This window comes from Haemaphysalis longicornis, unplaced genomic scaffold (assembly GCF_048455015.1).
Source record: "Haemaphysalis longicornis isolate Haplotype H1 unplaced genomic scaffold, Haemaphysalis longicornis Haplotype H1 scaffold_2, whole genome shotgun sequence".
In the NCBI taxonomy this organism is placed as follows: Eukaryota; Metazoa; Arthropoda; class Arachnida; order Ixodida; family Ixodidae; genus Haemaphysalis; species Haemaphysalis longicornis.
In genome coordinates, this window is record NW_027526295.1 from 80,723,024 (window position 1) to 80,795,112 (window position 72,089).

Below are 72,089 nucleotides of genomic sequence, written 5' to 3' on the forward strand. Positions count from 1 at the left end.
AACAATTTAGGTTAAAATTTTGATTTTACCGCTCAAACGAGCGTTTTCGTGGTCCCAAATGACATCACAGGAACCGACCGCTCTGCAGCCCAGAGTACCTTCATGCACGCTTCCGCCGTACAGGGTAGAGACACGTATACGCTGGCGCCGCCATTTTCGGTTGCTCGCTCGCCGCCGAAGCAAGTCATTGTGTCAAAACCGCGCAAAAATTATCGCCACAACGCGGTTTACTGTAGAAGTTTGAATCATATTGTCTGTTTCGCGTTGCCAGGTCTCGTGGGCAACGAAAAGAATAACGCGTTGAGCCCGTTGGCCCAATTGCGGCGGCACGGGACCGTTCAAAGGTTGTCTTCACCCTGTACAGCGGTGTTGGTTTGCCCCCGCGTTTCTTTACGTTCCGTAGCCTAGATGGCGCCACCATACCGTGGCATGCGTTTGGTTTGTTTTTGCCCGCATTTAAACCTGGCTTGTTTTTGTTCTGGGAGAAAATATTCGTTCCCTGAAGCAGTGCTCGCTCGACAAATGGGGTCACGTAAGACACCGTTGCTTGAGTCAATCGGCCAGTGTCGTCTGAGACAACCCCAAGCCCCATAGTGCTGTGCAGCTAAACCAAGCATGCTGTGCGCAGTACGAACAGCAGAACGCATCAGTACTTCTATGTTTACATGTGCTTTCGTAACTTCCACTGTTTGTCCCATCATTCTTATTGCTATGTAAAGAATGTGCCCTAAATTTAAGCGCAAATCGCTCGTTCGTCTAGTTTGTAAGCTGTACCTAATTTGCGTCTGCTTCTGCCAGCCTCCGCCAATCGCAGAGCTTAGCTCATCTGACATCATAGGTTCTGTTGCGGGAAATGAGCTGGTGGGTCGCATGATCATTCCCGTTTTTCCCAATTATGTAGCTTATTTGAGCGAAGTTTAAGTTAAAAGTGGTGTCAGTATGATTCTAACGAGACAATCTTTTGAATGAACCAAACTTGTGTTTTCTCTTCATGGCTCCCTTAAGTTTTCCTATATCTTCTGTTTTTGGAATTAAAACTGTGTGAGCTGATCCACAGGACATTGGCAGAGAGTTCAAATCATAAGCCTCGTTGAAAACCGCCGCTAACAACGGCGCTATTACAATTTTAACGGCCTTGTAGAATGCCGCACTTAAACCATCTGGGCCGGGAGACTTCCCTGGGTTTAGATTGTCGATTGCTTCTTCTACTTCTTTTGATGTTATTGACTGCTCCAAGCGTTCCTTCGTCTCATTGTCGAGCCTCGGCATGTTGTCTAAAAATTATTTCTTAAAGGTTTCACTGTTGACAGGCCGAAAAGAAAAGAGCGCTTGATAATACTCGAAGAAAGCACGTTCGATGTGCTTGTTTTCTCTAGATGTTATGCCGTTCCATTCTATATCGGCTATATGATTTCGCCTAGCATGTGCTTTTTCGAGTCTCAAGGCCCTCTTAGTAGGCCGTTCACCTACTTTCGTTCGGCCGCCGTACTGGGTTCGCAAATATAAGGTATATATTGTATAACTAGTTTACACTTTTATTTAGTTTTAGTATTTCAAGCAGCTTAGGTGACTTTTTTGTTGTATTGCGCTCGTGCAGTAAGCGTTCCCCGGGCTCACGTCTAGCAATTGCATTTCTTAGACGGAAAAGCGTTCGCAGATGCGTAGTCGTGCTGCTGAGCACTGTGCTTGTTCGCTCAGCGCAAAAAAGTGCTTCCCACACCCTAGTTTTACGCTGTACGGTAAAAATATCAGTTGTTTTTATTTACTTCGTACCTATATTGACTTCGCTGACTCTTCTCCCCCTTCAAGAGGCCTTATATTTTCCTACTGGCGTACCAGTCAGCGAAGCGTCGCATGTGCGCTTGTGCAGCGCTTCTGTGAAGCGACCTTGACTTGGAGCTAGATACAGTATACAAACTAACGAAGTAAAGAAAGGCAGATTCTTCCATTCACAAACGTGTTGTGGCTTAGTTTCAACTGATCGAGCGAATTGCGACGACCCGTCGGTGGCCGGCGGAATAAACGTTAGGCCGACTGACTTGGTCGCGGAAGGTCGGCGAGCCGTGCAGTAGCGCAGCCAATTGCCAGCTCCTCTCCTGCTGACGTCACACGAAAACGCCAGAGAAAATGGTCGAGAGTACGGAGAGGAGGACAGCATTTTGGAATTGATTATTCTACTAAATAAACTCGCGTAAACGCGCTCAGAGTGTTCGAAACAGGCCCTAGGGACTCCGGACTACAATTGGCGCTCGTAATCCCACATTGTTTACAAATAACTTCAGTGTCCCTTTAATAAGTAACCACTGAGTTTGTGTCCAAAAATATTTTAATATTGGAACCAAGCTGAACAGTGGTGCACAGTTAGAAAACGTTAACACTCAAACGGAACAATTTCAGGGACAATAAGCTTTCCAAAGTTGTGGTTTTATTTGTGATGCTCCAGAAGTGGGATAGTAAAGCTGATGACTAAAATTAGCTCTAACGAATCATAAATGCTCTGAAGTTACAAATTCGTACAGTAACTGCCAAACTTGAAGGTCTGTTTTTTTTAAAATTCAGTAATGCCTTTTTCAAACAGGGTATTTCACCTGCCTTCGAGCCCGTATGTTCGGCTGGGAGCTGCTAGAATTGCCATAAAAACATGGCAAAGCATTTTTTTACAGAAAAACCTTGATGGACATTAAAAAAACCTTTTGGTATTTTTTACGAAAATTTCGGACGTTTTTACTACCGGGCTGTTTATTAAGCTCTTGGTTGGAAGAGAGAAATTACGAACAAAATTCTACGCGCACGTACGCCTGCATTTCGTGAAGAGCGCACAGCTTCATACAGGCTTTTGTGGGCTTCCGCCACGTCAAGGGCTCACAAAAAAGAAAATACTGAGCGCAGAAAATAGAAGCGCATGTGAGCGTGAAGCACGTGATGAGCGCCCGGCATTACCCAGGCTTGCGCCTGAGCATAGGCCACGTGAGGGGCCCTCAAAAAAGAAAAGAAATTACCGAGTGCACGTGAGCGTGCGCTTCGAGACGAGCACCCGGCATCATCCAATTTGCCCTTCTAGAACACTCTGCCCAGCGTTTGTGACGTGATCTCTCGCGTGCTGTTCTACTCGCCAGTTGACGTATGCTCGCGCCGGAAGTAGGCAGCACCGAACAGCTCGCGCTGCACACACGGAGTTTGAGAACCCGGTAAGCGCCGTTTCAAGCACGTGCTACACGGTCCATATTGGTAAATATGTTTAAGCCAACGAACGAAACGATCCCGGTCGGCCCCTAATGGAGAGCTTATAGGAGCAAGTTAGGAAATCCATGTCATGTGCAACTGCCGGGTCTCCGACGAAGGAAGAGAGAAAGAGAGAGAAACAACTTTATTTTCCAAGCAAGTTGAGGAGGAACGCCTGGTGGCTGGCGGCCGAAGGGTGGCGGCGGCAGTGGTGGATCGGTCAACCAGAAGTAGCTTCGCCCGCGGTTGCGAGCAGCCGAGCGTGTCCTCCCAGTGCACGACGCTGGAGATGGGGTGGAATGGGCTAAGAGGACAGGCCCACATGCCATGCTTAGTGCGTCTAGGGAGTCACAGAGGGGACAGTTGGGTGCAGAGAATAGGGATCAACGGGCGAGGGAGTTCGTCTGAAGGAGTCGCCATAGGCGCTTCTGAGCGTTGGTGAGGGATGCGTGGGCAGCGGGAAAACGGCGGCGGGAGAAGCGATAATGCTCCGTGGCTTCTTGGTACGAGAGTCGACGATCGCTTGCCGACCGAGCACTATGTTAGAGAGCAGGAGCGAGCCCAGCACGGCTGTTTAGTTCTCGTGCTTCTTTGTGGGCCGCCTTATTGCCTCCCACGCCAGTGGGGGCCGCGGTCCGGACGGTGGCCACTGGTTGTGTATGGGGATTTTGGAGAATCTTGAGTGCCCTAGCCGAAACACTACCACGAAGGAAGTTTTGAATGGCCGTCTTCGAATAAGTGATTATAATGTGTGGTGGCAGCCTGGTGATGCGGGCCAGGGTTATTGCCGCCTCTTCCGTTGTTGCGGGGTAAGATGTCCGTACGGTGGGGAAAGTGACCGGAAGAGAACCTGCCAGGTCTCCTGTTCCTCCAGCCTTTCACCATCGGCACAAGCAGGGGAAATTTGTTTGTTACATATGTTGCTGTACAGTGTCGCCAGCGATTTGTCAGGTCAGCACTTGTATTTTAATTACGAAGGTAGAACGACCAAATAAAATGGTGGTTTCACTGAATAAAAACTCTTATGAATATCAAATTTTGTTCAGACATGTGTTGAGTTTATTTATTTATTATGTTCTCCGCATTTACATTTCCGTAAAGCAATATTGGTGGATTACAAAACCTGCACAAAACCCTTCGCTACAAAACCCTTGAAAAACACATACAAAACCCCTCGTTGACTTCAAAACTGTACTCTCTGCTGCGTCACAGGTCTGACCGCCGCTGTGTTCCGTTGCTTCGCAGCCACTGGAAACTGAGGGCCGTGGGTTAATGGCGTATTCTTGGGAAGTTGTTGCCGTTACTACATCAGGGTGGCGAATCCTGCTCTGGTGAAGGTCTGCGTTACCGGCAATGGTCGCCGATGTCAGGCCGCACCTCAAGACCCATTCTGGAATTCCATCAATACGCGGATTTTTTTAAAAATCCGGTCCTTCTGCACGCGAACCGTGGTCCTTCTGTACGCGAGGCGGATGCTCTACATCTAGGCCACCGCTGCCCCGCAGGCTGAATTTCTGCTTGCCGGGAAAACCAACCCCATTAAGCAGGCGAAAGAAAAAAAGATTTATAGTTGCTATAACTGTGATCTATATTGTCACTGAACCCGCCGCGGTAGCTCAGTGGCTAAGGCGTTGCGCTGCGGAGCATGAGGTCGCGGGTTCGATTCCCGGCTGCGGCGGCCGCTTTTCTGATGGAGGCGAAAAGCAAAAACGCCCGTGTGTACGAGATTTCGGCGCACGATAAAGATCCCCAGGTGGTCAAGATTAATCCGGAGCCCTCCACTACGGCGCGCCTCATCGCCTGCGTTGCGTCGGCGCGTTAAACCCCACAATCAGAATCAGTATATTGTCACTGAGCCATGGACGACGCAGTTGTCTTGCAGGAGAAACAAGTTTATTGGAGCGAACGTGTGCTCCCCTAACAACTCAAAATAATGCAGAGGCGGCGAAGCAGTTTTCAGCAAAGTGACTTGCGCAGGCGAGTGTAGTCGAACCGAAAGCCTCGGCGTCTGCTCTGCAGGATTCTATATTTCGGTGCGAGGGTTCTTAGAACCGGCGATTCACATCCAGAACACTGTAGATCACCAAAAAATTTTCTGGGCTACCGACGTTAAGGCGAAACATTCTGCTTATCTGAATGTGATAGCCTTTGCGGCATAAAAATAAACAATGCAAGACACGCTTTGCTTGGAACGCAAGCAGATAAGACAGCCGCGCGTGGCCCGGCCGTAAAAACAAAAAAATAACTAAACAAACTCATACATGGTTCGCGGCATTACCCCCCTCTAAGTGTGCATCATCCCGATTTTAAAATAAAAGACATTCCGAACTAACAACAACAAAAAAGTCCATCATCTTGCATAGTAAGGTTTCAAGCGAACCACGTGGACGACTTCGGGCCGCGTGCGTCGTCGTGATGTTCCGGTATCACCACCGGGGATCATCTCGTAAGTAAATTGGCCGATACGTCGTAGAATCTGGTACGGTCCAAATACCGTCGCAGAAGCTTCTCACTGCGTCAGCGTCGTCGGATCGGAGTCCAAACCCAAACACGGTCCCCTGGGTGGTACTCGACGTCTCGGTGTCGGAGGTTGTAGCGCCCGGCATCCACTAGCAGCTGGTCCGTTGTACGAACTCCAGCGAGCTTGCGGGCCTCCACAGCACGCTGAAGTTATTCGTGGGCGTCGGGGTTGAGGCCGTCGTCTTCTACATGCGGAAGCATGACGTCAAACATCGTAGTCGGCAGTCTTCTGTAGACAAGCTCGAACGGCGTTTATTTGCGTAGTTTCCTGGATAGCCGTGTTGCACGAAAACGTGACATACGGGAGCACTGCGTTCCAAGTTTTATGCTGAACGTCGACGTACATTGACAGCACATCTGCGATCGTCTTGTTCAGACGTTCCGTAAGCCCGTTCGTTTGGGGCTGGTACGCCGTCGTTCTTCGGTGATCCGTGTTGCTGTAGCGTAAGATTCCTTACATAAGCTTCACAGCGAAGGCCGTTCCACGGTCCGTGATTAGGACTTCAGGATGTGCCGTGTCGCAGCACAACTTGGTTTATGAAGAACTTCGAGACTTCTTGTGCACTCCCCCTCGGAAGAGCGGAGGTCTCTGCGTAGCGCGTCATGTAGTCTGTCGTTACAACAATCCACTTTTTCTGTGATTGTGACGTAGGAAACGGGCCAGAAGGTCCACTCCAGTCGGTTGAACAGGCATCGACGTGACCGCGATTGGTTGCAGAAAGCCGGCGAGTCTCGTCGGCGGCGTTTTTTGTCCCTGGCCGTCACGACTCCTCCGGACGTAGTGGGTGACGTCGGATGCAAGGCGGGGCCACTATTACTTCATCTTGATTTTCCCAATTGTGCGAGCTGTGCGGAGACGTGCGGAAAACCGGTCGTCGTAGCACGCTTCCAAAATTTCGTCACGAAGATCTGCCAGGATGACCAAAAGGTAATTTAGTCTCGCTCCAGGGCTGAAATTCTTCTTCACTAGGACGGAGTTTTTCAGGCTGAATGCCGGTAAGTTGCGTTTAAAGACCCTGGGCACGGTGACGTTGCATCCTTCCAGGTAGTCGATCATGACGCGTAACTCGTGGTCGGCACGCTGTTGGGTGGCTAGACCGCTCTCAGTCACGACTGCGAAGAATGCGCTGTCTTCAGCGGAGTCTTGTGGTGGTGGGTCGACGGGGCACGGGACAGGCAGTCGGCGTCGGAGTGTTTCCTCCAGGATTTATATACTACGGTAATGTCGAAGTCTTGCAGGCGCAAGCTCCACCTACCAAGACGACCAGATGGGTCCTTCAAATTTGCGAGCCCACACAGCGCTTGGTGGTCTGTCACAACCTTGAACAGTCTTCCATAGACGTATGGGTGAAATTTTGTGCTTATAACACTGGCGTCCGTGTGCATTTCCGCTTCGGCGTTTTCGTCAAAATTCGAGAGCACAGGCGGGCTTTGCCGGCATTGTTGCAGCTCGCAGAGTGGTGTTTCTTGGGCATTTTCCAAGCTGAAAGGGGTGCTATCTTTCGTGCTATCTTTCAGAGCGGGTGCGCGGCTCTGCAATGCGGGCGAAGTTTGCGACGAAGCGCCTGTTTTATGCGTATTGTCCGAGAAATCGCCGCACAGCCTTTTTATCTTTCGGTCTTTGAAAGTTTGCTATGGCGGAAGTTTTCAACGGGTAAGGCCGGACTCCCGTGGCGTTGAGGCATGGCCCAAAAGCTTGAGTTCCTCGTACGCAAAGCGGCACTTTTCAGGCTTCAGCATTAACCCGACGTACGGATGGCCTCGACTACAAACTGCAACCTTGCAAGGTGTTCGTCGAAAGTCCGGGAGAATACCACAACATCGTCGAGGTATACGAGTCAGGTGTACCACTTCCGGCCGGCTAGCACCGTGTCCACGACACGTTGAAACGTTGCTAGCACCGTGCACAACCCAAAAGCATCACCTTCAACTCGTATAGGCCGTCCGGGTTTATAAATGCAGTCTTCTCTCTATTTCTCGTCCACTTCAATTTGCTAGTAGCCGGTCTTCAGATCCATCGATGACAAGTACTTTGCGTGGCACAGGTGGTCGAGGGCGTCGTCGATTCTGGGGAGAGGGTACACGTCCTTTTTGGTGATTTTGTTCAGTCGTCGGTAGTCAATAAAAACCTTATATGTTCCGTCTTTTTTCTTCACCAGTACGACCGGTGCAGCCGAGGGGATTTTCGAGGGCTGTATAGTGCCGTCGCTGAGCATGTCGTCGACTTGAGTCTGGATGGCTTCCCGCTCGTGTCAAGAGACGCGGTACGGGGACTGTCACGTAGGTCGGGCTCCATCATCGGTTAATATTCGGTGCTTCGCTGGAGGTGTTTGACGTAGTTTTGTGTTCGATGAAAAAGACTCTCTGTAGCGACGCAGCAAACCCAATAATTTGTTCCGGTCTTCTTGCGGTAACTCCGGATTCACGTTGAAGTGATTCGGAAGCTTGAAGATATCTTCGGTTTCGCGTTCAAAGTGGGCCACTGAAATCACGTCACTTGCTTCTTGCGTTTTTTCGAGGAACGTAATTGCAGCGCCCCTGTTGAAATGCTGGTATTCCTCGCTGAAATTAGCGACCTAACTTCGGATTGGCGTTGCGTAAAGCGCGCAATGCCTCTTGCGACGGGTGCACCGCTGTCGAGGAGGAACCTGTGGTCACTCTCTACGATAGCGTCGACGTAAGTAACAGCATCTTCACCGTAGACGGTGATCATCATGCTTGCGCGGGGTGGCATTGTGACAGGATCATCGGCGATTCCTAAAGCAGCACGGTGTTCGGCGTTCAATTCCGGCGTCATGGAGTGATCGGAGGAAAACGTTATGGACTTGGTCTGCAGATGAATTATTGCACCGTTGTCTGTCAAAAAGTCCATTCAGAGAATTACGTCGCGGGAGCAGCTAGGCAGAATGACGAACGCCGCAGGGTACGTTGTGCCGTCTATGGTGGCCTGAGATGTGCACGTTCCACTTGGCGTCACGAGGTGGCCTCCTGCTGTGCGTATGTGCGTACCGTCCCATCTGGTCATAACGTTCTTCTGCTTAGACGCAAATGGCACGCTCATTACTGAGTAGTCGGCTCCCGTGTCATTGAGAGCGACTACATCAAAGCCGTCGATGGAAAGCTGAACGTCGGACTCCGCTTTTCTGGAGTTCCGGGTGCGTCGTAGCGTCGTATCTCTGCTTGTACGTGTTCACAGTCGGGTACTATGCGTCGTCGTCTTCGTCGTATTCTCAGCGGCACGTCCGGTCATGTCGGGTACCCGTTGCGCCGTTTTTCTGTCGTCGTGTTCGAAAGTCCCGTAGGGGTTAGATCGGGTAGTCGGGCTGAGGGTACGTCGTAAATAATGGTCTTCGGCGAGTCACTGCGTCGTTGGAGGGTTATCATTTTTCCGCGGTCCTGCAACTTTACCTCCAGAAGTCTGCTTTTATTTTCGCCCGCTTGGGCTGGGGGACCTTCCACGTGAGAAGTCAGCAGTGTTGCTGCGGTTTGGCGACTGGTACGGGTAGGGCGACGGTGAACGGTTGAATCGGGCTGGTCCTCGGTTGGTGTTGGACAGGTAGTCTTCGATCTCAGTAGGGTGCTGGCCGGGTCGGGGTCGTGGTGCGTCGACGGAGAAGCCTCCCAAACTGAGCCTCTTGGAGGGGCAGCGACGGTAGATGTGGTCGGCCTCTCCGCAGTGGTAGCACACCGGACGATTATAGGGCGTTCGCCACACCTCGGTCTTCCTTGGGGCGGGTGTTTGCACAGCAGGTGGTTGGGCCGGCGACATGGGGCAACGGTACGGAGCCTCGTGACGGTAGTGTGCAGGTGGGCGAGGCCGGCGAACAGAAGCCACGTAGGACATGGATTGCGGCTCGCGGGGTGCTTCTGACGTCGATGAGATACCCAGCGCTTGATGGACTTCTTCTCTAATCACATCGGTAAAAGAAGCGACTTGCGGCTGCGGCGGGGTGGGGAGAAGTTTCTGCAGCTCCCTCCTTACTATTGCGCGCATAGTCTCACGTAGGCTGTCTGCCGGAATCCACATGCTGTCGACGTAATTCTCATTGGCCGCGCCAACAAAGTTGCGGTCAAACTGCTTAGTACGCAATTCATGAGCCTTCTCAGGTGCGCTGGCTTCAGTCACAAATTGGGCAACGCTTTTGGGCGGGTTGCGGACAAGTCGAGCAAACAATTCCTCCTTCACACCGCGCATTAAGAAGCGTAAATTCTTTTCTTCCGCCATGCAAGGATCAGAACGCCTGAAGAGCCTCTTCATCTCTTCGAAGGACACAACACTTTCGTTAGGGTGTTGTGTCTGCGTCTGCAGCAAGACTCCGGCCCGCTCTTTTCGCACAACCGTGGTGAACGTCATTAAAAATTGCGTTCGGAAATCGTTCGAAGACTCTAGGAAGCTCTCATTGTTTTCGAACCAGATCCTTGCTGAGTCCTCAAGGTAAAAGAACACTTGCCTCAGTGTCTCTGCGTCGTCCCATCGATTGAACAGCCTGACCCGGTCGACTTGCTCCAACCAGTCCTCGGGGTCCTACAAAGGTGACCCATGGAATGATGGGGGCTCCCTTAGTTGTTGAAGAACGAGGGCAGGACTGGAAGCGATGGTGATGGTGCCGGCGTTGGTCATAGGGGTTTTCACGACTTCTTTTTTCACTTTATCAGGAAGCAGTCCAAACTCTGGCTGGAGACCTTGCTGTCGGCGGATGACACGAGTCAGGCTTGCTTCTCGGCTTGACGAGGGCTTAGGGTGCATGTACCCCGCACCTCACCAGATGTCACGAAGCCGAGGACGACGCAGTTGTCTTGCAGGAGAAAGAAGTTTATTGGAGCGAACTTGTGCTCCCCTAACAACAAAAAGAATACATAGGCGGCGAAGGAGTGGTCAAAAAAGTGACTTGCGGAGGCGAGTATAGTCTAACCGAAAGCCACGGCGTCTGCTCTGCAGACTTTTATCTTTCGGTGCGAGTGTTTCTAAACAGTCGATTCACATCCAGAACATTGTAGATCACAGAAGATTATTGTGGGGTGTGACGTTAGGGCGAAACAGTCTGCTTATCTGAATGTGATATCCCGTGCGGCATAAAAATAATGCAAGACGCGCTTTGCTTGGAACGCAGATAACACAGCTTGTCTGGTTGCCGAATATGATGCCAGAGAAAGAGTGGCCCCAGCGTTTTGTGTATATGCTAGCAGCCGCCAGCGACACTCCGTTTGAACAGTTTAAACGAAGAAACTGCAGTGAAACCAGCCATGCTTGCGTGGACTTTTAGTATAGCTACCCCGTGACAAGCATCTGACGAGAAGGGGAACACCACGGCAGATGAGCTGCTGTTTTCCCCTTTAACACATTAGTTTAACTTCCTTTTAGTGGAGCCGCGAGATGCACCACACCCGTGTACGCAGGTCTCAGGGTCGTCAGTGACCAGGCTCAGATGTTTGTAGTCGCGAGTTCAATAGTCATAATTACTCCCGAGAGAATGTACTCGTGGGTACATGTACTCACGTGTAGGGCTGACGAGTACTGTTCTCGCCCGTACATGTACTCACATCTGCACTCACTATTCATTGTACTCACATTTATTTGCTATGTGGCCACTCATATTCGTGCTCACTTTTTAACACGAAAGTGTTTAGGCCGACGTCAAACCTTAGACACCTTACTGACGTCATAGCCGTTACGGAGGTGACGCAACCAGAAAAAGTTGCATTGGTGCTGCGGGCCTAGCATTCGAGCCCATGATGAGTATAGCCGCAACTGGAGGTGTTCAACGCTCTGCCAACTGGGCCATGAACTCATGCCCGGATAGCTGTACGAATGCGCCTTATATCCTTCGCTTTTTCTTTATTCAGATAGGGCTTCCGTCTGCAAGAGGTGAAGGGAAGTAGTGCGTCATGACGCTAATGAGCACCGATAGTTTGCGACTCGATGGGGCAGCGTATGGCAGGTGAAGCTGCTGTGTTTATCCGCCCACCACCTATAAGAAACGCCGTCTATCTCAACGCGAGTGTCTCGCGTACAGGCCACGATGAAAGACCAATGTGCCCCCCCCCCAAAAAAAAAGAATTCGTGCAATTTATAGCCCCCCTTTCCATAGGGGCGATTTCCCGTGCAAGCCGGGTCAACTTCCTGGGTGTCGCAGTCCGACACTAAGACCGAGCGCCCAGGCGGGGAGTCTACGGGACGGGGCACCTTGAGAACTGTTGGCGGCAGTATTGGCAACACCGCGGACGCCGAGCCCCCACACTCACGCTGTACCAACCGTAATAATGAATTGTAACAAGGGTGGAAACCGCAAACGGTGGCCGTCGGAGCCATGGTCAAGCACCGGTGGTTTGGCAGTTTGTCTGTCTAGCGGCAGACAGATAGACCACGTCTCTCTACGGGAAGATGTGGTCAAGCTCCGGTGGTCTATCTACCTGGGAGGGAGCTCCGGTACCTCTTTGACCATCAGGGTACAGTCAAAGACGAAAGTACCACCGTCCGTTGATTGATAATATAGCGCATGGTATTATCTAAACCACTTTCAAATCATCGGGCCCCGAAAAGGACCCTCACCGAAGCATCGTAAATCCCTACCCAACTTTGTTTTGAACGACCCTGACAACTTTTCTCGCTTCCTAGTCATGAAGACTGTCGGCAAAGCCTCCCCAGTAACTTCCAAACCTATGTTCCCGACCGCCACGTTCATTGAAGATGTAGTTGGAAAACCTATGTGGCAAAGAAACTTACATCTGGTGACATGCTTGTTGAGGTCAGAACTAAGGAAGAATCTAATAACGTTCTATAAAAAAGAAGCACATGTGACTTAGAGATCCCCGTAACACCTCACCAAAACCTAAATAGCTGCCAAAGCGTGTTCTCTCAAACTGAAGTCATAAACCAAAGTGAGTCAGATATTCTTGTGGGCTTGCGGTAGTAAGGAGTGACTGTTGTTAGACGCATCACAATGAGGAGCGATGGAAATGAGATCAATACCAAACGTATGATCTTGACTTTACATCGTAGTACGCTTTCGAAATCTTTAAAAGCAGGGTTTCTCCAGTGTCAGATAAGTGCGTAAATTCCTATCCCGTTACGTTGCTTCTAATGTCAAAGGTAAGGGCACAGTGGCAACTGTCTCGGGCAAAACACATGTGCAAAATGCTCGAAGGACGACCAGCAGACAGATGAGTGTAATGGCACACAATTTCACGGTTATAACTGTGAAGGATCCTATTCCGCGTACTCCTGTTCTTGCACAAAATGCAGAAATGAGAAAGAAATCATATACGTCTAAGTGAACCATACGCTGTCTTACCCACAAGCTCGGAAAATACATTCGATGCTTTGCTCAGGAAGCTACGCTGACGCTGCTCAGCTCGGGGTGGAGCGGCGTCACGTTTCGGTGGCGACGCACCGCAGCAACACTGACCTGTTCCTATCCCCACTCCGCACTGGGTTGGCTTCAGCTGACCAAAATGTTGTACCACAGCCTGTGGATTCTACTGCGGCTGATGTGGCAAGAAATACCGTAGCTGGAGACGGCTTGCCGTCCGCTCCTGTTGCGCTATCGCCCGTGAGCACAGTAGGCAGCGTTGTGGAGAGCCTTGCATCCACATCCATGGGCACAACACCGTTACAGCCACCATTGGCCCGCGAGGCAAACAACGATTGGCCCTTTGCGTGGTCGACGGCAAAAAGAGGGACATCCTGCATTTACTCCATCGTCGTCGAATGAAGAGATTGACGAAACACCCACACCAGCTCGGCCAGCTCTTCAGCCAAACGAGCAGTGTGCAAGATTGGCCGCGGGAAAAAAACCAGCTCCGCGCATAACTGGCCCTAACGCAGGCTCAGTAACATCGATAACACCACCCGTCTGCAACACACAGACACACGCTTCGCTCTCTCTTTAAACACTTATGGTAGTAGAATGCATTATACAATGCAACTACAGATACACAAAGAAAAAACTTGATGCCATCTACGAAATTCTCCATAAAAACAAATCAACCATCTTATGTCTTCAGGAAGTACACTTACAATCAAAAGTAACAAACTTTCTGAAGCACTATTTTGTGTTTAGTAAAGAAAGGGAAATCTGTTCGCACTTCTCTGGTGGTGTAGGGATATTCCTACAACATTCTATTCCATGTCACTTTGTACCTTTGACCACAACCCTCGAAATAGTTGTCGTACGTGTGATGATCGCGAACAGGTAATAACGATAGCTTCAATATATCTTCCCTCTGACTTTCGCTTTTGTTGTTCAAAATTTCAATCCCTAATAATTCAGCTACCGCACCCATTCTAACTGGTGGGCGAATTTAACGCCCGGCGTAAGCTCTGGGGATCTGATTGCGAAGATGGCCGGGGCCGTTTAATGGAAAGATTCTTACTGTCATCTGGTGCCTATATACTAAATGAAAAGAAACTAACACGCGAAACCTACTTACACATCCATTTAGCAATTGTTTCATCCGTTCTGTTACCTTCGTTTGTGTAGAGCATGGACTGCAACCTTTATGGGAGTGACCACTTCCCTGTCACTCTTATGTGTTTATATACGCCCTCTGACAGTTCCATATACCATAAAAGGTTTAAAAAACCCGCACAAACTGGTTGGCTTTTAGGCAAAGGTGACAGCTCTTCTACACATTCCTAAAACTTTTACAGATCGATGACGCTTGCAGTATTGTTACCGCCCACATTATCGAGGCTGCCAATAGTTCAATCCCTCAAACCTTCAGTACCCCTCAAAATTATAGAAGGCCCTGATGGAAAAAAAGAGTCGAAACGCACGCAAAGGAAAAAACATGACCTGCGGTAACCTTCGAAGTTACTCAACGGCAAAGAATCGTATTGCTTTCAAGCGTGCAAGGCAGTTGGAAGGCGAATTCGCCGAAAAGCCAAGACCAATTGCTAGCGAGCTTCTCTGGTTCAAGTAACCCTTACACTGACAAAAACAAGGTGTGGAACCGAATAAGCAAGATCAAAGGGCACAAACCAACCTCACCCCATGTTAGCACCACTGGTAGCACATTAGAAGTCCAGGCAAACACACTGGCCAAACACTTTGAACTGATATCAGGCTCGTCACATTACATAGACAGACTTATAAGATACAAAACATCTGCCAAGAGTAAATTTATTAGGGACATCGAGCAATCGTCACAAGACGTACAAGTGTCTATTTCCCATCCACGAGGTTAAGGTTGCCTTGGCGACTTGCAAGACATCAGCACCAGATGCTGACAAGATCACATAAAAATGATTCAATACCTTCACGCTGACACCCTCGAAACACTCCTTCATTTCTTTAACACGATACGGAGTGCTGGACTTTTTCACGGGCTTGAAAAGAGGCAATTGTGGTACCATTGCTAAAACAAGGGAAAGATGCCTCTTCTTTCTCTAGCTATCGGCCCATAGCAGTTACCAGTTGTTTAGGTATACTATTCGAGAAAATGGTCAGAAGAACGCTCATGTACCTTTTAGAACACTAAGGTATTCTAGATAGCTGCGAGGCAGATTTTCCTTCGAGATCTACGACCGACCAGCCTGTGCCCTTGGAATCGTACGTTAAAGATGCTTTTGTCGCAGGCAGTACTGTAGGTCAATTTTCTTCGACATGGCGAAGGCGTACGATACTGCATGGTGCTACGTCAAAGCTTGCGGTGTATCTGGCAACACTCTAAGCACTATAGAAACCTTCGTGTGTTAGCGAACATTTTGAGTAAGGGTAGGAGCATCACTATCTAGAACACAAATTCAAGAAAACGCGGTTCCGCAGGGTGGAGTACTGAGTTATATACTTTTCATTGTCAAATTGAATTCACCCCAAAAGACACTGCCACGCAGAGTTTTCTATTCAGTCTACGTTGGTGATATTGCCGCAAACCTTGGCTTGGGTTTCTTTGCTTATGATTTGCTTTTTTTCGCCAGGCTGCGCCGGCCTGTGTTATCTGTGTGCTAAGTGTAGCGCTTGTTTCATTGTTTATTTTTATGCCGCACGTGTTATGTCTTTTGATAGGCAGAGCGTTTTGAACTAACGTCGACAGCCTAGAATGAACTACTTTGATATACAGTGTTCTGTATGCACTTATACGGTTCGAGAAACATTCGCGCCCAAAAGGTAAATGCCCGCATAGCCGATGGCGCGGTATTTCACTCGCCTACGCTCCCTTGCGCACGTCACTTTGTTGACTGCTGCTTCGCTGCCAGCGTATTCTTTGAGTTGTTAGAGAGACAAGTTCGCTCCAATGAATGTGTTTTTTTTAAACCAACCGCGTCGTATTTTGCTTCTTAACAATATTCAAAAGAGCTATAAGCCTTCTACTTCCTTACTCTGCGAGCGGATGTTACGAGTGGGTGTTAAGACACTTGAAAAGCGGGCCGATGAAAATGATTTCAAGATTAATCTTCAAAACACCACATGTGCTTTGTTTTCTCGGCAGCGTGGGGTCCGGCATGACCCTGAAGTCCGAATAATTAATCAAGTGGTTCCCGTCAAAACAGAACACAAGTTTGCAAGTATTCTGCTGGAAGAAAGACGCACATTTATTCCCTAAAATAAACAACTCGAAATTAAAGCAATAACATTGTGAACGCTAATAAAACACTATCCACCCATTTATAATGTGCCGATAAGACATGCCGGGTTACTCTTTTCAATAGCCTAGGGCTGTGTATTCTTTGCCTCTGTATTCTTGTGCTGTGTATTCTGTGTAAAGAATGCCTGTGTATTCTTTGATTAGGGGAGCACAAGTTCGCTCCAATAAACTTGTTTTCCTTGAAGACAACCACGTCGTATTTGGCTTCGCAGCATCTGGTGAGGAGAAAGGCCTAAAGCCCGAGTTTGCGCTACATCCGGGTAAAATGAAGGAGGAAGGCGTGACAACTGGCGCCATGAAAAACGCATCCACGATGACTAACGCAGCGAGCTCTTCTTTAGTTCTGCAGCAACCCCGGGTGCCCCCATAATTTCATGTGTCACCTACAGAAGATCCTGAGGAATGGCTGGAGCATCTCGAGACGGTCCGAACGTTTAACCCAAGGGATGATAACGAAATGCTCAGGCAAGAGTTTTTCTACTTTGAGTACTCCCCACGCATTTGGTTTGAAAACCATGAACGTACACTGGCGGCATGGGCCTTATTCAAAACCGAACGTTCGAAAACGTTGACAATTCTGTTACTGAAGAAACGGGCCGAGAAGCTGCAGCAGACACTCACGCAGCATCCAAATGAAAGTTTGCTCGTGTTCGTTAAGGAGTTGAAGCGACGTTTTCGCCGTGCTGACGCAGAAATCAGCGAAGAAAAGAACCTAAGGTTTCTGACGAAAGGGGTTAAGCAAGAGCTCTTCACATGCCTTGTTGCAACCATCCGAAGACTGTATTTCAATTTGCGTCTGAAGCGGCCGCGCTTTAGAAGACGCTTGAAATACGAACGAGGCAGAATGACTGCCCACTCAATGCTCTGGTTTCGGAGACAGTTGGTGCCAGGGCTATTAGCTCCGACACACTACGTGAGACCATCCGGGCCGTTGTGAGGGACGAGCTTCAAAAAGTTTTTCCAGCGACGCCACAACGTCAGGTTGCCTCCCTGAGCGACGTGATCCGCGAAGACGTTGAACACGATCAGGGGACGTCTACGCCGTGCGAAGAACCCCGTGAGCCCAAGGGATGACCTACACTGCGGCTGTTCTTCGACACCGCCCTGCTCTAACCCGTCGACAAGAAGTCCCACCGTACCGCCGTCCACTGTCGCCCGCCCGACCCCCTGCAGCCAAAAATCAGACGCATAAGAATAACGACGTGTGGCGAACTCCTAATAATCGTCCGCTGTGCTGCAATTGTGGAGAGTCCACCACATCTACCGTTGCTGCCCCTAAAAGACACTCGGTTTGCATCGGTTCTCCATTTACGCACCATGCCCGCTACCCGACCAGCGCCCATCTGAAATCGAAAAATACTTGTCCAACACCAGCCGTAGACCAGCCCATTTCAACCGTTCGCCATCGCCCTTCCCATACCAGTCGCCCAACCGCTGTATCAGTTCTGACTTCGCAAGCGAAAGGTCCCCCCAACCCACTGGGGAAACTAAAGGCAGCAACTTCTGGAGGTGAAGCTGCACCACGGGGAAAAAAGGAAAACTCTCCATTGACGCAACGATTCGCCGAAGACAATTAACTACGGCATGCCCTCAGCCCGACGTCCGGATGTAACCCAAATGTGACTCCCGAACACGACGACAGCAACACGGAGTGACGTGTACTTGACGTAAGCGATCCTGCCGTTGAGAAGACGACGACAAAGACGATGACGTCTAGTGTTTGCCATCAACACACTCAAGCCGAGATACGACGCTCCGACGCACACGGAACTCGTGGAAGGCGACTGTCGACGTCCACTTGTCCATCGACGGCTCGAATTTAGTCGCCTTCGTAGACACGGGAGCCGACTACTTAGTCATGAGCGGATCATTCGCGCCTAAGCTGAAGAAAGTTACGACCAGATGGGATGGTGCGAACATACGCACCGCAGGCGGCCATCTCCTAACGTTAAATGGAACGTTCACACCACACATCACCATAGACGCCACCACGTACGCTGCCGCGTTCGTTATTTTGCCTCACGGCTCCTGCGACGTAATTATTATAGTGGAATTTTTGACGGAAAATGGTGCAATAATTGAGCTCGGAGCAAGTCGATAACGTTTTCGTCTGATAATTCTCTGACGCCGGAACCAGAACACCGTGCTGTTGACGGATCGGTGACGATCACGTCACCCTGCCACCCCACGCAAGCTTGATGATCACCGTCTACTGTGAAGAGGCTGCTCCTGATGTAGAAGCTATTTTAGAGCGTGAAAAAAATTTGCTTGCCGACCACGGTGTCTCCGTCACAAGAGGCATTCTGTGCTTGAAGCAATTGAAATCTTACGCTTTGGTCACTAATTTCACCGAGGAATACCAGCAATGACTCTGCATTTGCGTTTTGTGAAGAAACGCCAGAAACAAGTCAAGTGATTACGCTCACCAAGTTTGAACGCGCACTCGAGGACACCTTTAAGCTTCCGCATTCCTCCGACGTGAATCCGGTGCTACCGCAAGAAAAACGGAACAAATTAATGGCTTTGCTACGACGCTGCAGTGCGCGTTTTTCGTCGAACTCAAAATTACATCAGACACCTCTGACGAAGCACCGAGTAATAACCAAAAAGGGAGCCCGACCTACCCGACAGTCACCGTATCACGTCTCTCCACACGAGCGGAAAGCCATCCCGACTCAAGACGACATGCTCAACGACGACATTATACAGCCATCGAAAAGCTCCTGGGGTGTGCCGGTCGTATTTGCAAAAAAAAAAGACAGCACACTCCGTTTCCTACCGGCGATTGAACAAGATCACTAAAAAGGACGTGTACCCCCTGCAACGAACCGACGACGCCCTCGACCGCCTCTGCCACGCGAAGTACTTCTCATCAATAGATCTGAAGACCGTGTACTGACAAATTGATGTGGACGAGAGAGACCGAGGGAAGAGTGCATTTACAACCCCGGACGGCTTATAGGAGTTCAAGATGATGCCATTTGGGCTGTGCACGGCACCAGCCACGTTTCAAAGTGTCGTGGACACTGTGCTAGCTGGCCCGAAGTGGTGAACCTGCCTTCTCGTCCCAGGGGCTTCTTCTTCCCGAAGACGAAATTTTTTCAGACTGAATGCTGGAAGTTACGTTTGAAGGTTTTATGCACGGCTACGTTGCGTCCTTCGAGACAGTCGATCATGATACGTAAGTTGGGGTCGGCACACTGCTGGGGGGCTAGATTACTTTCCGTGACGACTGCTAGGAACGCGCTGTTTTCATCACAGTCATGTGGTGGTTGGTCGAGGAGGGCGCGAGACCATCAAGGCATTTCCAACGGATTGTAATGAACCTCCGGGGCCCGTTCTATCCGTCACGATGCGAGAACAAGTGCATTGACGTAGCGACAGACTACATGACGGGCTACACATTAATTCGCCGCTGCACGAGGGGGACTACACAAGAAGTCCCGAAGTTCTTTATTAACAAGTTGTGCAGCGAAATTGAGCATCTGAAGTCCTGATCACGGACCGCATAACGGCCTTTGCTGTGGAGTTTATGCAAGGAATGTTACGGTACAGCAACACAGATCACCGAAGAACGACAGCGTACCATCCCCAAACGAACAGATTGACGTAACGTCTCAACAGGACGATCGCGGGTATGCTGTCAACGTTGAACATGGGTTGGGACGAAGTCCTTCCGTATATCAGGTTCGGGTGCAACACGGGTATACAGGATGCTACGCAGATGACACCGTTCGAGGTTGTCTATGGGAGGCGGCCCACTACGATGCTTGACGCCTTGCTTCCGCACGTCAACGACGACGACCTCAAAGCCGACGTCGGAGGATACCTTCAGCGGGCGGAGCAGGCGCGCCAGCTCGCTCGAGTTCGTACAACGGACCAACGGCTGGTCGATGCTGGACGCTAGAACCGCCGACGCCGAGAACCGGGTACTGCCCAGGAGATGGTGTGTGGGTTTCGACTTACATCCGACGACGCGGACTCAGTGCGAAGCTTCTCCGGCGATATTTTGGACCCTACAGGATTCTACGACTTGGTGGGCCAACATATCTACGAGATGATCCCCGATGGTGATTCCGGAGCAGCACGGCGCTGCACGCAGCCCAATGTCGTCCACGTCGTTCGCCTCAAACCTTACTCCGCAAGATATCGACCTTTTTATGTTGTTGTTTTGTTGGCACTGTCTTTTATTTTAGCATCTAGTCGATGCACTCTTTTAGGAAGGGCATGGTAGTGCCGCGAACCTTGCAATAAGTTTGTTTGTGTTTTGTTTTTACCACCAGGCTCCGCCAGTCTGTGTTATCGGTGTGCGAAGCGAAGCGCCTGTTCCATTCTTTATTTTTATGCCGCACATGGTATGTTTTGATGGGGAGAGCGTTTCGAGCTAAAGACAACATCCTAGAATAATCTCCTTTGATCTACAGTGCTGTGAATGCAATTAAGACGTTCGAGAAACATTCGCGCCCAAAGACAAATACCCGCAGAGCCTACGCCGCGGTATTCGACTCGCCGACGCTCACTTGCGGACGTCACTTTGTTAACTGCTGCTTCGCCGCCAGCGTATTCTTCGAGTTGCTAGGGGAGACAAGTTCGTACCAATGAATCTGTTTTTTTAAACCAACCGCGTCGTATTTTGCTTCGTAACAATATTCAAAAGAGCTATAAGCCTTGTAATCCCTTATTCTGCGAGCGGAAGTTACGAGTGGGTGCTAAGACACTTGAAAAGTGGGCCGATGGAAATGATTTCAAGATTAATCCTCAAAGCACCACATGTGCTTTTTTGTCTCGGCAGCGTGGGGTCCGGCATGACCCTGAAGCCCGAATAATTAATCAAGTGGTTCTCGTCAAAACAAAACACAAGTTTGCAAGTATTCTGCTGGAAGAAAGACGCACATTTATTCCTTAAAATAAAAAACTCGAAATTAAAGCAATAACATTATGAATGGTAATAAAACACTATCCACCCATTTATAATGTGCCGATAAGACATGCCGGGTTACTCTTTTCAATAGCTTAGGCCGAACGCTGATAAACTACGGCAGCGTGGTGTATGGTTCTGCTTCAAAAACAGCTTTAAGTATGCTCGACCCAGTGTTGCATTTAGTGTTCCGTCATGTGTCGGGGACTTTACGGACAAGCCCCATAGAAAGCCCGTATGTTGAAACCAACCAGTGGTGCTTAGAGCACCCACGAACATACATGGAACTTTTGTACTGCGTGAGAGCAACTTCAATGAGAAATCATCCGTTCAATGCCATTATTCAAAATACGCGATCTGAAAGGTTGTTTTTTAACCGTCCATCACTCCTGCATTTTTTTTTCGTGTGAGAGCAGAGGCAGAGGACCTTGGTGCCACACTGACCGACACCTACAAAACAAACATCACCGAGTTTGTTGGACTTCGGAATCTACTCCCTGTCATCTGTGATATGTGTTTCAATGAAGTTAACAAAATACACGCACAAAAGGACCTGCAAAAGACACGCACCATTCTGCAACACTTTCTACAGTTACAATACAAGTACCCATACAAAGATTTTATACGGATTCCTCAAATTATACCACTGCAGTGACATGTGCGTTACATAGTCCCCACTTTTCCATCAAGGAATGCTAAACACGAACACAAGAATATGTACTGCAGAGCTACATGCCCTTTTACTAACCGTGGAACACATAACACGAACAAAAACCTAACTGATTATATTCACACACTCCTTAAGCGTTGTAACAGCGTTACGCTCAGGCAAAAAAGTAGAAATGCGATATTGAACAAGGTCAATAAAGAAACCACGTAAGCATATGCTTTACAACAGACCATGTTAGTGTGTTGGGTGCTTGGACCCTGCGGAATTCCTGGCAATGAACTTGCTGACCAGAGCGCAGCTGCGGCAGTGTTCTGCTGTTAAATCGATGTTCCTCAGCGGTCCTATCTTGACATAAAACTGCTCATTCGTAAGGTACTACGCAAAACGCTCAAGAAACACTGGGGCACAGAGAAAGAAACAAACTCCACAATATAAAACCCCGAATTGGAAACTACTATATAGAGAAAAACAACACAGAACCTACAAGCCATACATATACCACCCATTACCATTTAATAAATTGAGCCCCAACGCCATGATGCAACTCCTGTGGGCATCTTCTGTCAGTAATGCACGCTCTCGTTGAATGTCCGAACTTCCACAGTGCGAGAAAGAAGCACTTCCGGAACTGTATACTCACATGATTCCAATTCATCCATGATTGTTTTTAGACGATCGACCCTTCGTTCCAAGTAAACGTCTTTTGGCTTGCATTGGCGACGTTCAATTTTTAAAAGGCATCGAATAACGTACATGATAACAACGCCCCTCAGAAAGGGTAGCTTTGATAGAAAAATCATTCTTTAATCTAACCGTATAATAATTAGGGGGTCCATACACCCCGCAGACACTTATCAAAGCTGTAACTATTTTACTTGAAATACTAAACCAGAAATGACACAACCATTGTGTGGGCGCTCTTTGACCTTCGTTGCCCTTGCGAGAAAAAACAAACAAGCATCATCATAATCAGGCTGGGGAGTCACTGGTATATAGCTTACCGGTACGTGCCCTGCGCCATCAATACACAGGAAGGCACATGGTGCCTTCCACAGCCACGATGGACGCCTAACTCGCAACTGCCTGGGGCAGGGCATGCCGCCAGACTCCTTCACTCCCCGTAATCTGAAAATGCGGCATGATGGCTGGGAGCCCCGCCAGATGGACAAGGGTCAAGGGCCCCTCGACGGGGTAAAGGCAGCTTTCCAGAGGCGTGGATTCCATTTCAAGGTTCCGCACTCGAGAAGGCACCGAACTCTACAGACAACAGATCCCTTCACACCGAGCGTTTTTCCTATATGACGATGTCATGCTTTCTGTCAAGCGCGTTTTTATCTTTTTAGAGAAAGTGGGATCTCATACCGCGCATATTCACAAGCTTGCATTTTGCAAGAGACATCCTCTTTGTCCTTCACAGATTTCACTTTTGTTTTTCAAATTGATTTGAGTGTTTACCTGTTCATCTCTCACACACAACTGTTTTGGCGCGATTTGCCCAAGTCGGCCTTGCGGCATTACCACCCAACCATCATCGTCATCATTCTATGTGGGTATGAGGTGGTTATTATCTACCAATTGTGTACGTACATAACCACCTCACCCATAACACCGGCACAACAATTTAAGAGGAAGAGATAGATTGTTACTGGGCTGTTATCAATACCACGCATCTGCAAAGGTTACGTAATAGTCACAACGCCACTTAAACGATCAACAATAAAGCACTGCTGAGTTTCTCAAACTTTGGCTTGGCAATATTGTTACGCCAGCAAAGACGAGGAAGACGACAGCGGCGTGTAGGCGTCCCGCACGAGCATCCGCGACTGGCTTATGCGAAGTATTGCTGACTTCTTTTCGTTTTGGTGTGCCGAAACTTCATCGGTATTTATAAAGGGCAAATCTGATAAACTCCCCTTTGTGCCACTTTTGCCAAGAAATGGAGCCCGAAGAGCATTTATTTCTTTTTGCCGCCGATTATTTAACCGTCGGAGAAGGCTGATGGAGATTCCCCTGCTACGCCTTGGACTGCCTTTGGCTGTACTGGTGCTTTTATCGTTTGGGGGACTAGGCTGGGCCGATGCCATAGGGACGTGTGAAACGCCTTCCACTCCTTCATTTCGGAGACAGATCGTCTGCAGTGTTAAAATATTCCGATTAGGCTGACTTTTACTATAGTTTTCCTACTCTTCTCTTTGTTTTTTTTTGTGTTTTCTCTCTCTCTGATTACCCTAGACCAAATTATTTATTTTTCTCCATTATATTGCCTCGCATGATTGATTGTAATGAAAGCATACCTCTTCTTGGCCAATCCCCCTATGTGGGTATGCGTCATTTTTCGGGCCACCACCACCAACAACGACGAAGCTCAGTGGGGCATGTAACCTGGCTTGGTCTCACCCATAGCCACCTTGTACATAGACGATGTGTATATAGATCGTTCATCACCCTTCGCCATGGCTCGCCTTACCACTTCTGCAGCCACGTTACATTTAATGAAGCGTGTTGGGTACATCCCCGTCCTGGCCCTACCTTCGCACCTCATCGGCATAGGCGTAATCATCGAAGGTGCGTGAACCCCGTCGGGCAGACCCAGCCCCGCTGCTACAAGAACTCGACGACAGTGTCCCCAGCCCCATGTCCCCAGCCTGTGACGAGCCGATCGAGAGCCGCCAAGACCAGAGGACGTTTGACCAGACGACGATAACGACTTGTCCCCAGCCCCGTGGTCCGACGTGGTAGCAAGGCCCCACCGGTTCGTCATTCCTTTGGGTACGTCGCTGCTGCGGGCCGGAGTTTACCAAACACATTGCTTACAACCATGGTGGCAAGATCTAATTCCCTGTATATTCTCGTCACATCGTTCATCTTCACCGAACTCATGATGCTGGCGTGGCGTCGACAGGGACGGTCGTCTTCGGGGAGGGGGTGAAGTTACGCCACCAAAGACGGAGAAGACAGCAGCGGCATGTAGCATCCTGCACGAGCATCTGCGACGACGACGAAGCTGGGTGGGGCATGTTGCCTGGCTTGGTCTCACCTATGGCCACCTTGTACATATAAGGTGTGTAAATAGATGGTCCATCAGTCTTCACCATGGCTCGCCTTATCACTTCTGGCACCACGTTACAATATAAATGCAGAAAACGCGTTGAAAAATTCATTCTATAGAATCACTTGTGCGAAGAAACACTAACCAAAATGTGACTACAAAAGTTCTGAAAACAATTGTTTTCGCGTGCGTACGCTTAGACGTTATGCAAGTAGATTTAGAAATCTGTTGCTGCATTGACACCAGAAGAATTAACCTCTTATGAACAATTGTGCCATCGCACCTACACGCGTCCAAAAATTGTTTGGAGCACTGTTATGTGTTTAAAAGCTCTGAAGGCGAATCTCCTGGCGGTACTTATTAACAATTTGTTTACTGCTACATTGTTTTCTTCACGTTTGTTTTATTTGCCATTTCATTTTATCTGGATTTTTTATAAAACACTAAAAATAAAATGTTTCTTTGTTTTACGTGGGTAATTACTTCCGCTGTCTTCTTTTCTGACAAACCTTGTATGCGTCTCTTCCTTTCTTCGTCTGACGAACCAATAATTAAAAAAAAGACTGGCAAATTCTAAGCATTTCCTTGAATTAGGTTTTTCGCGGACGGTGTGCAGCTATTGTACTCACCTGCCGTCCCGTTGAGGTTTGACCTCGCAGGCACCGTTTTACTTTTCCTGCTTCCACTTCGGTTTTTGAAAATTTTGTGAAGCCAGCACAATTCTCATCAAATCTCGTCTTTCCTGGTCAATCTTAGTGTGCGTGAGGCTGGAAGAAAAGAAAAACAATGAAAACAACTTTGCTTTCTCGCTGGCACCGTGCTGAGATATATAAAAAGAGATCTCCCTAACGGAGTCGCGTAACGTAGTCGCCGCCAATAGGCACCACTCCTACCAAGCCATCTAAGCCTTGTATCCGTCTCTTTCCTGGCTTTCTTTTTCACCTGATGCTCCAATAATGTCAACAAAAAGACTGGCACACCCGACGATATCCCTAGAATTAGGGTTCCGTGCCGATGGTGAGGACATGTTGTACTCACGTGCCGTATCGTTGCGATGTGACATTGCAAGAACCATTTTATAACTTCCACGCTCCCAATTCTTTTTTGTGAATTTGATGAAGTGGGCACCAAACCTTCCGATTCTATCCGACGATCAAAACTTTGGTTCTACGGAGGTTTTGATGGATGGATAAAATGCGAAAGTTCGTGGGCAAAGGATGCACTCAGCGATAGCACGATAGACATGACTAAAGGTCTTGGAGAGAGGCCCTCGTTTTCCATGGAAACAACCAGGTCATGATGATGATGACGCCAATCCAATTAAAAGTGGAAGTTATCAACCTAGTAATTCGTGTACTGTGAGCCGTACGCAGCGGAAGTTGTCGTTGAAAACCTGAAGATGCGTTGGATTTCTCTTTTATTGTCAACGATTTCTTCTAGGAACGCTTCACAGATGCCATTTCACCTAAAATTCAAACATATCGTCACCACCTGTTGCCGAAGATCTTTTGTGTTTTAGTCGCTGGTACCATTTCCTTTGCGACCCACGCTAAACGGTTAGAAAACCCTCTATCTACCCCTTACCCTTTGCGTCGCTTGTTGCTCCTGTGAACGTTCAAGTAGAGTTAACGGCGACGGTTAATCCTTTGCATGTCGGTTGCTCGTTCCGCTGCATTCGTTCTTCAACTCCCCTCGTCTATCGTGAGCAGTCATGGGCACGTTACCGAAAAAAAGTAACAGTGTTACAGTTACAGTTACCTAATCAAAAAGTAACTCGGGGGCAGTTACAGTTACGACGTTTCCAAAAGTAACTAGGTAGATATACAGTTACTGTAAAAAAGTAACGTCGTTACTTGTCCGTTACTGTTTAAAATTAATTATTAGATAACAAGATTTTGCTCATTAAATACAAACGTACAAAGGCATGGGGGCCCAAGAAGCGGTTGCACTTGTTCTGTCTGGGCAGAAATGCCTGCTAAACATTAAAAAAAAGTACAACCACGGAGGCCGAACTCATAGTATACCGAGCTTGAGGACAAAACAGACGAAAAAATTAACGTCAAATAAATTTATTTTCATCTACACAGTTGTCGCTTGACCGCCTTGCATGTTGAGGGAGAAGCTGAAAAGGGTATGGGGTAGGTGGATTGCCGGAAGGCCATTTGGAGGCAAAGGGAAACGGATGCGGGAGTACTTCGGTTGTCGAGGTGTTTTGGAAAGATACTATAAAAAGCGCTGCATTAACATTTTATTGCGTAGTTGTCGTCGGAGACGGAGACCAATTTGAGCTATTGCCGAAGCCACGTTTGTCCGTAGGCCCTCAGAGTCGTTCTCCCGCCTCAGCCCCCAGCCACCCCCACCCCCGGGATGAGCCAAGGTTATTTCAAAAGGGAATAGAAACTGAACTGGACGCTTTACTGTTTTTTCCCGTGCCCCCTGTCCTCACGAAGGCATTTTTTGTCGCCTCAACCGAGGAACACTGTTCTCCCGATCCCAGCCTTTCACAGCAACCATGTCCCAATCCCAAAGCCCCCTCCCTCCGTTTGCTTTGAGGCGTTGGCCAAACTAAGCTCGCCCAAGTATTTTTTGCGCCCAACATTCTGGAACAGATGTAGCTACAGTATTCCGTTCTGCCCCAGCTCTGGAAACAAAGTCCCGAGGCTTTCGAAGAATATTTCCTCGTGCAGCGGTAATGTGGTCAGGCACCTGCCGGCCGAGATGCTGGGTGGTGTGTTGGGGTCGTTGTATGGGTGAAGCGGCGTGGAAATAATTACTTCCTCGACCTCGTTCACGCATTGTTGACAGATGGACGAAGCCTCTACACCAGGGGTTCCAAACACGTGGTCCCAAACACGGCCAGGGGTCTAAAAAGCGCACAATGGTCGCAAGCAACTGCGACTTGTGAATCGAACACTCTGCTGTGCGCACAGGACCGACAAAGTTCGGGGACGCCAAGAGACTCCCTGCAGCGTTTTATGACCCCAAAAACGGGACTGCACGTAGCTAATAAGAAGGCGGCGCCTTGACTGGAGTTTTCCAGGCTTCCGTGAAAGTGCAGAGGATTCAGTACGTTATGCGGTGTTTGTGGATGTTTTTTTTTCTTTTTCCGCCGTTTTGTCAAACACTTTTATTGCGCTCCAGATGTGGCGAAAATGGTGCAGCCGCGCATCGTGTTCTGAGTTCTGGTGTCAATATGCGTCCAGGTGCGCTTAGCCGCGTGTTGCAGCGTTATTTATGGTTTGGGTGAGAGCGACGTCGCGCTGCTAAAGCAACTACTGCAGCTCATACTTAAAAATTTCGAGCCCTTAGCTGACAGCTTGGGACACCATGCACACATGCACGCCTAAACATTTCTATTCCAGCTGTTTTTCACCCATGCGAAGGGGGTGAGCTGGTTGACAAGAAGTAGGCGAAGGCTCTGCAGAAGAATGTCCGAAAAAATGGAAAGCGCGAACTGTACATCGGCCGTTAACGAGTGTTGCTGTTGGATAATTCCTTATAAAATGAAGTAACTGTAGCGGTATTTCTTGTTACAGTTACTCCATAAAAAAGTAACAGTGTTACAGTTGCAAGTTCCTCTAACTTAAGTTACCGAAAAAAGTAACTAGTTACCGTTAACGCGTTACGAGAAACTAGTTACCGCCCAAGGCTGGTAGTGAGCTTATTGAGTCCGGCATATCTCGCTACTTCCGAAATTAGGCTTCCATTTAGAATGCCTCGGTGTATAAAACCTGCTCTCTGCACCCTATCTGTCTAAGATTTCTGTGCGGGCACATTTCCTGGCTCAGGTATTCTCCACCCCCTCTGGCCACTCTTGAGGTCATGGATACATTGTACAGCGGTAAACAGCTTCGTTCGTAACAGTTTTCTACATACCTTAAATAAGGTTTATTTTGCATTGGCTATTTTTGCTACCTTGCCCCGCTTCGAGTTGATTGTCCTACATTTTCGTCTTCCAAACAGCTCTTAAGAGCGAGTTCAGAAACAATTTATGTTTAGAGCGTAATGCGCAAGGAACTGCGCTAAAAAATCCCTGAACATAAAAAGCTGCAATTAGGACAAGAGAAACAGGCACAAGTCGGCTGAGATGTTATAATAATGTGATTCTCTTATCCGTGAAACCTTTCGGATTAGATCAGGAAACCAATACGGTAAACATTTTCTGTAAACGTCTTTTGTGATGAACACTATATGTGTTTGCGTGGGATGATATTTTGTCACACTCCCATAAATGAGGTAGACACTCGAATTTCGACCTTAAAGGTTGTGACAGCTTTGAAAGTATCTGATCCAGAAAAGAGGGCAACAGGTTCTACACAGCCCTACACTCAAATAGTGCAAAAAAAAGTTATGCTGGAGTTTCACGGGTTCTGGGATACTTGACATGTCAGGCTTTTCGCCTCTGCCCAGTTCTCCGAAATCTTGTCATGCTGCCCTTTTGAGCAAGAATGCAGGAAAGAATGGGCGAGGTTTACGTCACAGCATGCCTTAAGTTTCAACTAAGAATTTTTAAAATTTATGTCAGCACCGTATAATTGATTGAAAGTGTTATTTTTTGTTGAAGTGCGATGTTTATTTATTTTCAAATACCTCAGCATTATTCGGACACTCAACTTTGTGTAAAAAACGTCTTTCGTATAAGTTAATCTTTGGGCAACTGCTTACCATGTTTAAATACAGATGGCATAGACATGCTTGGGATGCTTCGTTTTACTCTTCCACATGTGTCAAAAATGGAAGACCAGGTAGGGCGTCATGATTTAGTTCAATCTACATGGCGAAGCCGAGAGATAGAGAGAGAGCGAGAACGGTAGAGAGGGCGAATAATTTTTTTATTCTTCGAAGATGTAGAAATTGTGTTGCAAATATGCATGGCCACGGCACTACTTTAAGATTTCAAAAAGACAGGAGGCTGCGAGAAAGCAAAGCAGAGAAGTTTTGACGACACCGAAGCAATCCAGAACATAGGTCAATGCAGAACGCTGAACCTGCCAACTGAAATTGTAAGAAAAACGTGCCAACTGCAGTCCAATGTCTGGCCCAGTGATGGCCAGGTGTTCTGCGTGGAGCCCTATTTATAATGAGAAGTTTTTTTGCGCAGTCCATATTGCCACACACTTTAAACGAGTAGTGTATGCGGGGGGACGTGATCGACTATTTGAGGTAACAAAACTAGTGGTTCTTATCACGAAGAAGAAATACTTGACCAGACAGACGAAGGGTCGTCCATTTTCACACGTTTCGAATTTTAAACTACCGGGTTGGTGCATTTATGTGTGGCGTTGGTTCGCAGAAAGACCGTAACGCCACAAAACTGATAATCTTCAAAATATACTGGACGTAAGCATAAACGAAATATTTTTTCGTATACGCATTGTTGTTCATCCTCTGCTTGAGAACATAGAACTTGAACCACATAAACTTAAACTGTCTCCAATTACTCCTTAGGCACCAGGGCATGCTAGTATGGAGTGTTTGGTACAATACACTACAATGTTGTTTTCAGGCAACATTCAACTCCACTGCGAAGGCTTCCTGGCAAATGCTGCTGTATTTCCTACGCAATTGATTTGGTCACCGGATGCTTCACTCGCGGTCAATCGATCGCCTTTGTACTCGTCGTGCAGTGGCTTTTACCGTGTTGAACGACTCCCGACGGAGGGCGCACCACCTTTGTGGTTTTAGAGGTAACCGGCTTGAGGTAATTCAAACGGCTAGAGGTGACTTACGGGAGCAATACTCGCGGGTGGACGACTAGAGTACGCGGTATGTGCGACCATAGCAGTCTTGTTTATAACGTCTGAGTGGTCCAGGATGAGTGGTCCAAAATGGCGATCACCAGGGACTAAGGTTTGTCATAGTTAAAGGTGCGGGCCAGGAAAACTATATTTTATACTTGCACGAACAATCTTAAGGATCTGATTGTAGCTTTCATTAGAAAACCTGAATCTCAAGGGTAACCATGTCATGTTGTGGTTTTGTTTTGTAAATAATTTAGAAATAAAACAACACCGAGTTACACTTGGCCATCAGTGTACTTTACTACAACGTGCATAATCTGGCGTCGCACAGAACTCGCCATTGAGTACTGGAAAACGGGGAGAACGACCGCAAAAAGCTTGACATTAAATGGCAATTCCATCGGTTGCTTTCAACAAAGCCCTCGTCATGGCGCATTTTACTTTTTCTCACGCAACAAAGTTTTTGGAGCTTTGCATAAATACGTGACATTTTCTATGAATAATTACATTTTGCTAACCGCTAGAAAACAATGTTACTATATTAATAACCCACACGAAATTGATTTGCCAGGAGAAATACTTTTACATACCATAGGTTGTGCAGACAGTTTCTATATTCTTTTATGATGTAGTGTGAGTGCCAAGTATTTAATGCAGACCAAATAAACACGTTCATTGAACGCACATGTAATTTTATTACGAAAAAGGGGTACAACACCGCAGCTTTGTACCCTTGAATGTTACGGAATGGTTAACCATAGACGAAGAATTTACCAAGTTCTTGAAGAAACAAACAATTCAAATGGTGATCGAATGGACCTATAGTACCCATAAATAGACTTTTTTGTAGCTGCTTTTAAAGTGTCTGTATCAACTGATGAGTGTAAAATAAATGAGTAAAAATATTTTTTTTATCTAAAATGACTAAATAACTCAATATTTCTTGCTTTTTTCAAATTTACAGTCAGAAATATAACAGAGAAGAGCCAGCGCGATTGTGCAAAAGATGCGATGCTATTTTGTGACCAACATGATTGATTTTTGAAACATTTAGGGAAAATCCTCGGAATTCAAGAAACGCGAAGATTAGCTCGACTAGTCTTGAATACATATGCACGGGATACGAACCACGTCAGTGGGGCATTATGACAATGCAGACACTGCCAGTGGGGAAGAAACCTCGACAACAATATATATTAAAGCGTACACACAAGGAAAAGTAAACACCATGACTAAAAAAATATTCAGGATCATTTTCGATGGGTTTATTGCGGAAGGCTACCATAAAGAAATAGCGCCAAAATGGGTAAATATATTTTTGAAAAGGTAAAGACAAAAACCAGCCTGAAAGAATCAAAGTAAAACCGATTAATAGAAGAAAACAGATGATGGTGTATAAGGTCAGGTTGCGGTTTTGCGTGTTATTGAAATATGATTAAAAATATTCTATCTTAGGTATATAAGTATGTAAAACCATACCTGTAAGACATTTTGGAATCTTGGGATGAAGAACGATTGGTGTAGAAGAATACGATTGGTGTTTATAATACTGGAAAATATTTGCTCCGTGTTAGGTCGAGTTCGTCACTCGTAATTAGCGTATAAATTACGTAGGGGGCTTCCTCACACGTAATGCACAGAGTTTGAGATCCTCTAAGCAGGTTTAACCCTCCTGAAATTTTCCCTATATAGGAACTATGGCGATCCAAAATATTATCCTTTAATGACACAGAGCCGAAGTAAAAGCAAGGGTGTGAATCCGCAACAGATAATACAGTTGGGAATTACGTCGAAGTCTTTTGACACCGTTTTATTTCTGTAAGGCAGTCAGAAAAGCAAAATATATGGGCTTATGAGGTCCGTGTATATGGTGTTTAAGGAAAACACCCAGAAAACGTGCGGTGCGGTATTTCGCGCCTCAATTAGGAGAGAAACAAAACACTGTGTGAAAAGGGGGGGTGCTGAAGAATTGTTTGATTACTTTTGTTGAAATATTATCGGCGCTAGTCACGCCTTGGTCTATAATACTTCGGATAACTTTTGTATACTCATAATCCTGTACGGGACACTGAACATTTCACTAGGGGAGTATGTGATATGTGTGTGGCCTGTCCATATGCTGGTTAAGGTGTCTTCCCTGTATCCTTTATGGTTGACAGAGACGTGTAATCCTAACGGGGTTTTATTACGTGTGATTTCTATTTTTTCTGTGCCCTCCGTTGTGCTTTCCACCTTTCACGAAGTTCATGTCCAATGTGTGGGTTGAGGTCTGTGTAGGGTAGTGCTGTTTCGTCAACTGTGTTTCTAATCAAGCAGTGGCGGCGCTGTCATCCGCCTCCTCATTTCTCGCAACGTCATAGTGTCCACGCACCCAGTAAACTTTATTTCACGCTTTCTGTGGTAGGCAAGCATGATGGCGTTACCTTGAGATTGACATTGTGGTTTTTAAGGGACTTCCAAGCAATATTAACACTACCACACCCAGAGAATCCGTGTATATGAACAAAGTACGAACTACGTGTTGTAAAAGCTATTTCAGTAAAAGAAAATTAGCGTACACTTCTGACACCAAATCAGTGCTATAAAGTTTCATAGTCCTACAGGCATTACAGTTCGTTCTGTTCAGAGTACTGGACGTTGTGGCCACAGTTTGTGAGCGTCTCAGTGTAAAATTTTGAAAACCAATATTTTTTTCTGCAGAAAAAATACGTGTTAATAAACGCTCTTCGTGGTATTCGGTTTCTTTCAATTTAGGCAAAGGCGATGTGGCACCACACTGCTGGGTGAACCCATGGTGGTATACACTAAGTGACGGATATTTCAGTAGTCTCTAAAAGGGAGGGCATGAGTTCAGAAACATCCTGTATCACTCTGTATGAGAAGGGAGCAGTAATTGACGGCAAATTAAAATTACTAAGATGGCGATGGATGTACAATGACGAATTAGAAACGACGTCAGGGAAGCTCGACCGAAGGATTTGAAATTTGGATGTTAGGAACGTATCTAGTTGTATTAAAGACCATTCTGGCCAATGGATTGCAAAGGTCTTCTGTGACGTACTTCTTTCTTTTTGTGCAAGATAAATGTGCCCATGAATGTTGTTTTCGGTGAAGCTAGAATCCTGCTAAAACAGGCGTCACAGTTTTGATGAACGTGTTCTGCGGTAGAATTTTTGGATGTGTTTATTTAGAGTGTATTCTGGACACGTGACGTGGTTCTCGTTCGGCCCCGTCTCAAGAATGCGCAGATAACAGCGGCCGCGTTACTCGTTTTCCGTACATGCCCCCAAAGAGTGACCCATGACTTTGTCAATGATCAGAAGGTGTTCTCAGTGTAACGATTTCTGCTCCGAGAAGCCAAAAAAGCCAAAATGGTTCTCGGAGAATTTCGATCAATTATGAAGCATTCTGGAACCGTGGCGCGTCATCTCATCTAGGCAGAAGACAGTTTTTTTACACTAGTGTGATGTTCGACCCCTCTGACGTAGAGGTAGTTGGAATTTTAGGAATATATTGTTATTTTCACGAAAGTACCAGCGCGACGCACTTCTGCGCTATTTTGGCGATTTGTCACTGAAATGAAAGTGGAATGTCAGTAAAGATTGTGCTGTTAATAAAACTTATGAACGCTTCGAAGCTGTTTAAAAATACATTTTGTATTGCAGACGTTCTTCTGTACCGCACGATATTCTGACAAAGCTGTGTGATTTCCTTTTGGAAATATTTCTGCCCGTATTTTTTACAGCAATTAATAGAAATTTTGCCCTGGGACTTTAGCCTACGATATGTACATATAAACAAAAACAAACAGCGCTGCATATAACCTCACACCTTGCAAAACAAAAGTTCCGGTATCCTGCATTGAGCGTGTCGTTGTCTAGGAGTTGCACGTCGGTGTCGTGTACAGCGTAATCGGGGTGCTCCACCGGATGCCCACACTGTATAAGCGTATTCTTGGCGACTTGGCATTTTCGCCAACGGAGGTGAAACAGTTGGGGGTAGAGGTACACAGCTTTGCTGTAAAAGTCTTGTATTTAATGCACGATGCTCTCTAGCGCGACGCGTAAACGAGTGTCCCGGTGTTTTCTAGTACGCGTTACGAAGCGCTCCAGCGCGAGTCATAAACGAGTGTCTGGGTGTGGTCCCTAGAAAGATTTGCTAGTCTGCCGTCCACCGGCCGTGAAGGGGGGATCTTCGTGATGCATGCAGCGGCGGCGCTGCAGGCAATCGGAGCGCGGCCGGCCAATGTCAGAGTAACGAGCAGTGCGGCGGACGGCGTTTTCGTAGGTCTGGGCGCTTTCACCCGATTATATATTCGCGTTTTCGTCCTCCATTCGTTTCTGTCCACAAAGCATATTTGCCAAATAAACTGGTTCCTACGAATACAAAGGGTTTGTTACCGACGCATGAATTGATGGGAGTACATTGTCGCGTATTATGAACGCTCGAGAAAAACCGTGGAATCGTAAGTGTTTGTTACCCACGGATTAATTGATGGGAGTACGTTTTCGCGTATTATGAGCGATCGAGACAAACCACGGAATTGTGTCGCTGCGCTTTATTCTCGATATCTTCTTCCGGGGAAAAGGTTTCCACACATACTCGGGGGCACCGAAACACTGTCGGCACGACATCTTCTGCTAGCTCGGGTAGATGACACGGAATTTCGATTAAGTTACCTAACAAAGAAAGGTTGTTGCGTATACTCCCGCCGTACATTGCCATGGATATATAAGCGCTTAAAACTATTTCCGTGGTGTCTGGGCACTTCATAAATTTTTTTCTGACCCTTTGGAACCATCCTGACTTGTCTGTGCTTGCGAGTCAAATATATGCTTTGAAGCTTGAAGACGATCTGACCAATTCGCATCGTTCGAACGCTGCCTCCTCAGTTGAGAATAACTGTTGGAAATATCTGTTGGGAATATGCATACGATGTTTTTTGGCACTTTCAATCAAAAGGAAGAAACTGTGGTACTAGCTTCTATTTTGCGCGCCCGTAATTTTTGGGAATTACACGATTGGGAAATTCGCTAACTTGAGGGGGGCGCGAAAGTTATTGTTAATAAAATCAGGCAGCCAAACAGTAGCTGCGCTTGCATTCTTCATTGCAAAGGGCTTTTTTTTCGATAGCCCGCATACTCCGAGTGAATCGCGAGACAAACGCAGGGAAAGCAAGAAGGGGGAATATTTGCGTTATGGCCAATCATTTCATTTGCGGCTGTTGCAAATTAAAAGATACGTTCTTAAGGGTTTTTTATTCCAATGACCATATGACTTGCTTTACCCCCCCCCCCTTCCCGAGGATAAGAGGAGGGCTCGGCCCGAGCTATTTAGGAAGGGTTTTTTTTCGTAAAGCGTTTCACTACAGCGTCTTGTTTTCTTTTTTCTCGAGCCAGCCTGGCCGGATTCATTCGGACCACTGCCGGACGTTCGGGAATAACCCAGTATTTACCATAATTAGGACAAATACTGTGTGTGGCGCCGCCGGGCTTTCTTTGAAGGTGATCTCACTGTCTCAACATTGCGCAAAATAATGTTTCCAGCGGCGGTAGCGAAACGGCTACTCCCGGTGCTGCGGTTTCACGCTTCGGTCTCACTTCCGTAGGTCAGCGGCCGGAAATAGGCTCAGTAGCCCGATTCGCAAAAAATTCAAGGCGCGAAATTAAACGGTCTTACAGCAGTTCTATCGCAGCTTTAATTTTCAGCTGCTGTACTTCGAGCCATTGGATTTCACCGCTGTAACCGGCCGACAAACCCCAATGCCCGCCCGCTCTCCGCGGGAGTAGCGCGCGGCACATGCCGGCCAGCGGCCGCTCTCAAACCAGCCGCTCCAGCACTCCATTTGCTCGCAGCGCCCTCGGCGCAGCGCTCTGCGGGCATCAGCGCCGCGCACACACCTCCCCATAAAGAAGGCGTGCGGACGGTAAACTAGCAAATATTTCTAGGGACCATAGTTCGGGAGTTTTCTTTAATACACGTTACGTTCTAGCGCGAGGCGTAAATGACTTTCCCAGAGTTTCAGTACAGTGACTACATGAAACGACGATTATGACGGCGACAAAAACGCTAACAGCCACAGCTCCTAAGCGGCTTCGCCCGCAAAAGCATGTCCCCATAAACTGATTGGTCGGCCAAATAGCTGCAGTACACATTGAGATCGTTCGTAGATGCATCTACGTAGTGCGTGAAAATTCTTCGCCTCGGGTCGATCATTGTTTGACACTTCGGGAAGTTGTATATACTTTTGGCTTGCGCCCTTCTCTCAACTTACACTGAGACATTTCCACTAGGGTATTTGCTGGCAAAGACAGGCTACTTCCCAAGCTCTAGAGGTGCCTGGGATGCTTTTACTAAGTGTTCTGTTTTATGTTGACCCCGACGCTGTTTTCGTCGCGGCCAGAGCAGACACCACCGCAGCCGTCGGCGTCACAACAAGAAGTACTTTATTCGGGCACACCCCCCTCTGTCTCTTGTCACGGGCGGCGCCACCAGACGGCTGGCTGAAACCAGGTGACACCACAACACCTCCTTCCTTCAAGAACTTGTGTAGCTTCACAAGTTCAGACGGGCTGGTAGAACTACACGGCGACCACTACGCGTTCTCACAACACCATCATCTCGATGGTCACTGCCGACGTCTGTTGCTACGTTCGGTGCAGCGTTCGGTATCTCCACCGTTAAATTTGCAGGAGAAGCACCCCGCGTTGTGTCCATAGGAATTCCAGGGTCTGTTTGATTCGGCTGTGAGAACCCCGACAGGTGTCGCCGATTACGCTGCAGGACTGCACCTTGATCACTCTGTACAATATAACAGGGAGGTCGTTGGCCCTCACTTAACACCGTAGCTCGAACTCCTTCAGATCGAACCCACACTCGTTCTCCCGCCTCCAGCAGAGGCAGTGGCCTGACTTGATGGTGCTGGTTGCAGTTGCACTCACTTTTCATCTTGTAAGATGCATCCCTTGTAGCCACTGTGTCTCTAGCAGGCCAGGACGGTTGCAGCAACTGTTTCATCTTCGGTAAGCGAGTTCTGAGTTGCCTTCCCATTAGGAGTTCAGCTGGGCTGAAGCCATTCACGCCCGGGGTGTCTCTGTAGCTGAGTAAAGCTAGATGTGGGTCACTCGATTTGACAAGCAGTTCTTTCACTGTGCGAACCATCCTTTCAGCCTCTCCGTTTGACTGAGGAAAGTGTGGGCTGCTGGTCACAACGGTGAACCCATAGGAGTCGGCAAACCTCTTGACCTCATGGGAAGAAAAGGGTGGCCCGTTATCGGATCTCACAACTTCTGGGATACCATGTCGAATGTCTTGAGCACATCGACGACTGCAGAAGCTGTGGAGGACCTCAGGGTAGCGGGAGTAATAATCCACGAGGAGCAAAAACGTTTGTCCTTTGCTGTGGAAGAGATCCATGCCCAGAACCTCCCATGGGCGGCTCGGTAAGGGTGTGGAAATCAGTGGCTCTGCTGGATTTATCTGAGTTCGTGCACACTGTTCGCATCGGGCTACCATGGACTGGATGTTTTTAGCAATCCCCGGCCACCACACCGAGTATTTGGATTTCGCTTTTCACCGGTTTATACCTTGATGTCCTTCATGCAACAGATGCAGGACTGCTGGTCTCAAGGAAGTAGGGACTACAATGCAGCGACCTTTGAGCAGAAGCCCATCACAGACTGTGATCTCATTAGCTACAGCGGTATACTTCGTCAAATGTAAGGGCAGCTTCTTATGAGGCCAGTCACGTTGGGAAAAAGAAATAAGGGATGTGCACTCGCTATCCGTGCTTTGGGCTCTTTTGACGTCATCCGGATTCAATGGCAAAGTTGAGGATGCGTTGCTAACAACTTCTGTTGCGAACAACTCCACCGAGTCAAAGGGAGAAGAACCCTTCGGTGGTATCCTTGAGAGAGCATCAGCAGTTGCTAGTAGTTTGCCTGGGAAATACTGCATGGTCAACTGGTAGTGCATGAGCTTGAGGCGCAGTCTTTGAACACGAGGAGGGAGCATATCCAGTTCCATTTTGCTAAACAGAGTGACTAGTGGTTGATGATCCGTTTCCACGGCAAAGTTTATGCCCCATACGAACTCATCGAACCTGCGCATTGCCCATGTCTCCGCCAGAGCTTCCTTCTCTGTCTGACTATACCTCTGTTCCGTGACCGTCATGGAGCGAGAAGCAAAAGCCACTGGTCGACGTTCTCCTGAAGGCTGCGTTTGAAGTAAGACTGCTTCGAGTCCGAAAGAACTGGCATCCGCGGAAATCGTGGTGGCGTAGGATGGGTGATATTTAGCCATGCACCTATCAGATACCAGCAGTTGCTTGATCTTGCTGAAGGCTGACTCTTGTTCGGGGTGCCAAGACCAGGCCGTTTTCTTGTTCAGAAGCGCACGCAGGGCTGCTGTAATCTCGGAGATGTTAGGGAGGAACCTAGCTAGATGGTTCACCATCCCGAGAAGTTGGCGAAGTTCGGCGATGTCCTTGGGCGCTTCAAGAGTCTTGATAGCCTACAACTTTTCTGGATCGGGTCTGATGCCATCGGCTAAGATAACCACACGTAGGAAAGGCACTTCGGACACATCAAAGCCGCACTTGTCTCGATATAGAGTTATTCCGGCTTTGGAGCGACGACAGAGGACTTGCTCGAAACGGGCATCGTGCTCTTCCTTGTCGCGACCGAAGACTAGGATGTCGTCAATCATATTTTCAACACCTTCTTGACCTTTGAGGATCCTTGTCACCTGCTTCTGAAAATATTGAGGAGCCGATGTGATACCGAACGGCAGGCGACAAAAACAGTATCGACCAATAGGCGTTACAAATGTTGTCAACTCTTGAGACTCTGGAGCCACCTTGACCTGGTGAAACCCTGCTGTAGCGTCCAGCTTAGAAAAAACTTTTGCGTCGCCTATCAGACCAAGAACTTGCTCGACGGTTGGCAATATGTGGCGTTTTCGAAGCACGAACTCATTCAGGCGAGTCAGGTCAACACAAAGTCGGTAACCACCCGAGGCTTTTGGAACTGCCACGAGTCCCGCACACCAAGGTTTTGGCTTATCTATCCGACGAATGACCCCGTCGGCTTCCGTTCTGTCAAGTTCTTGTCGAACCACCCCTTTCAGTGGGATGGGGACACGCCAAGGTGCACTGAGTGAAAATGGTACGGCGTCAGGTTTCATTCTGATTTGGTATTCTTCTTTCAGCGTGCCGAGGCCCTTAAACCGTTCCGCATAATGCTTCGAAGGGGGAGTCGCTATGTCTCCAAGAAATTTAACGAACTCCAGTGCCTGCAGTGCGGGGAAACCCAGTAGTGGAGTTGTGAGTGACTGCACCACATAGAGTCGCTGTTCACATCCTTTCCCTTGCCACAAGAGCTGGGCGACGTACGATCCCAGTACATGAAGCGGTTGCCCTCCTGGACCAGTCAACAAGTTGTCCACTTTGTCGAGCTGAAGGGGTACTGCAGGGAAATCAGCTGGCACTGCCAAAACTTCCGCACCGGAGTCCACCTTGAAAAAGGCCGTATAATTGTCTACCGTGATATCCACGTACTTGGCGTGCTCGGGTGCGACAACCGTATGCAAGTGGATAGTTGCGAGCTTGGTCGCTTTTCCTTTGCGGGAACGACATACCTCAGCAAAATGTCCTTTCTTTCGGCAATGATTGCAGAGGGACGCCCGTGCTGGGCATTCCGAGCGAGGATGCGGCAAACGTCCGCAGAAAGAACAAGTAGCGGCGCCGGAGAGTTCTGTCTTGAGCGGCGCATACCGCTGCCTGCCCTTTGGACGTCGCGGCGCTTTGTGAGCTTTGGCTGCGTCTAGTTCGACTGGTGGAAATCCTCCAACGGTTCCTTTTGCCGTTTTTTCTTTCTCGGCGTCTTCCCACTGCCGCGCCTGAGTCCAAGCTTCCTTTAGCGACAACTTGGAATTACGGCAAAACTGCTCCGAGAGGCGAGCATCTCTGAGGCCGACCACGAACCTATCCCGCACGAGGCGCTCTTCGACTTGAACAGACAGGTAGCTGCAGCGCTTCACAAGTGTGCATAATTCTGCGTAATAAGCGTCAACACTTTCGCCACGTTCCTGAGTGCGCTTATGAAAGCGAGAGGACTCATAGAGCTCGTTAGCCGGGTGCACGAAGTGTTCAGTAAAACGCTTGACGACGGTCTTGTAGGAGAGCAGCTCGTCCGCAGAAAGCGAGAAAGTGTCGAGCAGGTGTCGACTTTCGGGGCCCATACAATACAAAAGTGACCGTACTTGCACTTCAGCAGACGCGTGGCATACTCCAGAGACCGCTGCGTAGTCCTCGTAACGTGTTTTCCACGTTGGCCAAGACGCAGCGTTGTTGAAGTCGAACGCGTCGGGTTGCCGAAGCGAAATCCCGAGCCACTTGCATTCAGGAGTCTGTTGCTCGTCGGCCATAATTTCTTCTTCTGCCACAGTAAGGATAAGTGAAGGCGTCTATTCGACCACTTCTGACACCATGTTGTGTTTTATGTTGACCCCGACGCTGTTTTCGACGGGGCCAGAGCAGACACCACCGCAGCCGTCGGCGTCACAACAAGAAGTACTTTATTTGTGCACGCCCCCCTGTGTCCCTTGTCACAGGCGGCGCCACTAGACGGCTGTCTGAAACCAGGTGACACCACACTAAGTTCAGTGGTTGGTTCTGAAATTAGGTAGGTTTCGAGGTGTTTATCTACTTTCGGATGCCCTTCCTACACACTGACCTGGTGTTCCAGTTTCGGCTACACAGGGTCATCCGTATTGTTGTGCTTCTACCCTTTCTGTTCTGGTGGATGACCAGCGACTTGAAGGTGTTTCATATGTTCTGCAGTGGTAGATCGTGGCCAAGCCCTTAATTCCTTTCCGAAACAGAGGGTGCTTGAACCATTTGGACGGCTGGGAACCCAGCGTCACTTACCCCGCCCGCAATAGTTGGGGGGACCTCTTACATTACCGCCCATTTATTCCCACGTCGAGTCTAGCTGGGCTACGGTTACGCTTTTACCCTTAAAAAATCGGTGGGTATCCGCTGGCCTAAAAACCGGCAGACTATCATCCCGAGTTGCTGTGCCAGGTGTGGGAGAAGCTTACATTCAAAATTCGCTTACTCACTCACACGCATGCAGCTCGCAAACACATAATCAGGCGAAACCAGCATATATACACGAATTAACAATGTCCTCTCGAGTTCACCTAGGGCAGAGACGTTCCCGTAACATGTCTCGGTCATATAGGCAGGCCCAGAGGAGGCTTCCTCCGGTGTTACTTTTCAATTTATAACTGAACGTGCGCAGATCATGTGTAGGTAGTCCACGGAAACTTCGGTAGACGTTTTTCGCTTGCGTTCTCAACGTCGTTGAGATGTGTGGCACCTTTGTCTATTCGGAAGCGCTTTTGTGGTTTCGTCGCTCGTGTTTCAACTGAAAAAACGCAGTTCGCCCAAGCGTGCTCGACTCGCAGGGAACAGCCACCGTAAAATTTTGCGGGGTAGCGTGAACTACTGGACGGTTCGCTAAGTGTCCCCGGAAAGCGGAGCGGGGCCCAACCCCGGTATCGCCGCTAGTGCCCTAGCACGCCACGCATGCCCAAAGGCGGTTGCGAACCGAGGGGAGCAGACCGCCATAAACGGTCAGCTAAAATTCAATAGTGCCACGAGATAAAAAAAAAGTTTTGCGTAGCCCCGTTCTTATACGCCAAGCAAGACGAAGCTGTGTGCCGGGCGAAGCGAGTGCTGGCTTCGTTATGACCCCTTGTAAACAGATCGTCTCATTTTGAAAATACATCGGTTCATTATGACCCATTCTTCGTGTCACCTGTTTTCTTTGAGCGTACATATGGGGAGGGTGAGGGCTACATCCACGTCCAGGCCCTAGCCGTGCCGCGTTTTGGCTCCTGGAGCGATCCCTCCAAGACCCTTAGGTCACGTCTTCCCGCCCCAGTCCCATTGAGCCATGGACGTGACCATCCCTAGCCCCGCTTTACCAGCCAGTGACCCGCCAAGGTTCACCGACGGGAGCAGCTGGGACCCCACGAGACCTCGTTGCCAATCCCCTGCCCGATTCTCCGGCGGGCTTCCAACAGCTTTGGACGCTTCTTCACTCCAAAGGCGCGCACCTGTGTTCTGGATCCGATGCTCACTGAACGCTTTATCCTCACCCGTGGCAGCAAAAACTTTTTCAGTGCTTATTCTCCTCTCATGCGTATCTTCACCGAACCCACCTAATACTGCGTGCCCAACCAGGAGGGTCGATGTAGATGAGGGGGTTGTGCCAAAAGAAGGTAACAGTGTGGCGTGGTACTACGCTGACACGTCAAGAAGAAGGTGCCTGCACGCACCCAGGGCGGTCTCCGTCATGACCGCTTGTAAACGGAACGCCTCATCTTGAAAAACGCCGTTTCGTCATCAACCATGTTTTGAGTCATCTGCTATGCTGTCACGTAGCGATGTAACAATACGGCCGGCAGGATGGTCGTTTCTTTAATAATGCACGACGTCTTGTGACCGAGTATAGAAAATACATTTGTGCGCAGTACAACATGTTGTAGAACTAGTTGGCACAGCATTCTCAAGTAGAAAATTGTCGCGGTTTACTTTTTGTTCACCGTAGTCGATGGCGAAAGCTTCACAGCCCTGGCTAGGCCTATTTTCGGGGTGTGGTTTCGCAGTGATATACAAACACATTTGCAATGGCTTCACTGCGTATTCATCATGTCTTTTCGCGTCACGGCGATGTTTAAGCCTCGCCGCTTTAAGTGCGACCACAGCTGGATGTTCGTCTTCCTGAGTTATACACAGCTCTGCGCCGCCCTTGGCCTCCTATCCGTGGTGTGCGCATATCGCTGCCGCTGTGGAGTTCCTTCGCCAGGTGGTGACATCGATTGCGGAGTGCGCAGTCGACCTGTTCGGACGTGCTTTTCTGGTGCTCCGACAACAGCGTGTTTCTACAGTGAAGGACAGCGAAACGGCAGAGACCGAGGAGGACAGCCGAAGCTGAGTATTTACCTGCACGGTTTCTTTCTCGTTGTGTCGGGGTTTCAGCCGAGATGACGCGTAGAAAGCTGGTACAGTGTGGTAACTGTCCGCGGCACGTAGACGCAGAGGAGTTTCAGTGGGATGGCGGCTAGGCAGACGAAGGGGCAGGTACGTGTCGGTTATGCGTAGGGGTGTCGCGGCTAGAACGCGTAGAAGCGGATAACTCGGGGTTAGCTAAGATGGTTGCAGAACTGGAGGCAACGCTAAGTAACGAACGCGATGAACGGAGGGCCGTTGAGGGAAAGTTAGAAGCAGCTGAGAGGAAGCTAGAAAGGAGCGTCATTTCGCCAACAAATGACGACCACCTCGGCCCATTCAGCGAAGCGGAGGCATGCGCCGAGGTGACACCGGGGGTGGAATCAACAATAGGCAACAGCTACTCGCACGTGCTGCGAAATAGGACAGAAAAACCAGTCGATAACCCGGGTACCAGTAAAGAGCGGCACGTGGCAGATGATAGCGTGGTAATCATTGCGGGTGACTATGAAGAGGAGCAGTGCTGCCATAGGCAGCGCTGCCATAGGTAAAGGGGCATAAGCGTGTGAAGGTGGGGTGTTTCCCAGGTCAAACGATACAGACGGTGATGACTGCAGCGAAGGGGCAGCTGGCCTTGTCTAGTAAAGCTAGAAACCTTGTGGTGATTGCCGCGGGGCTTAACGATGTTCTAAAGGGAGAGGAGGGACAACTTGGCCAGGAGATAGCGAAGGGGGTAAGGGACCTGCGGGCGACGGCCCCAAATGTGCGCATTGCAGTCTGCACCGTGCCGGAGGTGATGAAGCAGGGCGTGCACACCGAACGGGTAGTACTCGCTGCTAACAGCGAGATCGTGAGGTGCGGCAGGGAACTTGGGCTGGAAGTGATAGACGTGAACAGGGTAGTGGGCAGCATCGGACATAGGAAAGCTTCAGTGGAACGGGATTCACTTCAGCCCCAGGCTACGAAACAAGGTGGGGTGGCGCTTAGGTGGGAGAGCGGTAGCTTTTTTAGGGGGCCGCGCGCAGCTAAGGAAGGCAAACTAGGAGACAAAGGGGAAGCAAGAGACACATGCACACTCAACGCTGGGAGGCAGCCAGGCCTAGAGCTAAACGGAGAACCTACGGACGTAACTGAGAGCGTTGACAGAAGCCATTTAAGTTGAAACAATGGAGCAAACAATTCTATAAAAGACAAAAGCAGACCCCATAAGGGGAAAGGGAAAAACAAATGCAATAAATATTTAATCAGCTACATAAATATGCAGGGAGGCAGAAAGCCAGATAAGTGGGTGGAAATTCAAAAGCAACTTGAACGGGAAGGAATAGACGTGTACGCTTTAGCCGAGACTCACCTCCGGGACCTAGAAGCCCCACCTATCATAGACAATTATGTCTGGGAAGGTTGCAACAGAACCACAGGAATGAAGAAAGGGGGAGGTATTGGCATGCTCATTAAACAAGGGACCGACTGGCAGAGAGTGCATGAAAGTTGTAAAGAGCATCTATGGGTTAGAGGCACCATAGGGGGGGGAAATACATGGTTAGGAGTGGTGTATCTGTGGACCGGAAGTAGTGCTAGGGAGGAAAATGAGGAAATGGTAAACTGTTTGAGAAGAGATATAAACGAGTTCAAAGATTCGGGCGAAATAATCATAGTTGGAGATATGAATGCCCATATAGAAGGTTTGGATGGATACACAGACCACAACGGTTCTCTAGTGATAGATCTATGCCAGGAAAACCGGCTTGTAATAGTAAACACGGAAAGCAAGTGTGACGGACAAATAACAAGGGCAAGCGGTAACAGACAGTCCAGCATAGACTACAGTTTAGTATCCGAAACAGTCTGCGGAAGACTGCAGGAAATGAGGATAGATGAAAATGGAACAGACAGCTTAGGAAGCAACCACAAGCGGTTTAGCTTGCACTTTGGAGGCGCAACCCGGACAAATGCAGAAATAAGTACAATAGGAGGAAATAATTTGAATAATGAGCAGTTAAAGATAATCGCTGATATATTGGAAGATGAAACCAATAAATACCCAGGCAAAAATTGTTATTACGACCAAATGATTGCGTTCATAAAGGGTAAGATGAATGAAGCAAAGGATCGAAACCGATGGAAAGGGAAGAGAAAGCCGAGAAGCTGGTGGAATAAGGAAATAAAAGAGGCTACTGACCAGCGAAGAAAGGCGTCGAGAGAACATAGAGAAGCAAAAAGAACTGGTATGAAACCGGAGGTCGTGAAGGAGAAGTGGGATGTCTACCGTGGGAAAAGACTAGAAGTGCAGAAAATGGTGCAAGCAAAGATCAAGCAGAAAAGCGAACAATGGATGGCAGAAATACGGCAGAAGGACAAAAGCGCATCCAAGAAGTTTCGGAACCATGTAAAATCACTAAGCTCAAAAAACGATAATCATCAAAAATTCCTGATTGATGAGGAGGGGGAACATTTAGAAGGAGAGCACGCGTTGGCGCATATTCATCGAGTGATTACGGAGAAGTTTAGGACAATAGTGGTAGGGAAACCTGCACCGATAACATCAGCGACGCAAAAGACTGTGGAAAGGGAAATAAGTTTGAGGAACCTTGATTGGAAAAAAGCAGCGCAAAAGGTTTCCCCCAAGACAGCAGTGGGCCCGGACGGAATACCAATGCAACTGATATACCTACTTGGACCTAAAAGTAAGGAATCGTTTATGAGGGCAATAGATAAGGTGATAGAAACGAAACAAAAACCAGAGGGCTGTTTAGAAAGTAGGATGAATTTCATACATAAAGGCAGAGGAGACAAAGCCAGTATTGATTCATACAGACCACTCACAGTGACGTCAGTGGTGTATAGATTCGTAATTCAGGCGATAAAATCAGAAATTCAAGCATGGATGAAAGAAAATGAAATACTTGGGGAACTGCTGAATGGATTTAGACAAGACAGGCTACTGGATGACAATCTGTTCTTGATAACACAATGCATTGAAATTGCGAAAGCACAGAATAGACCACTATGGATTACGTTCTTGGATATTCAAGGGGCATATGACAACGTAAACAGAGAATGGCTGTGGAGAATGCTGAAACTCCAGGGATTAGATGACGAGTTAGTACAGTTCCTTATAGCAATCTATAAAGACGATAGAGTGCACCTTACTTGGGAAGGACAGAAATGCGCCCAGCTGGCCAACATCCATCGGGGACTGAAACAGGGATGCCCTTTGAGCCCAATACTGCTCATGCTTTACATGTCAGGGTTAGAAAAGAAACTGGAAGAAAGTCAAGTAGGCTTTAGCCTAACCCATATGCTGCAAGGCGAAGTGGTACAACAGCATATTCCGGGAATGTTATACGCAGACGACATTGTTATTTTAGCTGATAGGTCGCGGGTTCGATTCCCGGCCGCGGCGGCCGCTTTTCTGACGGAGGCGAAAAGCAAAAACGCCCGTCTGTGCGAGATTTCGGCACGCGTTAAAGATCCCCAGCTGGTCAAAATTAATCCGGAGCCCTCCACTACGGCGCGCCTCATCGCCTGCGTTGCGTCGGCGCGTTAAACCCCGCAATCAATCAATCAATCAATCAATCAATCAATCAATCAATCAATCAATCAATCAATCAATCAATCAATCAATCTTTTAGCTGATAACCAAACCGATATGCAGCGGCTAATAAATATTTGCGGCCAGGAAGCCACTAACCTCGGGTTAAACTTCACTGCAGAAAAATCAGCAATAATGGTTTTCAATGACGCTACCACCGACGTAGTGTCTATCCAGCAAGGCAAATTACCTTGAGTGAAGGAATATAATTATTTGGGAGTGTGGATAAACGAAGGGGATAACTACTTAAGTACTCACGAGGAGCAACTTAAGGTTAAGAGAAAGCGAAACGCAGCTATAATGAAGCATAGAGCTCTGTAGGGGTATAACATATATGAAGTAGTAAGAGGAATGTGGAAAGGAGTAATGGTTCCGGGTCTCACGTTTGCGAATGCTGTACTCTGCTTAAAATCAGACGTTCTATCAGGCCTTGAAGTAAACCAGAGGACGGTAGGAAGTTTGGCCTTAGGCGCGCATGGAAAAACAACTAACGAAGCAGTTAAGGGAGATATGGGCTGGGCGTCGTTTGACGTTAGAGAAGCTCAGAGTAAATAATGCTTTGAGATGAGGTTGAGGGCAACGGATCAACGAAGGTGGGCAGCTAAGGTTTTTAGGTACCTATACTTGAAAAGCGTGGACACGCAGTGGTTAAGAACGAGTAGAAGGCTAACGATGAAATACGGAAAGAACAGTGGGGAATCCAAAACAGCCAAGGTAACCAAAAAAGAGGCAGGCCAGATCGAAACGAATAAATGGAGGGAAAAAATGGAAGCTAAAACGTCGTTAGAGATGTACAGGGCTGAGAAGATGAACATCAGACAGGAAAATTTCTACGATAATGCCCAGGGCAGTGCTTTGCCTTTTTGAGGCTAGAGCAGGTTGCCTGCGAACTAAGAGTTTTGTGAGGAAGTATTCACAAAAACATGGGGTATGTGTGGTCTGCGGAAAAGAAACAGAAACTATGCGGCACATAGTGTTAGAATGTGAGGGTATCCATCCAAATCTACATGAAGGGAATATTGGGCTTTCAGAAGCCCTAGGATTTAAGGGTATCAGAGAGGAAGTTAACTTCAAGGCTGTCGATGGGACGAAAACAAGATTAGAATGGTGGTGGAGTGGACGAAAAGCAGACAGGAGAATATTGCCTAGGACAGTTACCACCTGTAACAGGGAAAAGAAAGTATTTCGGGCCTAATAAGCTTTAGTGCCTGCCCTAAGCAGCGCTAGTATTAAACCATAGTGTAAAACAACGTTATATTAGTCCTTTTTGGTAAGATGACATGTCATCACCTCGCTTCAAAGGGGAAACCAATAGGAATCATCATCATCATCATCTTCTTCACGTCTCCGTACCCTCCTCACCTATCTCTCCCTGTCGCCTATCTCTTCCCGCCATCGGGCCGCTCATGGAGGAAAGAAAAGGTTAGGAGAGGCCCTGACGTCACATTTGTGAAGCCGAGTGCTGCCATGACTTGAGCCCACTGAGCCCAGCACTCTATCCCATCATCGTTTGCTGTCTCCGGTTTGATTTGACTAACATGGCGTCGCCCTGCCCTCCCGCTTCGAAGCAAGAACAGCTTCGTCGCTAATTCCTCGGTGCGATGTCATGTTCTAAGCTGTTGAGTTCGCCTTCAATTTCCTCATTCTAACCCCCAACCAAAGTTTCAATCGAAAAACAGCCTTCGTTTTTGAGATAGAAGGACGATTTTTGAGCTCTTAAGCCTGGCAAAGTAGCGTTTGTCGTCGTCATAGCAACAGGCTCGCGGGACGGCGAACGCAGACGGCGGGAGCATTGTTTGGGGTCGTATAGCACTGCGGTCTTTGCGCGCTACGTCTCAGCAGCGATAAATTTCACTTCACTTCACAACGGAGAAGCGCAAAGTGAGCAAAGAACGAACTGTGGCTCTCGCTAACGCTGAGCGAAGGGGATTTTCCCGGCAGGTCGCCGGAGGCGGCAGCGGCTCGCTCCGCCCATCTCGACGCGACGTAAGCGCCGCTGCGGCCGGAGCAGTTAAGGCCGCCTCCCACGGCAGAGCTTTCAAACTGGCCTAATCTAAAAACGTTTGTGGTAGCGACTGCGCTGGTTTGCAAGCGTAGCAAGGCAGCCACATACCAAGCGCCTTAAAAGTTTGTCCGTTCTATTGGCCACGATTTGGCCACCGCAGTTGTAACAAGTAAGCAACATTGTCCATTGGCTCAAGAGAAATGACGTCACTTCCTCCACGCTTTTTGCAATGCATCGGGATGCTAGGGGCCTCTCCTGAGTATTCTTTCCTCCATGGGGCCGCTTCTCTGTGACGTGCGCTCCGTCATTCGGTGAAACGGGTCCTGCACACGGCTCCGTTCTCTCATCGCCTGTCTCTCTTCTGAAGGGTTGCAAGCTGGGCTAGGTAGAAAGACATTACCTTGGATGAAACCAGCGTGAACATCAACAGAGACGAAGGAAGTGGAACACAAGTTTCGTCAACATGCTTTTGAGAGAGCATTAATTGTAATTAAAGGCCCTCTCATCCCATCATTCTTTAAATTGTACGTATAGCAGCCGGTGTAAACCTAATTTTCCTGCAACTGAAATTTTATTTAGGCCCCGTAATGCGAAACCCCACAAAATTATGGAAACATTCCACATAGTAGAAAAAAAGGGACCAATGTTTCAGCCAGAGAAACGAATGTCGATCTCATAGAGATTGCATACCTTGGTTGGCCTTGACTCTAGCCTGTTTCTATCTTGTTGCCTTGTCACCGTGGCTTTGTAAACTTTTTAGCTGATGCGCAGTGTTTTTTATTGTTTTGCGTTAAGTGTTTATATTCCCCTTCTTCATATTAAACTTCAGTTTTTATACCATGGGCTGCACTTGTTTTTCACTTGTTTTGTCTTTCTTTGCGTTCGCGCTGGTTTAATCCTAGAACAAGCCTGTGTGTCAACTGCCACCTACTGTCCCTGCATTGGGCCCCTGCACCTTGTCAGGCGCTTGCAAAAGGGCGCGTGGTTTCACATCTCGCTCTCATGGTCAAAGTTGGTACCCCGCGAAGAAAGCCCGAGGTATCGGTGGGCAGCCTTTGGTACAAAAACTGCGCGAAATGCACAGGACGAGAACAATAAAGCAGGACAGGCTCACAACTAACGGTATTGTAAAAAGCGAGTATATATTATACCACATCGGGCACACGAGACCAAGCAGCTAGTGTTTTGTTCTTCACTTTTTTTTATTGCATTGTTCTTTTTAAACATTCGTACTCATTCCTTTAAAATAAACGGGTAAAAAAGAAAACGGGTAAGAATAAAATGACCAATATCAGCTCGCAGGAGACGTGTTTCCGGCTGCGTTCAAGCACTTTACTTTTATTCAAGAGCGGCTGGCATGGGTTTTTCTTCACAAGGAAAACAATGGCGCGGAATTTGTTTACGTGGCTAATTTTCCGTGGACAGCAGGCGTTCTCTGTAACGGTAATTTGCTCAGCGGCTGGTCGACAGATGTATATCTTCCACAATATGAGCGGTATAGAGTATACAACCTCACTTTCGGAACAAACAAACGGTGTAGCGTACCTTTCTGGCACTCCGTGTTATTGTTTAGGCATTCCACGATCACCCAGCTCAAGCTACCCAACTTTTGAGGGACCGAACAAACTACCGGCTCTCCGCCCCTGTTGGCTTCATTCTTTATGTTATTCGGCGCTGTCTGTGCATAGGATAAAATTACAAGGTTTTCGCGCCTTGGCGCTTTAGACTCACAGGTGCAACTGCAATTTATCTTTTGCGATGGCTCTACCACCGTTGTGGATACCATAAAAAGAATTATGCCTACTTACGATATCCGTACTACTGTGTCAGTTGATGCCTCCGTTACCGACCACTCCGCCTTAATGTGGATGTATTTGCGGTGGGTGTTGACGTGTCCTTAAGTGAAGATTGTCAGAGCAGGCAAAGGTAACGTAAGAGTCGTTAGGGCAAAATGTCCATCGTGACGTAATAAAGTTTATAGGTTCTGGTACATCGCTGGCAAAGTAAAACTTCCGTCAAGTACAGAAGCAGAAGCTAGTGGGTGTTGGAATGACCTAGTCACAAAGGAAAGCCGCGCAAGAATGAGCGCTTGTTTGTAGGTGAGAGTTTGCCAGAGGCATCCACTTTTCCTACATGTGCGTATGGTTAAGTTTGTTGGGCACCCCCATGCACACTCGAAGTTTCCCTTGCAAGCCTTGTAGATGTCATGGGTTAGTTTTTGTGAAGCGTCCGAGGGCGGAGAGGATATAACAGAGGAATCCATCACAGAGTGCGTTTTTGAGCCTCTTAAAGACCCCAGTGAGAATCCTCTAATGCTGCTGAAGGTCATGCGAAATACTGATTCAAACGCCTCATGATTTTTTTCATATCTGTATAAGTGATAACCATGTCACTTTCGTGCCGAATACAACTCTTACAGATTCTTCGCTTCAAACATACAGTGCACTAACTGCGGAGAGTTTTAGGGGATACTGGTGGAGATCCCTCCATCTGAAAGCAATCGCAGCAGATTTCTCAGCCAATTGTTACGGCGCAGCGCCTTCGATGGCCGTCTTAATTTTTTTAGACAATTAAAACTTACCGAATCACCATAAAGTCTTCGACATTAAAGGAAAGCTGAACAAATAGCCACAAAAAAGTTGTGATTGCAATTAGCAGATGTCGAAATAACAGGAATTTGAAATGTCTCGCTCGGGATACCTCGACTAATATTGAGCAGAATTGTGCCACTTTCTTTAGTAGACATGTAGAGCGGCCTGTCGGATGGACATTCTAAGAGCCATGTATACATTCTTCCTCGGGCTTCTATGGTCTTCAGGGGTTTTCAAATTGCCTCGTAATTTCCCGATTAGAATGCTGCTTTTGCATTAACGAGCAGTGCTATTCTGACGATGCTAAAGACGTTCGTACACTTGACACATTTCATGAAGATCAGGACGTGGTCAATTCGAGCCATGCTATTCCGGAAACCAGACTTATGCGTGAGAGTTATGTGTCCGTTCCAGTCACAGTTGAAGCGTAGAAAAGACTTCAATTAGCGTGCCAACAACTATCATACAATGTTCGGCCGGCAAGACATGACGTCCGTCCCTACGCTTCTCAATTTTAAGAAAGGATTCAGGAGACCCAATTTCCAACTCGGGTGTAAAACCACACATCGCGGACTGGTTTACTACATCGAGAAAAAATGTCTCAGCTATGACGATGGTAGCAATGACAATGGTAGCAGGCGCGCTTGTTGCCATGGCGAAGCGATGGGTCGCCTTTGCAATCGTGGCTTTGTGAGCGGTTGCGGAGACGGCACTGTCGGTGTTGATCTAGTAGCGCTTGAATCGAGTTCAGCGCAGGATTGATGCCGTGAGATAGGGTGCCAGAGCTTGGGGGTGGTTTGTGGGACACTGATGGCGTGGATTGTGAGTGGCGGTGATAGCAGGCAGCATTCTCGGTGAGTTGTTCTGTGGTAGAGTCGCCGGAACCTGGAAGGTGGCTTGTGCGTGTGACAGCAAGCACTGAAGTCAGAGTGTTCGCAGGACGGAGCGGCCACCCACACGTTGCCAGTTAGAGAACGCATATGGCGCAGGAACTGCGATGGCTTGCGGTTACTGAGCTCTTCGTACTCACGTTTGTGACGTACTTTTGGTCTTCGAAAGTGAATTCTGTCGGTTACGTACCGTCTTCAAATGCAGGTGGCTGTCTCAGACGATTGACGCACGAGTATGTCGCGGACCCCAGTGGCGTAGAGGGGCTCCGGGCAGGCGACGGCCTAATCGTAGCACGTCTGCCCTGGGTGATGCAAGCCAGGGAAAGCGGACCCCGCTATTTGTGCGCTCCCTGTCTCAAGTGGGTACGCTAAAAACGGCAGAAGCTTGACAGAGGTGCGACAAACTGACGGGTTAGCGGCGGTCGCAGTAGTAGCGGCCCCTGCGTTGACACCAATCGCTTGAGAGGGGCCTTGGAGTGTGTGGCACGAGAAGGCTATGCCGTATCATCGGGCCAGTGCACCTCATTTTTGTTGCGCTGCTGCACTTCCTGACGTTGCTGCTCTTGGTTCTGAATCACCTGTGGTGTGTTCTTCACCTCCTGTCAAAATTGTTGAACTTGTTGGGGAATAGCAGCGAGGGCTTCCGGATCTGCCAGGGTGGTACGGGTTGTTCGGTGTGCGTGTCGCTAGATGGGAGGAAGTATGGCTCTCAGCATTCTAAACAAAACACCTTACAGCAATGAGAAAGAAAGCGACAGAGCGAGCAAAGAACTGTTCATAACGGGCCCTGTTAGGTAGGGCGGGGGCTTGCAGTTGCAGCTGTTGAAAGTCTTTCTGGGTGTGCACGCAGGCGCTTCCCACGGTGGCGCGCACAACGCACTTGCATGTGTTCTATGTCACCTTTGCACGCCCCGTTGCTTGCGAGGCTGAAGGTAAGAGCAGGTGACTGTATTGGGCCCTTTTTTGCTCGGGCACTCTTCTTGAGTAACGCCGACACACGGCGCATTGTTTCGACGAAAGGGCATTCATGTTGTAGCAGAAAAAAAGCCGGTTGAAATAATTCGCGAACAGACAGAGGACGATACCTCACGAAAATGCGGAAATATAATTTAGCACCAAAGCATTCGTTTATACGCAACAGCCCAATGGGGTGTTTAAAGCGCGTAAGCAGACGAAAAAATCTCAATAAATTTTTACCAATGCCTGTGGCTTCGGTGTGTCACAGAATTCACTTAGATGAATTAGGCAAGTCGATAAGCGTTAGAAAAACTGAAATGGAGGCCATAAATTAGCTAAAAAGCAGTGATTCCTTCGGAGTACGACACTAAACAGCTGAACTAAAGCATCGGGAAGGTAACGTATAGGAGAAATACAAAATATTGGAGCGAAATTGAAACACAACAAGGAACAAAAAAATACATAAAACAATGATTGAATTTATTTTGACAGACGTTTTTTATTCATAGCACATCATTTTATGTGTGCTAAGTAAATAGTACGTGTCATTGGTGCGAGAATGACAATAAGTACCTAATTAAAACTGATAAATATCGCATGTCCATTTGTCACGTGTATAGGAAAGGCGGTATATGTCTACAACACATTTTTGATATTTTAATTATGTCAATGCTACGGTCAAACCGTGCGTCATCCGTATGAAAACGTTTGCGTCAGCTGAGGACAAAAGGGGGCTCCACGGCACATATATAAAGAGGACACCAATATTAGGTTCACGCCATTTCGGCGCGCTCTTTCTTACATACGGTAAGGAAGTCTAGATATTCATGGCGTTATTTATAACAACTGTCGCATGCAGCATAGCTCTTGTGACACAAGTAAATGCAAACCACGAGGAAGTGCTTGCTCTATTGAAGAGATTCACCCCTTCAGATCCATGGCCGGTAAGTGCGTTCATTTCTGTCTCCTGAAAAAAATATGTAAAGGGGTTGGCTTGCGAATTCAGGAGTATCTCATTGATCTGCAGGCTTTTGTACGGTCTTGTTAGACCAAGGGCAGAGAGAGGCAATTTTGAACTACTTGGATGTGTAACAGCGCGTACATCTTCAGAGCACGCAAACAGTCTTTTGACTACGGGCGCAGATATTATATAACAATTTTGCTAACCCACCACTGTGGTTACGTGCTCCTTCGTGGGTATGTATGACGGTTGAATATCAGTAGCAATGCTTACGAAGGACGCTAGTCTAGTCAAATGTTTGGCTGTGATGTATCACTACGTTTACTGGTACCCGGAGCTTGAAAAAATCAGTACCATAACGGTTTTTCCAACTTCGACTATGTTTGACCTGAAGTGGTAACCATGCGCCTGACATCTTGTATTTGCGACGAACTTTGCGTTACAATCTAGCGTGCCAGGGGACGCCGTACCATTTATATTTAAAGTGGGGGGTGACAACTACTGATGTGAAAAACAAAAGTTTGACATTAAGCCGACAAGCAGCTTTTAAATGGCCGCATGGGAGCCTACCTCTGCTAGCCCAACGTCATGCGCAGAAATTCGGAAATAATTGGCACCAATCAATCCTGTGAAGGCGGCTAGAAAAATGGTAGCATCCCCACACGGTGGTTGATGGCGAGGATGTGGAGTACGGGGACTCGAAATGACATCCAAGTTGTGCCCGGAGTGACATCCGATTTGCGCCCCGATTGTCATTCTATTTGAGGTGTAAGTTGCACCTTAATTATACCTAAATAAAACTGCAACTCACTGGTGGAATCAAATTTCCCTTGCTTTCCGCTTTCTGGTGGTGCGCGCATGGATAGACGCGGACTGACATTGAGAGGTCCTAAGATAGTTCAGTGTTACAGGCGAATTAGTAAGCCGTTTGTTTCTCGAGTACTAACTCACGGTCGTAACCCAATGGGTAAGACGACTGGCACTAGCTGTCTCTGGTCTCCCAGACACAGTCTCGAATCCAATCGGCGCCTGTGTGACTTTTTGCGATTCTAATGCTATGCCCATGGACGCGGATGGACATTGTACGGTCCTGAGGTATTCAGAACGTAAAACAAAAGCTTAAAACTACAGTCACAACAATTGTCAATGCGACGTCACTTCAATTCACACACGTGGGTCTACAAAGACTGAAACCAGCGATTCTGCCTGCTGTTACCTAGAAATTGCAGGTGCGCCGTCCGGACGCACAAGCGTCGGTCATCGCCAGGCTAGAGCAGCGGACGCCGCCGCCATACCTGGACGCGTCGTTCGGAGGATGAGACAGTGGGACCTAGCCATCCTGATGTCTATGTGGAGCTGGTGGCTACACCACCGCGTGCCAGAAGGGCGTACACCGAAACAATTCGGCATATCGGCTTACTGATAAACATTCATACGGTTTAATCTAGTTTATTATGTTTGCAAATGGCGAAAAAGCTGAGGGATCTCTTATATCTCTCACCTGGTTTCCTTACACATAACTCTTATACAAAGACTTAAAATGGTGCAGAGGAAGGCTATTAGGTTTATTTACAACAAATACAGGACAACTGATTCGCCCACAGGACTTCTAAAAAAGCAGGAATATCAACTCTTAAACAGCGAGCAAAACTTGCTCGGCAGAAGATGTTATACCAAATAGTAAATAAGCAGTTAAACATAGATAGCTTCATGTATATATCAAAAGCAGAAAGCAGATCAACACGACACGCGCATTCACTAACACTTCGAGAATACCAATGCCGCACCGACTGTTTTAAGTTCTCCTTCTTTCCAGTCGCCATACATGAATGGAACAACTTGCCATCCTCCGTAACACGCAGTCCTACTTATGAAACCTTTTCGTCTTTGCTGGAAAATCACCTGCGCACATCGATCTAATTCAGTCATAGTAGCTTCGACTTATACCGCATCATGTTGTGTTTTTTTTTTGTTTTTTGTTTTTGGTATCTCAGACGCTGTTTGCAGCTGCATGATTGTTGTGATGTACTAATACTGAACTGATACACACATAGGTGCAAAAACCGATACTGTCTTCTTCAAATTTTGTATAATGTTGTACGCGTAAATGCTGTATGTTTGTACTATGTTAAAGGTTGTATTAGTTCGCCCTTCCTGCAATAATCCCGCATAGCATTGGCAGTATGAATAAATAAATAAATACATATACGCTATTTATCAGAACTAGCTGCTCGTTTCGCTGTTTGTTATACCTGTCAGAAGACAACCAAACCGGTGTTCACCTATTTATAAAACGGAGACCCATTCGCGGCAAGCAGTGCGGAAAAGGTATTGTTTGTCTAGCGGCCAGGTGCGAATGTGGTATCTGGATTTTGTTTTCCCGCCCTGCGAACTAATCTTTAAAGTATCTTTGCTGTTCAACCACTCAATCTTGAAATGTATCTGAAAACATGTTCACCATTCCCGAAACTTACCTGTCTGAACGAACTATTTTAGTAAGGGTGCGGTCGCCGCTTTCTATGTTAGTCATAACAAAAAAAACGGGATCCCGTGGGAGAGAATGCACTTTTCATTGCCAAAATCACCTCGCTTGAAGAGACACGGCCGGCAATTTGTTTACTCGGTCTGTGCAGAATATACTATTGCAGCTGTAAAATTTGTTATTTGTTTACATGCGTTCTGCAGGCACAGTTGGGTGCAAAAAAAGTTGCGGAGGGGTCTAATAAAAATGGTTTCAAGGTGAATGCTGAAAAAACCCGAAGGTTTGGTTTTCTAGGCAGCTTGACATGCGGCCTGATCCTGAAGTAGGACCTGGCGCAGTAGTCATTTCTATAAAAAAGGGCATAGGTATTTAGGTATCCTTTAGGTGCATGAATAGCTCGCACGTTTCCTCCCATAGAATCAGCCGTTATTCAAGTGCACAAAAAAAAACTGAACTAGCCTAAAGCGCTCTCCCACTAGTTTTATGGGACGCACAAAGACTGCTTGCTGCATCTTTGAAAATGCTAGCTCCTGTACCTCTCCAGGGGTTCGTGTTACATCTGGAGCATTCTGTACAAGTCTAATAAAACATCTCCACATCAAGTAGGACCGGTGTTGTCTAGGGCTTGCCCGTACCTTCAAACAACCCAACACTAAAAAAGTGACACAAAGAGAACCACAGAACGGCCAATAGGCACTATTGCTAGGGCAAAGCTTATTGCAAGTAAAGTAGTAAAGCATATAAGGGCAATAATGCTTGGGAAACAGTGCACTTACACAGCACTTCGTTATGAAAGTGGGACGAGGTCAATAACAAACCACCCAAGCAATCTTATCCTCAAAGATATCCCATTTCCTTAGTTTACGCTGAGCGCTCATCAATTCTCACTTCTTTTTGCTTGTGAGGAAGAGCCTATGTAGTGGAATTGGGGGCTTCCTTGTGAGAAATTTTGAACTCCTCATGGTGCCATTGATTGCGCTGTATGCTTCAAAGAAATTGACAAATAAAACGCCCCGAAAGTTATAGTACGCCACTGAAACTTGCAACACAAATACGTATACACCGCCGCTTTCACTGACGCCTCCCAGTCTTGATCTTCCATTTCGGGCACTGAGCGTTGTCCCCGTTTTATCAGCGCAAGGACTCCAAACAAAAAGCGGCATTTTTATGGCAGACGCATGTGGCATTTCAGTTGCATTACAACACATTAAAGAAACCAAAACACAAAAAATTTCCCCGCATTTCCCCGAGGGGAAGAATGTGAAAGTGCGAATGCAGGAGTTGAATTTGCGCGGTTCGGTAATGTTCGCGAAAGAGAGATCACACACACACGCAACTACAAAGAAAGAAAGATGCATTTATTCACAGACACCTATTTGTGTTGTCGTTGTACTTGATTGCTAGAGCGGATCTCAGCTTTGAAATTTCGTGTCAGTACTCCTTTAAGCGGGTGCATTAGCCCTTCTCACGCCCGATTCCTGGCCAATCCCCCACGTGGGTATGTGCCATGCACAGACATGTGAGGGTATCCATCCAAATCTACATGAAGGGAATATTGGGCTTTCAGAAGCCCTAGGATTTAAGGGTATCACAGAGGAAGTTACCTTCAAGGCTGTCGAGGGGACGAAAAGAAGATTAGAATGCTGGTGGACGAAAAACAGAAAGGGGAATATTGCCTAGGACAGTTACCACCTGTAACAGGAAAAAAAAAGTATTTTGTGCCTAATAAGCTTTTTGTGCCTGCCCTAAGCAGCGCTAGTATTAAACCAAAAGTGTAAAACATATGTATATTAGTCCTTTTTGGTAAGATGACATGTCATCACCCCGATACAAAGGGGAAACCAATAGAAATCATCATCATCATCATCATCATCATCATCACCTATTTGTGTTGTTGTACTTGATTGCTAGAGCGGATCTCAGCTTTGAAATTTCGTGTCAGTACTCCTTTAAGCGGGTGCATTAGCCCTTCTCACGCCCGATTCTTGGCCAATCGCCCTAAGTGGGTATGTGCTAAAGAAATTAGGAACTCTTCTTGGCCAATCGCCCTAAGTGGGTATGTGGTGCGGACGGGCGGACGGCGGTGGACGCGTGATTCAAATTACTTGGCCAATCGCCCTAAGTGGGTATGTGGTAAAGAAATTAGGAACTCTTCTTGGCCAATCGCCCTAAGTGGGTATGTGGTGCGGACGGAAAGAAAGTAAACTTTATTAAAGAAAAAGAGCCAAGTGGTTGGTTTCCTCAGTCCAGGACCCCGTTGGAGCGTCCAGCCGTCTCAGCCCGGTGAATCAGCCGAAGCTGTTCTTCGGCGCTCGAGCTGGCCAGTTCTCCTTCCCACTGCTCAACCGAGGGGTTAGAAATCGCGGAAACTGAGGGGTTGAGCTGGCACTCCCACACCATGTGGTATAGAGTGCAGGGTGCTTTGCAGAATTGACACTGCGGGTGGTATTGCGTAGGCCAGATAAAGTGCAGCTTGGTAGGATGGGGAAAGGTGTTTGTTTGCAGGAGACGCCAGTAGCGCTCCTCTTTCTTGCTGAGAGAGGGGTGTGCAGGGGGAAGCGTTAGCCGGGCTAGCCTGTAGTACTGCGTCACCTCCTGGAATGAAGTCAAGGGGATGGCCGTCTCTAGCCAACTCTCTCGTGGCGCTCGGCTGGTCAGACCTCGAGCAGTCTCGTGGGCAAAGACATTGCCACGGAGAGAAGTGTGGACGGACGGGCGGTCTCTAGACGCGTGATTCAGGGTCGCTTAAGAAGTGCATTCGCACTTAAAATGTTTGATTCTTACGAGCCCATTAGACGGGTGTAGCAACTTTGAATTCGGGTACGACAAATAAACAGTTGTTTTAGTCGCTTTGTAAGAGCTACATATTCGGCATATAAACTCAAACTAGAAATTGTACATTGCTGGATTTCACAGTGGTATTTTCGTCAATTTATTAGCTGACCCGAATGCTGCTTGGGTTGCAGTCCACCGTAGCGTGTAAACACGACGGTTCCTTACAAGCACATATAGGCTATATAGATCATCAGCGTCCAGGGAAGCAACAGCAAGTTGCTTGCCAAAAAGGTACTTTTCAAGGCTCCTCTTTTCGTTCAGATATGCATGCTGTAAAAGGTTTTTACGCCGAAGTAATATAAGGAACCGTTTACGTTAGCAGATACAAACTAGGAGTTTCGATTTGCATATTGCCTAATATTTTCAATGTTTTCATGCTGCTTTTTATGTCTTCTATTCCAAACACTGCTGTTGCTTCGTTATTGCTAATAACGATGACTCTTCATTCAACGGCCCAGTCCGAATTCATTTTACGTGTCTATTTGTAGATAGCAAGCACACATCAGGATGTGTACCTTCAACGTATGTTTGGTGCAAAGGAGAAAGTGGAAATGCTTACCTGTGTTATATCAAGATTTCTTGATTCAAATGAGTCAAACAAAACTGCAAAACGTTCTATCCTATTGCCCCAAGAAGACAAAAAGAGGTGAGCTCAACAAATTCAAAAACAATTGTGTTTTTGAAGTAGCGATTTTAAGACGATGCAATAGAGTGTGCCCAAAATCATGCTAAATGTAAAAATTCGGGAGTATTGTGTAGGGAAGAGAAGATTTAGCCGTACTGCGTTTGTAACCGTGTTAGTTTGATATCGTTATACTGTGTGCTCCCGAACTTTAGGGAAACTCGGTTCGGCGGGGGGAAAGGTCTGTCTACCTAGTCGGTTATATCCATATTCGGGTATTTCCTTGTAGGTCTTCACTGGCGTTTAACTGTGCCCCCTGGAAGACCCGTTTGGGGAGAGCGAGGCTTAAGGCATGGACAGTGTCATGTATGGGAAAGCGTGATCGGCACGGGTTCACACAATTAATACTGTACGACGGAGAGGGGTGTGCTGAGGAGATCCAGTGCTGTTCGTCAAATTACACCAGTCGCGTAACCTCTGCATTGTTATGGAAGTTGGTGATTACCGTAATCTGGGTGGTTCGTGTTGCAACCAACACGGTGGCTACTTCTTTCGCTGTCTGAACAAAGTCGTTGTTGAATGTGACACCTCTCTGAGTATTATATCCCTTGAAATGACCACTGCGGCCGCTACTCGTTAGTATATTTGGTATGGAGCGGCATCAGCGTCCACACCTGTCAAGTCTTTAGAACAGCGTTTTTCGAGTGTCTCAGCTCTGGCTTTTCTCCTTTCATGATAATTACCCCAGGTCATATTTCTTGGGAGGTTTAAGACGTAAATATTTATTCTAAATTCTGATGAAAGCGTTCGAAATGTCTGTTACTACTTAGACTGCCGATTATATGTTGCGAACCGGGCTAATTTAACTCCTACAAGGTTGGCATCATTTGGTTTCTTGGCAGTGGGTTAAAGACTGAGATTTCGCAGGCAGCCGGTGATGTACTCGTGCGTAATCCCAAGGCCTGCTTGGAGGCTTTCAACAAGATCGGTTGATTTTTCTATTTTCCCCTTGACAAGAACTGCGTAATTGTTTACGTGCGCTATTCGGGAGATAAGGAACTTTGCACTACACTGATTGTGGCATGCTATATAATTCCACCCTGTCGGTTGGAGATACAACGGATCATCTGCGTTCCTTGTTCGGCTGAGTACTTCATAGGGTGCACCAGGAGAGGGTTCTTGGTATGCGCGTCAATTCACAGCCCCAGCATTTTTCGCTATTTACATGGGAGGGTGGCGGGGCCGTCCAGTTTATTCTGAATGTTGTTGGAGTCCTTGGCGTTACCTTTCCTCCTGATTGGTAGCGGCCGTGGTTTTTTGCGGTGTGGAAGAAATGTCGAATTCCTGGAATATTGGTTTATTATATCGTTTGCCTGTTGAAAGCTGGGGTGAAGGCCACCAAGCGAATCACAGCCAGTCACAATTAGGTTGTCACCGCGTACACGCCATGTTTTATATTGGGAACCTGGTTCAGTAACTTTAGAAAATCAAGTAGATTGATATTTAAAAGGAGGGGAAAACACCTATCCATGAGGGTTCCGCCTGTCTGTGAGGTGAATAACATCTCAATGTGCGTTTCGAACTATGAGTACTCCCACGCGATTCGAGAGGAGGTCGGCGACGTAGTCTTGCGTGGGCTGTCCACTTCCTCTTCAGGCCATGTGCGGTAGTTGTAGAATGCTTTTATGAGATCCCCGGCAAGGGCGGCTCTTGGTGAGTGGTAAAAGGCTGGAACTGGGATGTCTTCGTTCAGCTAAAAAAACAATTATTGTGTTCCAAGGTGGCCAAGATCCTCACATGGTGTTTCGAATCTAGCTTGTACGGTTCGGGTATTACTGAAGCCTTAAGAGTATACGTTCTACATTTTTACCGCACAGAAAGTGAGATGTATTGACATGATATTGATGTGTCGAGATTTGCCGTTTTTAGGATCGTTCGGATTTTGGCTCTCTTGCAGGCTGCAGAGAATTTGCCAGAAAGGCAAGCAAAGTTAGAATGGTCTGTCAGGTTTTCAAAGCTCTTCGGGCTACGTTTGCCAGGGATTTGCAGGTAATGTCCAACATTAGGGTAACAATATTTCTTTCAGCTCTCTCAGGCATTGAATGTGGCACACTGCTAAAATAAGGCCAATTTATGGTTACCAATCTTTGCCATACCTGTGAACTGTTATAATCAATACCTTTGTAGAAAGAGAAAATTCGACGCCAGTGAATACATTTTTTTAAACATGGTAATGAAGTGTTACTGAAGGAAAGCTCTTGCAAAACTGAAGTATAAAAAATGTTTGAAGTATATGGGGATTTGTGCCTTCCGAAGCAACAAGTTAAGGACATTTACAAACTAGAACACATTATAGGAAATTTGAACGTATTTGTATTACTGTGGATACAAAAGCCGGCGAAGAACCCGGTGTGTACACCATGATTCTTTTGTGTATTTATAGACCTGTGCTTTGCATAACACGTAGAAACTGTATTTATGACTGTGCTTGGGCGATATTGGGTCATTATGATTGCGATGTTGCGTTCAAGTTTGAGGCCATCACTTTTATTACGCAGAGTATGAATCGGGTGGTTGAGGCCTCTACCAGGCCACATGTGCCTTTTGTCTCATTCTCCCCTTGGTTCTGCCAAAAAATAAGTCTCAAATCAAGTGAAAGTTTTATATTGCCCAGGTGTGCTGTCTAGCACTTTTCGGCGATGCCTACTCAAACCTGCGTAGTTGGAAGTTCGGTTGTTGTGCTTGGAGTTTCTCGTGTATATAAAGGCGGAGCCCCTTACCCGGGCTTGAGGTATTGGTGGTAAGGTCTTCTACGAGACCTTCCGCCGTGGCTATGTAGGAAGGGAGATTTTCTGTTAAGGTGTGGTTAATTTCAACCTTGTTTTTGGGCGGGTCCATCAGGTATATATACCACCGGCTCGTATTCTCTGTAGATGGTGTTCCCCGAAGACCGTCACCCATTATCAACAAATCGTTTTTCATTGTGATTTTGTGTTTCTGGGCTATGGTTTGGTGTCATGATATACGAAGCTTCAGTTTTCTGTTATGTCGCTGCTTTTTCAAGATTCGCATCAGGCTTTTTGCGCTTCTGTAATACTTTACAATAGGGAGTCGGTGCACGAGTTTGGTTGTAGTCTCCGTCGGGGTCTTGATGTCTTGAATGAGTTCTACGGCCCATTGGCCTTCAGACAGGTATGGCGGTGGAATCTTGCATTCACTTCAGACTTTGCAGAATGTGTACCAATGAATGAAATTTCACAAACTAAAACGGGCACCGCAGTTCATACCCTTAACAAGAATATTCATGATGTCATGATATGACCATAAGGATTGGGCTGTGTTTATGCAGGTGCCTTTTTTGATGTAGTGAGTGAGTGTCAGTTCAGGGTATGAGTCACTTGTCAAACTCTTTCAAATTTCTGTGGTTGTATTTAGGGCGCTGATGACCATCTATGGACCATCTATGACCATCTATAGACGACCATCTATGACCATCTTGGGCAGTAACGATAACCCCAACGTTGAGTTACAGCGTTAAAATGTCAGTATGAAGGTTTGAGAACCACCAGCAATTTGAAGCGCGGCTTCGATGGCGCTTTAATGCTCGGCTGCTTTTTGTTGGCCGGAAGCACATATTTGATACAACCAGACGCCCCTTTTTCTGAGAGTAGCAGGACATACGTTAGGTGAGGTGTGGTCAAACTTTTTAACAAGGGAGCTGTATCGACTTTTAGTTCTGCCGTAGAGTGTTACCAGAAAACAATACATATAACAAAGACGTGGCGCAGGAGATCATGTGCCTTTCGAGGGAAGCCCGGCATCGTCCACGCTTGTGCAAGGGCTTGCAAAATGGGAGGAACGCGTAAAAAATTACCATGCAAAAATACCCAGCGCTTCTGAGCACGGTGCTCACGAGGAGTGCCTGGCGTCCGCCAGCTCCACCTTCCAGAAGGCTCTACCCATCGTTCGTGGCGCAATCTCTCGCGTGCTGTGCCAATCGCCAGTTCACGTGCGTTGCGCCGCAAGTGAGGAGCACAGACGGCTATTTCGCGCTGCATACGCCGAGTTTGCCAAGCCTGTTGCTTTGGGTTGTAGTGCGTGCTAACACAGTCCACTTTGAGGGACATGCGAAAGGCTGCGGACAAAGTGATTTAGCCCTGCCAGTCATGAAGAACTTGCATGGAAACTTGAAAAATCTATGTGGCGTGCGGCAGGCGGGTCTCGGACGAAGGAAGAGGTGCCGCCAGGTGGGCTATTTCTGCAGCCTTGCACAATTAGTGCGATCTGCGATTTTGTTTAGGTAGAAGGTGCTGCATAAACGCAAACGAATGGCCAATGAAAGTTACTGTATTCTCGCACATACTACCCGTATGGGTTGCATATCCGTGTAGTTTAGCGGGGACTTAAGTTTCTTGAATAACGCATACGTAAGCGGAGGATGGAGGGGGGTCCAAGTTGATAGTTATTGCTGGACCATCGCGGTGTTATTTTAGATGCAAAGCATGGTATTCACTCGCCTTGTCCTTCCGGAGTCGTCGTCGTCGGCGTTGTCCGCCCCTCCCCCATTCTCCTCGCCGCGCCAGCTGCGCTCTCCGCCGCTCACCCCCTCTCATCTCCGATAGCGAACACTCTCTCGCGAGGGGCATTGGATTGGATTAGATTGGATTGGCTTGCATTGGCTTGGCTTGGCTTGGATTGGATTTGGATTGGATTAAAGTGGATTGTGTTGGATTGTGTTGCGTCATAGCCGCTTCAGACGCGCTGGGGCCGGCGCATGTGCAGTACTCTCTCTTCCGCGGTTTCCTCTCCTTCGGGCGCGCTGCGCATATAACCTGTGTGCCGCTCTTTGGCGAAGCAACATCCACGCTTGGCTCAAACACCTAGAGTCCACGCCGCTTTACAAGTACACCAACGTCGTCATCGACTGGGACCGGCTTACGCAGTCCCCTCAACGTTATGCGCGCTATAAAACGCGGTCCCTTCGCCGCTCCGCCTATGCGTCGCATCTACACAGGGGTTCCCGCGAGGGGAGGTGGGAGTTTTTTAAATCCTGTACAGTTCTATTACAGAATGGTAGTATCACAATGCCGATACGGTTGTGCGTCCATCATTCACAGAAGCAGGGTCTTGGCTTTCAACTATTGGTGAGCGGGTAAAAGGTGGTAGACTCTTTCGGAGTGAGCTGCTTTCTCAATTTTCTATGCAGGAGTGAAGTTGTTTTATTATTCTCATTTGCTGGTTTATATGAAAGTTTACGGTCGTCAATCTGAGCTTCTTGTTGTGCGATTAGACCTTTTAGACAAGCGATATGCCGATATTGTTGTGTGAGGTGCGCTAAAGTTGATCAGCAGAGTTGTCGCAGATGCGATCGAGTCGTGCTTCTTTTTGCTCGTTCGGGCTTAGGCTAGCATTTGTATTTATCTGAACGAGAACCGCTTGTGGGTGTCCTTAGATTTCTGTGCGATGTCACAGTACGTGAGCAAGCACTAGCGTCTTGAGCAAGAAAAGGGTCGCGATCTTTTGAGCTTGTGAGGAAGTATCTATTGTAGAGGTACATTTTATCGAACGCCTAGCGTCCGTTTGCGATTTTAGAGATTGGTTTATTCGCATTTCTAGTGACGTTCGGCTAGTTCGGCTTACACGTCTACCTTTTCTCTTTAAGCATTCAAAGTTTCTCCCAAACGGCTGCTCACTATGTATGACCTGGGTTATATCAGAACAGCGATATTAGGCAAGCTCACATGCATAGTGGGGCTGCCTCCCCACTAGGCTGGTCAGCTGGACTAACATCGGTTCTCTCCTTTTGCCTTCCCCCTCCAATATAACCAGCGTTTGCTATTAAGCAGCTGGTATACCAAACCTGATATCATAAAATGAAAGCACTTGCGCTATCTCCGCACCCTGATGATGTATCAGATAAGTATTTCTTGTTGTTTATGGTGGCAGCTACACCCTTGTGGGATTGGCCACGAGTGGGGGTATTTGGGGGGGGGGGGCTAATATTCTCGCTTTACACCAGTCAGAAAGCTACCAACCGCAACGTTGTACATTTTGTAGATTTGCAGTAGACTTTAACGAAAAAGTGTGTCGCGTGACACCTGGACGTGATAGCATTTGAGTAGGACAGTTGCATACCAGCCAGGCAGAACTATAGTTGTGCGGACGCTGTGTCGTGCCCAAATGTGCTTGTTGCTATACCACCATGAGACACGAATTGAAAGGGAAGAAAGAGATGCATACAGGGTGCGCCAAAAAAAACGCCTGTTGAAGTTTTTGGTGACAAAGACTAATGAAACACAGGAATGAAAGTGATGCAGGTACTATGCTGCAGCCAATAGGTCGTGAATACGTATCGCCAGGCGTTTGTACCGAAAGCTTGTTAGATGACTTAGGTAGCTTTTGGAATTTTTAATAAAAACACAGTAGCACGCGGGATCACCCCAAATGCGACCAAAATTTTGAATTTTATTTCAGATTTTTCTACTAATGGGTTTATTTTCAATGCTCCTGTTAAAGGATATCAGCTTCTGTGTAAAACTTTAAAACATTCATGTTTTCTAGACTAGCAAGTAAACGGTTGGTACATTTTATAGACATATCCTAATATCCAACCATCCAGAATACATACAATGTACCTTTTGTCTATATTTGGGCCGTATGAGATATCAGAATTAAATACGCGCCCGTTTGTGAATTATGCCACACAATGTTGGGAGCAGGTTAGCGCGACACAGAAGCAAGCACTGCAGAGATTTACAACCATCCTCTGGGAGCTACCAATCACTCAACCGCAGCGGTACTAGATGAGTGAGGGAACTTTGCTGAAGCCTGCCAGAAAACTGCGGATCTGAAATTAGGGCGATGCCACGGAAACAACTAAAGTCAGCTGCCACGCCCACGTCCTCCTGCGGTAGAGAAAAACTGCAGTAAATAGCGGAGTTAGCACTAAAGCTCCCCAAATGAGAAGAAAACTTCGTATTGTTCCATTCATCGGGACTGTAAGAAGCGTACTTTGAATATTCTGACTGACCTACGGCTTCCGTGAAAGATTCCGGGAACGTTCCACCACACCTTTTCTTAATAGTGTGCATAGAGGTCTTTGACAAGTTGCAGGCTTTAACACTAGGTTCTAGCCGGGTGCGCAATTTTTAAGACAAGCTTTCTGTTCCTACCTGACGGCGATATTACGGGAAATTGCACAACAGGAACGCCACCTCTGCACACAGAGGCCCACATAGTTATAATACTGGTAAAACACGCAGCAAAAAGGTGAACTATACAAAATCGGAGAACCCGTGATTATGCAGATGGCGATGAAACACGAAGCTGTCTCGGATAAAAATGCCGTGCAACTGCAATAAGCCAAACTTCAAATCAACAACCCTGAGCTAAGCGAGACAGCACGTTCAGATGACCCAATCACAATCTTAAAATATTGTGACGTGGCAATGAAGGCACTGCTCGTAATAAAATGTATTACAGTCAAATACAAGCCGGTGGGCAGAGCAGATCGAATGTCCCCGGAACAGCGCGCACGTCCGCAAGGCAAGCAGCGTCGTCGTCGTCTCCCAAGGCCGTGTACCAGCTTGGCAGTGGCGCATATCCCTGAAGGAGAGGTTGGCCATAGCTTAGCACTTGGATTGCTAATCTGCCAAGGCCCGTGACATAACCTCCGGCGGCGAGAGCACCGACCCGGTGCAAACAACGGAACAAGGTTAGAGGCAGCCTGGATCGCGGGAGTGGTACGGCTTCAGACGGGAGACGTGCACAAGTTGCGACGTTGAATGAGATGACGGCGAAGGCGTGAGGGGTCCAATTTCGTAGGTCACGGGAGTTACCATGCGTAGGATGCGGTAAGGGCCCGTGAAACAACACAGCAGTTTTTCAGACAGGCCGACGTGGCGCGATGGGGTCCACAGGAGTACCAAAGTGCCAGGGGTGAAGTACACATCGCGATGGTGCTGGTCATAGCGGTCTTTCTGGGCAGTTTGTGCAGTAGATATCCTGGCGCGGGCAACCTGTCGGGCCAAATCAGCGTGCGCGACCGCGTCTCGTGCGTATTCGGTTGTGAATATCCCCGAGTTAGGCAACACGGTGTCCAACGGTAAGGCAGGCTCTCGCCCAAAAAGAAGAAAGAAAGGGGAGTAGCCGGCAGCGTCGAGGCGAGAAGAATTATACGCAAACGTAACGTAGGGTAGTGGCACGTCCCAGTCGCGGTGGTCGGCGGACACGTACATGGCCAGCATATCCGTGAGCGTCTTGTTGAAGCGTTCAGTCAGTCCGTTTGTTTGCGGATGATAGGCGGTTGTAAGATTGTGCTTCGTACGGCAGGAACGGAGGAGGTCATCAATAACTTGGGACAAGAAGTACCGCCCACGATCCGTAAGCAGTTGACGAGGGGCCCCGTGGTGCAAGATTACAGCATGTAGGAGGAAGTCGGCTACGTCTGTGGCACAGCTGGTGGGGAGGGCACGCGTGATAGCGTAACGCGTAGCATAATCCGTGGCGACAGCAATCCACTTGTTGCCCGACCGGGACAAGGGGAAAGGGCCGAGAAGGTCCACTCCTACACGGTAGAATGGTTCTGTGGGAACATCAATTGGTTGAAGGGTGCCGGCTGGAAGCAAACGAGGTGTTTTTCGGCGTTGGCATAGATCACACGCCGTGACGTATCGCCTCACGGACCGGTATAGGCCCGGCCAGTAAAAGCGCCGACGCACGCGGTCGTAAGTCCGAGCCACGCCAAGGTGACCAGCTGTGGGCGCGTCGTGAAGCTCGCGGAGGACGTCACAGCGGAGATGCTGAGGCAGTGCAAGTAGCTCGTCAGGCCCGTCCTCGCGAAAGTTTCGGCGGAACAAGATGCCATCACGAAGCATAAATTCACGCGTAGAAGGGTCGGCCGGCTTGGAGCTGAGGCGTTGGATGATCTTGTAAAGCGACGGATCACGGCGCTGATGGTCTGCAATGTTGAGCAAGTCCGACAGAGCGAATACGCCGGGGTCGTTGTCATTGTCTCGAGGGTCAGGGGGGTCAACAGGGTGACGAGACAGGCAGTCCGCGTCTCTGTGCATGCGACCAGACTTGTAGACGACCGAATAGTCGTATTCCTGTAGCCGTAATGCCCAACGACCAAGTCGTCCAGTGGGGTCCTTCAGAGTGGAAAGCCAGCATAACGCATGGTGATCCGTAACTACAGCGAATGTTTTGCCGTACAAGTACGGACGGAACTTGCTGACAGCCCATACAAGTGCGAGGCATTCACGCTCAGTGATAGAATAGTTGCGTTCGGCGTGGTTCAAAAGGCGACTGGCATACGCTATCACTCTGGTGCCACCTGCTTGTCGCTGGATCAAGACAGCTCCTATGCCATGCCCACTTGCATCAGTACGAACTTCTGTCGGTGCCGTATCATCGAAATGGGCCAAAATCGGACAACTGGTCAGACGGTTAATGAGCGAGGAAAAAGCCGTGGCTTGTGCGGAGCCCCACGAGAACGAGGTATCGGTCTTCAGAAGATCCGTGAGCGGGCGGGCTATGTCAGCGAAGTTCTCGATGAAGCGGCGGAAGTAAGAGCATAGGCCAACAAAGCTGCGAACGTCCTTCGCAGATCGAGGGACAGGAAACTCTTTGACGGCGCGCACCTTGTCAGGGTCAGGTCGCACACCAGCAGCGTCCACTACATGTCCGAGGATCTTAAGTTGTTGGCCGCCGAAATGGCATTTGGACGCGTTGAGCTGGAGCCCGGCACGGCGGAAGACCGCAAGGATGTCCGACAGACGTTGAAGATGTGTCTCGAATGTTGGGGCAAACACGATGACGTCATCCAAGTAGCAGATGCACGTCGACCACTTGAAACCGCGCAAAAGTGAGTCGATCATCCTTTCGAAGGTCGCAGGTGCATTACAAAGACCGAACGGCATGACCTTGAATTGGTACAAGCCGTCCGGCGTAACGAAAGCGGTCTTTTCGCGATCCATGGCGTCAACAGCAATCTGCCAATAGCCAGATCGTAGGTCGATCGACGAGAAATAGGACGCACCGTGAAGGCAAACGAGGGCATCATCTATTCGAGGGAGCGGGTAAACGTCCTTCTTAGTGATTTTATTCAAATGCCGGTAGTCAACGCAGAAGCGCCACGAACTATCTTTCTTTTTCACCAAGACGACTGGTGATGCCCACGGACTTGAAGAAGGTTCAATGACGTCCTTGTTCAGCATTTTCTCTACCTCGGTTTGAATGATTGCCCGTTCCGTTTGAGACACCCGATATGGTCGCCGGTGTATAGGGGCCGCATCGCCGGTGTTGATGCGATGCGTTACCTCCGAAGTCTGGCCTAACGGACGGTCGTCCAAATCAAAGATGTCCCGGTAGGATGCCAGTAGCTCGTGCAGTTGGCGAGCTTGTGAGGCGGAAAGGTCCGACGACATCATCTTCGTTAAGTCATCGGATGTCGTAGATGATCTTTCGGACCGTCGGGAGGACTTGGGACATCAGTGGACACAGAAGAGAGCTGGCATCCATCGAGCGAACAAACAGTGGCCAGTGACATTCCCTGTGGAAGAACTTGGTAGGAACGACCAATATTCAAAAACGGCAAACTTATTTGATTTTGTGCGACCGTGACGACTGTATGAGGAAGCGCCACGTTGTGCTGTAGGAGAACGTCAGTAAGAGGGGAAACCATGTACTCGCCGTCGGGGACAGGTGGGCACGGGGACAAAGGAACGTAGGTTATGGCTTTTGGAGCTAATCGTAGGTGTTCGGCAGAGCATAGACGGTGATAAGGTTCAATGTCGGCAACAGGACCAATCGGCAGGTCAAGACGGAGGATGCCGGAGGCGCAGTCTATGAGGGCGGCGTGGTCAGTAAGAAAGTCGAGGCCCAGAATAATGTCATGAGGGCAGGCGTCCAAGACGGTGAATTGAACTGGTATTTTGTGTCCTGCGATGCCAACTCGAGCTGTGCCGAGACCTGCTACGGTGGGTGTCCGGCCGTCGGCGACTCGTACAATGTTGGAGGGAGCAGGCGTCATAACTTTGTGCAGGCGGCGGCGAAGGGGCGAGCTCATAACCGAAATGTTCGCACCGGTGTCTATCAGGGCGTCCACACGAATACCATCAATATCAATTTCCAAGAGATTGTGTTTCGTCGTATTAGTGAAGAGAGGATTTTCGGGCCAGGTCGGAAATGCAGCATCACCTCCGGGAGCTGCATGAGCTAGTTTCCCGGGGAGGTAGCGGCGTAAGAAGCAGGCGGAGAGGGGCGGCGGGGTTGAGGCGAACGAGACTGGCGACGTTGTGGGGACGGGGAACGGCCAAAACGGGTGGTCAGGGAACTGCCGGAAACGTCACGCTGCTGGTAACCAGGCATGAATTGGTGGGTCCTATCGCTGGAATAGCTTCTATCAGGAAACCTTGGCTGCGGCGGCG

At 48.0% G+C, this 72,089-nt stretch overlaps 1 protein-coding gene across 1 annotated transcript; it reads right to left on the minus strand.

The window, feature by feature from the left end:
- Window positions 1-36,411: 36,411 nt before the first annotated feature.
- Window positions 36,412-41,246, minus strand: LOC144168100 (uncharacterized). The gene is made up of 2 exons (XM_077697167.1): window positions 40,480-41,246; window positions 36,412-36,580 (listed from the first exon to the last, which is right to left on the minus strand). The coding sequence occupies exons 1-2, from the start codon at window positions 41,130-41,132 to the stop codon at window positions 36,412-36,414; spliced, it is 822 nt and encodes a 273-aa protein (XP_077553293.1). The 5' UTR covers window positions 41,133-41,246.
- Between the last annotated feature and the right edge of the window lie 30,843 nt (window positions 41,247-72,089).

Coding starts and splice junctions, on each gene's coding strand:
- LOC144168100 (XM_077697167.1), bottom strand. CDS start 41,132: ATGGCCGACGAGCAACAGACTCCTGAATGCAAGTGGCTCGGGATTTCG. Junction 36,581..40,479: donor CGTCCAAAGGGCAGGCAGCG/GTATGCGCCGCT, acceptor TGATGCCCGCAG/AGCGCTGCGCCGAGGGCGCT.